Raw genomic sequence first — 72,089 nt, forward strand, 5'->3', positions numbered from 1 at the left:
GAGCTAACACGATTGAACACACGTTACAATAAGCAAAGACACGTTATATATTGCAACTGGAAACACGTGATATCAATCACTGATTACACAACTCGTTACACGTAAACTAAAAACTGATTAACATCTCAGCCATAACCTATACTTATAAACACGACAACTTCGCCTGGCATGTTCAGGCGAAGTTGTTTCTAACTTCGCTTACTCATCAAGTTCGCCTGTATTAGCGAACTTGTGAGCTAACTTCGCTACATACAAAACACAAATCCAAACGACTCGATTACAGACACTATATACTAAACTACTGACATCATGTACCAACAGAATGGATAGGACATAGTAGTATAGCCTTATGTATATAGTCTTTTGATATCCCAAGCAGCGTTTTGTTACAGCGTGTTGGGCTGACTTGGGAGTTGTTTGTGGTTTAGTACTATTTCAAGCACCGGCCCTTATCGGGTTAAGTCTATATGTCACTTAGTGACAAATTTTGATACACATATACAAGCGCTGGCCTATACCAGGTTAAGCCTATGGGCTAATTTTGGATGCATATGTACAGTAATGATTATAATTAATACAAATGTGTTTTCTTTGGCATAGTTGTGTGTTGTGAAATTGTAATATCGTAAAGTTGTGCTGGTTATAGTGACATGATATTAATTATTATATAATTGATTATTTTATAGAATGGCACCGAAGAAAGCAAACCCTTTGTCTGAGGCGGAAGTGGCCGCAATGATTGCTCGTCAACTACAAGCAGTGATACCAACAGTTGTAGCACAAGTTACTGCAGGCATACATGCTAACAATACTGTTAATCAACCTACGAGCACCACCACGGCCACTGCTAAGATACCTCCGTCGGACACTAATTTGGCCCCGGGTGTTACTACCCCGGTGAATACTGATAATGTTAAAAACACCAATAATACTCGCCCGACTGTTAATGTTGTTGGGAACCCTGAAACCGTTTTGAACCCAAATGATGTCACGAATCCAAACCCCGTACCGGTTATCAACCCAACTGTTAATAATAACACTCAACCAAATACTGGTAATGATCGTAATAATCCCGAACCCCCAAGTCAGGATTACGCTTATAAACAGTTCACATCGTGTAAACCAACTGAATTTAAAGGTATTGAGGGACCGAACGGATTTGTCAAATGGATTGAAAAGACCGAGTCCGTAATTAATATTAGTGAATGTCCACCAGACCGTATAGTCAAATTCTCTATGAGTATGTTTCTGGATCATGCTTTTATGTGGAGGAACACAGTGGTCCAAATAAGGGGACAGGATGCTATAAACCGTATGTCATGGACCGAACTTAAAACCCTTATGCTAGAGCATTTTTGCCTGAAAAGTGAGATTCAAAGACTGGAACATGAATTGTGAAATTTGGAAATGAAAGGTGCTGACCACGTGGGTTACACAAACCATTTTAACGAACTCTCTCGCTTAGTACCGTGGTTAGTTACCCCGAAGCTAAACGTATTGAACGCTACATCTGGGGATTGACTCCTGCCGTGAGGAGTATAGTTAATTCAGTAGCCCACCCGACATTGGAAAGTGCTGTATCTCAAGCGGGTGTTGTTACTTTTGATCTTATGAGAAGTGGTGTGATAAGAATGCCGGGGGAAACATCGAGTTTGAAATGATCTGATTATGGGACAAGGATGCAAGAGAACCCTCAAAATAAACGAGCCCGTCCGAATACTCGAAATTATGCCATGACCAGTTCGAACGTGAAACAAGAAGCTTATAAAGGGACACTACCGAAATGTGGAAAATGTAATCCTCACCATATGGGCGATTGTAAACCGGTAGTTTGTTACAAGTGTGGAAAAACTGGACATTATGCCCCTAGTTGTAGAACCCCCGCCAACAATGTAAACCGACCACAACGACCAACCCTGCTATCTCGACCTCAACCAACCCAACCACAACTCAATCAACAAACCCCACCCACCATGAACCTCCGTACTTGCTACGAATGTGGTAGTACGGATCATTTTCGGAGATACTGCCCTAAGCTGAACCAGGGTGCAGTGAGAAGGCAGAACCAAGCACAAGCATTAACCTCCAACGCAGCTAGGGGACACGCGTTTGTATTAGGATCGGGTGAAGCGCGTCATGATCCGAATGTGGTGACAGGTACATTCTTAGTTTACGGTCAGTATGCTTCAGTTTTGTTTGATACGGGCGCTGATAGAAGTTTCGTATCTGTTAACTTCTTACCTTTAGAAAATATGCCGGTTAGTGAACTAACAAAACCATATACTATAGAACTCGTTAACGGTAAGTCTATACTTGTTAACCAAATAGTCCGAAACTGTTCCGTTATCCTAAACGACCTCCCGTTCCTTATTGATTTACTTCCAGTGGAATTGGGAAGTTTTGATGTTATAGTCGGTATGGACTGGCTATCTAAGTATAAAGCTGAAATTGTCTGTAAGAATAAGACTTTTAGGATACCTCTTTCGAATGATGAGGCTATGACTGTTCAAGGTGAGAAATCTGGTACTATGTTGCCTCTCGTATCCCAACTTAAGGCTTTAAAGTATTTGCGCCAAGGTTGTACATTATACTTGGCGAGCTTAACAGTCAAAGACCCCGATGAAAAGCGAATAGAAGACATCCTAGTGGTACACGAGTATTCAGATGTATTTCCTGACGAGTTGCCTGGTTTACCACCGACCCGACAAGTTGAATTCCGTATTGACATGATACCAGGAGCAGCACCCATTGCTAAGGCACCTTATCGACTTGCACCTTCTGAAATGCAAGAACTGTCCAACCAGTTACAAGAATTACTGGATAGGGGTTTTATCCGACCTAGTTACTCGCCGTGGGGAGCACCAGTGTTATTCGTGAAAAAGAAGGACGGAAGTTTTCGGATGTGTATTGATTACCGGGAATTGAATAAAGTAACTATAAAGAATAGATACCCCTTACCCCGAATTGATGACTTGTTTGATCAGCTCCAGGGTGCGAAGTATTTTTCGAAAATTGATCTCAGATCGGGTTATCATCAAGTAAGAATTCAGGAAGAAGATATCCCAAAAACAGCATTTCGAACTCGTTATGGTCATTATGAATTTTTGGTTATGCCATTTGGGTTGACAAATGCACCTGTAGTGTTTATGGATCTAGTGAACCGAGTTTGCAAACCCTACCTTGACAAGTTCGTGATAGTGTTTATCGATGACATTTTGATATATTCGAGAAGTAAGGAGGAACACGAACAACATTTGCGGGAAATCTTAGAATTATTGAGGCAAGAAAAGTTATACGCCAAACTGTCCAAATGTGAATTCTGGCTACAAGAAATTCAATTTTTAGGACATATTGTGAATCAACAAGGAATCCAAGTCTACCCCGGTAAAATTGAGGCCATTAAGAATACGCAAGTACCTAAATCGCCGAAAGAAATTCGCCAATTTTTGGGATTAGCCGGGTACTACCGACGATTTATTGAAAACTTTTCAAGTATTGCTCAACCTTTAACCCTCCTAACTCAGAATGATCAAACGTATGAATGGGGAGAAGAACAAGAAATGGCCTTTCAAACATTAAAACAAAAGTTGTGTGAAGCTCCAATATTAAGTCTTCCAGATGGAACTGATGAATTGGTGTTCTATTGTGACGCATCTCGTAAAGGTTTAGGATGCGTACTGATGCAAAGAAAGAAAGTAATTGCATATGCTTCCCGATAATTAAAAGTACACGAAAAGAATTATACGACCAACGATTTGGAATTGGAAGAAGTTATTTTTGCATTGAAGATTTGGAGACATTACTTGTATGGCACCAAATGTACCATCTATACTGATCACAAAAGCCTACAACGCATATTTGATCAGAAGGAGCTGAATATGAGACAAAGAAGTTGGGTAGAACTGTTAAATGATTATGATTGTGAAATTAAATACCATCCGGGTAAGGCCAATATAGTAGCAGATGCTTTAAGCCGAAAATACAGAGTTAAACCGTTGAGGGTACGAGCACTTGGAATGATTGTCCAAAGTAGCCTAATCGAACATGTTCGTGTTGCACAAGACGAATCCTTAAAAGCAGATCAGTTAGAGAAGGAAGAACTACATGGGAACGAAAAGAATTTTGATAAGAAAATTGATGAAATGTTCTATTATAAAAACCGGGTGTGGATTCCTAAACTTCATAAACTCCGCGAGCTTATTCTTGATGAACCACACAAATCCAATTATTCTATTCATCCATGTACCGATAAGATGTATAAAGATGTTAAGGAATTTTACTGGAGGCCTGGTATGAAAAAGGATGTAGCCTTGTATGTAAGTAAGTGTGTAACATGTGCAAGGGTGAAAGCGGAATATCAAAAACCTTCGGGAATGTTACAACAACCCGAAATCCCACAGTGAAATGGGAACAAATAACCATGGATTTCGTAACACATCTACCCAAAATCTCCCGAGGACATAATGCAATTTGGGTAATTGTGGATCGATTAACCAAATCCGCACACTTTATTCCATTCCGTAACAATTACTCTACCGAAAAACTCGCCCAAATTTACATCGATGAAATTGTATCTCAACACGGAGTACTTCTTTCGATTATTTCCGATCGAGATAGTCACTTTACTTCACATTTCTGGCAAGTATTACAAGAAGCTTTGGGAACCCGAATCGACCTAAGTACGGCTTACCATCCCCAAACCGATGGTCAATCCAAACGAACCATCTAAACCTTAAAAGATTTACTTCGTGCTTGTGTACTGGACTTCAAAGGGAATTGGGATCAACACCTCCCGCTAATTGAATTCTCTTACAATAATAGTTACCATAGCAGTATACGAGCAACACCTTATGAAGCCTTATACGGGCGAAAATGTAGATCACCACTTTGTTGGACAAAGGTGGGTGATATTCAAATATCAAGATCCGATTTGATTCAAGAAACAACCGATAAAATTTATAAAATTAAACGAAAGTTGAAAGCCGCTCGGGACCGACAGAAGAGTTATGCCGATATTCGTAGAAAACCGTTATTTTTGAAATAGACGACAAGGTGTTTTTAAAAGTATCGCCGTGGAAAGGAGTTATACGGTTTGGAAAGACCGGTAAATTAGCCCCGAGATACATTGGTCCTTTTGAGATTATTGCAAAAATTGGTCCCGTAGCTTACCGATTAAAACTACCCTCAGAACTGAGCACTATTCACGATTTGTTTCACGTATCGAATCTAAAAAAGTGTTTGACTGAGGAAACGGCAATAGTACCACTTGAAGATGTTCAGATCAATGAAAAGCTCAACTTCATAGAGGAACCGGTAGAAATTGTGGACGGGAAAACCAAACAGTTACGACACAACAAAATATCTCTGGTAAAAGTTCAGTGGAATTCAAAACAAGGACCCGAATATACTTGGGAACGAAAGGACGAATTCCGAAAGAAATACCCACACCTGTTCCCTAAAAAGAAAACCAATGATACATTAAATTTCGAGGACGAAATTTCTTAACGGGGGGAGAATTTGACATTCGTGACAAAACGAGGTATACTATATTCACTACGTAACAAGTAAACAATAAATCAGTTAATTCGTAGTTCTTAAACGAGTAACCGACCGAAACTAATTATGACCCGTATATATACTGAGGGGTCATATACGAGTTGTAAATATATTGTAGAGGTTAACATATTGATATTTAAGCCCCAGTACGTTTAAAACTCTTTAAACGAAAAAGGTTTCGTTTATTGATACGCTATAAGTTTAATCACAATCATTAACATCAAAACGAGCATTGTAGCATCCGTTAAGCCGAAAAAGATTTTTAAAACATTTATATGACATGTTCTAGGCAATCCGTGAAAATATTTTGTATTTTTACAACGATTCAGTACGTTTTTCTTATTTTACAAAAAGAAGCTAAAAAACACTCGTTTTCGCGCTGGTTTTCGCACTCGAACTAGTTTTCTTGCGAAAAACCAAACCCGAACTAAATTTTGGACCGAGATTTGCGTATGGCACGAATACCGAGGCACCATTGGGCCAAAAAGGAGGCCCAATGGGCCTAAAAGGTTGCGTCCGCAAGAGGGGCAGCCAACCCCCCTTCTAGTATTTTCTATAAAATAAAATATTATAGATATTTTAGAGCAAATATTTCCAGAAAATAATCACCTTTTCTGTTCTTCTTCAAAGCTCCATCAAAACCCTAAGGTAAATATTGATTTTTCATTGATTTTTAACCATGATTAACATAGTTTAATCATGAAAAATTAATCCTTGATTAGTTTTAAACATGTTTAACCATCCAAAAATCATAAAAATCAAGTAAAATCATTTTTTGATGTTAAAAATGTTTACAAACTTGGAACATATACTTTTTTGGTCAAAAACGCGGATTACAACATGAATACAACGTTTTTCAGGTTTGAAAGTTCGGTTTGAACCCAAAACCGAAACCCTAATTATCAAGGCTGTTACATGGATGATTTATGTTTGGTTTGATGTTATATGATATGTAGATACACTGAGTTTGCAACCCGAGACCCGGAAATTCGTTTAAGCTAGCAAAACTCATCGAAAACCGACAAGGTAAACCCGTAACACTCGTTTAGGGGCTCTTTAGTATTAGGTTGTGACGTTCTTGTTCTTTTCTTGTGAAAATATTCAGGGACATTAGGGATCATTTAAATGAGTCCCTGTTAAAATTTGGTAATATTTCGATAAACGGAGAATATTTGGCGAATTTATTACCGTTTATTGGCGTTTATTCGAGAAAAATAAGTAAACTTCATGAAAAATTATGAACTTTGGATTAGAACCCCTAAATGATATATTAAGATCACTGGTAAAGTTTGAGAACATTTGGAGATGTCTATGTATTAATTATGCCATTGTGTTTTAACCGAGTTTTAATAGCAGAAAAACGAGCAAAAAGGCATTTTGGCCAAAGAGTTAGATTCTGTAGATTTTTTAGAGGCTATGTAATGATATTGAGATCATTTGGAAAAATTATCGGATTTTTCGGACATCGTTTGGTATAAACGGGCTATTTATTACTCAATCATAGCACATTAAATGAATTTTTATAAATAGACAATTAATCATATAATTTCTGAAAATATTTTTATAAAATTCCCCATATTTTAATTTATTTTTACAAAAATTTCCATAATTTATATATGAGTACATAATTAGTTATGATTAATCAAAGATTTAAACTATAATTGTTTTAACGAAACCGGCAGTTTTGTGTTTAACGGACTGACTGGTATGTCAAAATGTCAAAAGTGGTCAAATATCGTATTTTTGAATGAAATTGATAAAAACGATATTTTTACGAGAATTCCGGACAATTCGGGTGGATTGTACGCGTTTTGTATAATCAAACCCGTGTGAAAACGGAAACGAACCCTGCGATCAATCCAGATACCGAAACCTCAAGATGCTTTCATAAATCAAATCATTTTAGCAATCAACATGTTTACTTAAGTTTGTGTGATCTTACCTATTCCCTAAACGCGTACACGATCAACTTGGCAAGGCTCGGAAAACGGTGAAACTGAGCCAAATCCAGTTTTAAACATTTCATAGTATACAACGTCACAATCTAAGACTATGGTCATGTTCTGGGTCTAACAGCTATTGCCAGACTAGTTATACAGCCCAATTTGGTTTAAACACTGTACTAGTATTAACAGTACGATACCGATTATAGGATACGAGTTATAATCGAGGCATAACACTTGTTGACGTATATTACCTGCTCAAATGACGATAAGGTGAGTTTCACGACCCCACTTTCTAAACTGTTTTATGAACTTTTGGGGTGGAATGCATGTTTACATATACTTATATACTTGAAAACGTGTGGTGATGTGAATTATCTAAGTACTAACACTTGAAAGTCCCCACAAACACAAGTGATTAACTTCATGCCAGTGATGTGTGGATAGTACTATCGGTTTGACAAACCCAACTGAAGGCGCCGGTGGGGTATGCCGGATATACTTGTTTACGCAGATGCACATTGTCATTTATACTTATTACATTCTGCTATGTGGTGTTAGACATAGTACATACTTGGGGCAAAGTGGCTGTTAAATGCCAACGGGAGTACATGGGCAAGGGTGGCCATGCAGTGCGAGCTGTCTTGGGTTCACTTGTGGCTTAGTATAATACATCATACACATACTTATATACATACGTACTGTGAACTTTACGAACTCGTATACTGATTTTGTTCGTACTCGTGAAACTTGAAAGTCACCAATTAGACGTAGTTGACCCGTTTTAACATGCTTTTCAGGTAAGCCGAAGTTGGAATGATTTGCTTACGTGCTTGGTGTTAGAATGAAAGTTGAATAGTTGTGAATAGATGCAAATACGTACTAGTGAATAAGTAACCGAGAACTAGTTATGTGTTTTTCATCTAGTTTGTAAACATAGTACCTACCAATGTAATATGATGTAAATTAGTTGTTGAATTTCTTTATAAACAATGTGGTTGATACCAGTGTTATCTGTTACATTCCCGTATTACGCTTCCGCAACTACCTAGTCGGGGTGTGACATTTTTACTCAAGAACATTTCATAAAACTTTATTTCAAAACTACTAAAACTACAATAGATATATTTTTTTTTGGAATAATAAACAATATGCAAATAGTCAAAAGTTTTAAGTTGTTATTAATAATAAGTCACATGGACTTACCCAAAATTCTTAACCCGGATTTCACCATTCAAAAGATGGACCATCCACCCGGGTTAAGTAGGTGTTATTAATTGTTTATGTGCAAGAAAATAATACAGTTGCATCAAAGGCTTCATCCCTACAAAAAGAGGGTCCATTTGTCTTTGCTACCCCTGGGAATTGTCTTTAGGATCATAGATCCTTTATCCTAGTTACTATTGTTTATTACAGACCATTATCCAATATCCTTGAAAACACGAACTAGCAAATAAAAAAAACGGGCTCAAGCCTTGTCTTCTCTATCCTTCATTTCTCGCTTCAGCAACTTCCCTATCAACTGCTACTTCCTTTCCTTCGTCCATCTCGCCCGCATCCTTCACTCCACTTGTTCTAGCTCCACTTCCAACAGCTACCTCAGCATCCCCTTCATCATCTCCACCGCCAAGCGCCACCAAAGCTTGCCTCCACTTCTCCACATCTTTGGTTGACATGTCAAAGGCAGGGTCACCAGGTTCCATAACCATCTTGATCCTAGGCTGTAGCACTGACCTGTTCGACCATATTTTTGCCTCCTCGATAGCTTGCTTCACCTCCTCTTGATGCTGGGATTCTATTGTGGATAGCAAATCCTCCAAGCGTTTCTTCTCCTTAGTGAGCTTGGCTAGCGCTGTGTCCTTCACTACTACTGCGCTTCCCATTCTAGTAAGGCTCTCCCCCAGTTGGCCCACAATCTTTTCATGATAGTCTCTGGAAGAGTTCACAACCTGGCTCTGATACCAATCTGTCACACCCTCAAAATCCACTAACGGAGTTTTACCGTCAGAGGGTGTGAACTAACAGGATCGGAATCATTAATTATAATCAAACCATAAAAACGTTTAAATGAAATTAAGTGCGGAAGCGTAGAAACCAAGAGATAAAAGTTGCGTCACCAGGACGACTCAAAACCCCATAATAACAGTTTAAAATCAGGTTGCATAAACAAAAGCGTTTCAAACAATGCATGATTCTATACCGCGCGCCCGCCTCGGCTACCTAAGAATAACATACTAAAAGTGTCAACACGGGTTTGGTGAGTTCACAAGTTTATATAAAATAAAGCGTTTAGCGTTTGCGTTCAGTGTTTTGCGTTCAGCGTTTTGCGTGCAGCGTTTTGCGTTCAGCGTTTTGCGTTAAACGTTTTGCGTTACCAGATAGTGTTAAATCAATTATATATCTATAGGTAGCTAGCCTATAAAACAAGTATTACTAAGTGTTCGACACCGAAGCTGACTGTTTATCATTTGCCTTGCCACCAGGTCTATCGCGACCATGGTATGTGTTTAGCCAAGATTACACCCACTCGACCTCCAATCGAGTTTAGCGTTGGGTGGGGTTTGTCAAACCCAGTAGTACTACTCAACAATGACTCGCTATTATCCAATATTAAACGGTTCGATGTGAATGAAGGACTTTAGTTATTGCGTTTGCCACTTAGTCTTTACAAGTGATATATAATCTATATTAACAAAATCTTAAATGCGTTTTCGGAGTATGTTGTCTCCCCCAAGTGAAAAGCATTTGAAAATAGTTTAAAAGGGGTAAGTGAACTCACTGTTTGCGAAGTATTCCCAAAATAATTCACCAAGATGCGCGTCAAAGAAAAACTCTCTCTAGCGTTCTAAAACAATAAGGAGATTTTCTAAGTGTCGGAACTATTATCGAGTCTCTAGCAACTATTCCCCACAGGGGCAATTTGGTCAAAACACCACAATTATTTAGCAAGTATTACCCGCAGGGGCAATTTGGTCAAAACATAACAATTAACTAGCAATTATCATGTTTCATGCATTTTCACAAAATTCAGCAGCTAGTTTCACCGAGACAGAAATTCTACTTGAAAGATTATACTATACCACCGATCATAGAATCACAATTAATTCATCAAAAATCATCACAAAAGAATACATGTATTAGGTTTCCAGAACATATTTTATTTTATTTTTATTCCACATATGTTTCTCACAATGATCAAAACATTACAGCAAACTCATAGCAGTCAAATTCATGCCCAACAGAATTTTATTTGAAATTCCCGTTAAACGAAAAATCCAATAAATGCAAGACCACTTGGGTTAGGTTCCTAACTCAACAAGTCAATTTCCAGAAGTGGAACCAACCCAATTGGTCTCGTAGTTCATGAGATATAACATTTACAAAACAACCTAACACCAGGTCTAACAACTCAGCTTTGCACAACGTTTTTGTAAAATCATAAAGGTTAACTTTTACATGTCCAAAAATTGCAAATTTATATTCTTTAGAAACTAGACTCAACCTAGTTTACATTAGTATCAATAATCTCAACCAATTTTCACATTTACAACAGTTACAGTCAATTGAACATCAACAACACAATCTGTCCAGAAACTGTTTGCAACAAAACTCAACCTATTAACTATCTATGGACCATAATCCGTTCATATGACCTTATAGACACCATAATCACTGTCCATGCACATCAAATACACATTACATCCATGATTAGGGTTTTACTTGAACTCAAAATCAAGAAACAAACGATTAACATGCAATAACACCAATACTAGCTATCAATTCAACAATCAATACATCTTTCAATCAAAACAAGACATATGAACATCATGTATATAATTTCCAGATTCTAGGGTTTATAATTACGCCTTCCAAAGCACAAAAAATAAGCATGGGGAAGGTAGAAGATGACTAGAATCGGTTGTAGGATGCTTCAATTGTGAAACCCAAGATAAAAAACTAAGCAATATGTGTGTGTGTGTGAGCCGATCGTGAAGAGAGGGGGGGGGGGTAGTTGCCGTCGGGTTTGGGAGGGAGAGAAAGAGTGTTAGGGTTTTAGTTTATGTTATTATTTATAATAACATGTTACACTTAAGTCCCTCAACTTCCAAATGTTACTTTTCTAGCTTAAATAACTAGTTCTAGCACATTGAGTTAACGTTTATACCATGTTATCACATAACACATAAGTCTAACACATAATTATCACATAATTATTGTTTTGACGTTTTTCGTTTATTCACCAATCGTTTACGTCAACTCGTTTGCGTTTCGGTGCAATTCCCGAAAGACTACACATGTAGTAAGTGTTAAGCGTCATTTAAACCCTTGTTTAAATGTAATGAGGTGTGCGTTATAGATTCAGTGATCTTTAAGTTTGAATTGACGGAGTTGAGTTAACTGAGTTAACCTGAAATTGACGATTGTCACATCATTCCCATGTTAAAGAATTTTCGTCCCGAAAATTTGAGTCAAGTCGTGATGAGTGTCTGAAAAAGTAAGAAAAATTTTCAGTTTGTCATATTATCCCCTAGTAGAAAGAAATTTCGTCTCGAAATTTAATTCATACCTCCGGTGATTTCTGACGGTTTGTCGGGTTTCGCGGTTTTCTGTGTTTGGTCAGCCCTTCAAAAAGGTGATGATACTTTTTCATCATTTGATCCTCGCGTTCCCACGTGAACTCCGGTCCACATCTCGAGTTCCAACGAACCTTAACGATTGGAGTTTTGCTGTGCTTGAGTGTCTTGGGGTCCCAATCCAAAACATCAACTGGTTCTTCAATGAAGCGTAGCTGTTCATCAACTTGCAATTCGTCCAAAGGGACTACTTGGGTTTCATCAGATAGGCATTTCTTCAAATTGGATACGTGGAATACATTGTGTACGCCACTGAGTTCCGTTGGTAGGTCCAGTCGGTACGCCACCGGACCAACGCGTTCCGTTATCCGGTAAGGACCAACATATCGTGGGTTAAGTTTGTTTCGCTTTCCAAAGCGAACCACACCTTTCCAAGGTGAGACTTTGAGTAACACCCGATTGTTCACTTGAAATTCGAGAGGTTTTCGGCGCTTGTCAGCGTAACTCTTTTGGCGATCTCGTGCTGCTGCCATGCGATTTCGGATTTGAACAATCTTTTCCGAAGTTTCGAGTACCAGTTCTGGACCAGTGATTTGGCTGTCACCCACCTCTGCCCAGCAGAGAGGTGATCGACACTTCCGTCCGTACAGTGCTTCAAACGGCGCTGCTTTAATACTTGCGTGGTAGCTGTTATTATACGAAAACTCTACCAAAGGTAAGTGAGGTTCCCAACTATTTCCGAAATCCAACACACATGCACGCAACATGTCCTCTAAGGTCTGAATAGTTCGTTCACTTTGCCCATCCGTCTGAGGATGGTATGCTGTGCTCATATCAAGACGGGTGCCTAGCGCGCTTTGCAGTGACTTCCAAAAGTGCGAAGTGAAACGGGAATCTTGATCAGAAATGATTGAGACAGGCCCTCCGTCTCTAGACACTACTTCCTTCATGTAGACGCGAGTCAGTCTTTCCATTTTGTCCGATTCCTTAATCGCTAAGAAGTGTGCAGACTTAGTCAACCGGTCAACGATCACCCAGATGGTATCGCATCCCGTCGGTGTCTTAGGTAATCCCGTGATGAAGTCCATTGAAATGTGTTCCCATTTCCACATAGGAAGTTCCGGTTGTTGTAGTAGGCCAGATGGTTTCTGGTATTCTATTTTGACTCTGGCACAAGTGAAGCATTTGCTCACGTAGTTGGCAATGTCGGCTTTCATGTTTGGCCACCACTAAAGTGCCTTTATGTCATGATACATTTTATCTGAGCCGGGGTGGATAGAATATCGGGACTTGTGAGCTTCGTCCATCACTAGAGTTCTCAACTCTCCGTATCGTGGAACCCAAATCCGGTTCCCAAAATATCGGACCCAGTCCGATTTGTTTTCAAGTTGCTTGTTCATGCCCCGCATGAGTTCTGATGGAAGATTATCATCTTTCAAAGCTTCGAGTTGCGCCTCGCGAATCTGATCGGGTAAGCTGACATGAATCGTGAGTTGCAATGCTCGCTCTCACCTGGGTTTATCGGTTTCTTTTCTACTGAGGGCGTCGGCCACTACATTGGCCTTGCCAGGGTGGTACTTGATGGCACAATCATAATCTTTAAGCAGCTCGACCCAACGACGCTGTCGCATGTTCAGCTCCTTCTGATTGTAGATATGCTGGAGACTCTTGTGGTCGGTGTAAATGGTAAACTTGGTACCGTACAAGTAATGCCTCCATATCTTAAGGGCAAACACCACAGCTCCTAGTTCCAAATCATGGGTCGTGTAGTTCTTCTCGTGAACCCGTAGTTGTCGAGAGGCATAGGCTATAACCTTCTCGAGTTGCATCAACACGCAACCGAGACCTTGTATCGATGCGTCACAATGTACCTCGAAATTCTCTGTTCCCTCGGGTAGGGCTAGAATAGGGGCGCTACAGAGTTTGGTTTTCAACAGTTGAAAAGCGGATTCTTGCGCGTCACCCCAATTGTACTTAGTGCCTTTGTGAGTCAAAGCGGTGAGGGGTTGAGCAATCTTTGAAAATCCCTCGATGAAACGTCGGTAGTAGCCGGCCAGTCCTAGGAATTGCCGCACCTCAGTCGGAGTCTTAGGTGCTTCCAAGTTTTTGATGGCCTCTACCATACCGAGATTGACATGGATACCATTTTCGTTGATCACATGTCCTAAAAAGTGAACCTCCCGAAGCCAAAATTCGCATTTCGAGAGTTTAGCATACAGTTGTTCGTTCTTCAATAATTCCAGAATTACCCTTAAGTGTTCCTCATGGTCAGCCTTGTCCTTGGAGTAAACCAGGATATCGTCAATAAACACAATCACAAACTTGTCGAGGTACGCCTTGCATACTCGATTCATGAGATCCATAAATACGGCTGGTGCGTTGGTTAGTCCAAAAGGCATAACCGAAAACTCATAGTGACCATACCATGTTCTGAAAGCCGTCTTTGAAATATCTTCTTCGCGCACTCTTAGTTGATGGTAACCAGATCGCAGATCGATCTTCGTGTAATAACTCGATCCTTGGAGCTGGTCAAACAGATCATCAATTCGGGGTAAAGGAAAACGGTCTTGACCGTCACCTTGTTCAACTCCCGGTAGTCGATGCACATGCGGAAAGTCCCGTCATTCTTTCTGACAAATAAGACAGGGGCTCCCCATGGCGATGAGCTAGGTCGGATAAAACCCTTATCCAACAAATCTTGCAACTGGGTGGACAACTCCTGAAGCTCCGCCGGTGCGAGCCGATACGGGGCTCGTGCTATGGGTGCTGCACCGGGTGTCAATTCGATTTGGAATTCGACTTGTCGTATAGGAGGGAGTCCGGGCAAATCCTCCGGGAAAACTTTCGGAAAATCTCGCACAACTGGTATATCTTCAATTCGCTTCTCCTCCGCGGGTTTCTCAACAATATGCGCCAAAATTGCCGGGTGACCCTTTCGTAGATACTTCTGCGCCTTCATGAGGGTAATGACGCTGGTGGTCATGCCGCTTCTTTCGCCTCGGATCGAAATGATCTCGCCGGAAGGGGTAGTAATGTGGACTATCTTGTCATAACATATAATCTCCACTTGGTTCTCGGATAACCAGTCCATGCCGACAACGACATCGAAACTACTAAGCGTAAAAGGAATAAGGTCAATATAAAAAACATGACCTGACTGTTTTAACTTACATCCCGCAAGTACATGAGTCGTTAATATAGTCTTTCCGTCAGCTAATTCAACTGGAAACTTAGTATCTAACGGAGTTGGAGTTATGTCTAAGAGTTGACTAAAGGCTTTCGACACAAAACTCCTATCAGCTCCAGTGTCAAACAATACAGAAGCAAAACAATCGTTCACAGGGAACTTACCAGTCACCACGTACGGATCATTGCGGGCTTGACCCGACCCAATAACAAAAGCTCTTCCTTTACCATTGTTTCCACCACCACTGCCACTTCCATTACTTCCATTATTGTCGTTCTGTTTCAGCTTGGGGCAATCTTTCTTAAAATGTCCCTCTTGTCCACACTCAAAACATCCCTTGGTTGTCATGTGTGGTTTAGGAGCACCCCTTGCTGCAAGGTCTCCTCTACATTCCTTTGCTTGGTGACCCATCTTTCCGCATCTCTGACACTTGACACGGTCACACGCGCCAGCATGATGATTGTTGCACCTGTTGCACTTCGGATATTTCCCAGCATATCCGCTCGAACCCTGCCCGCCACCGTTGTTATTGTTTTTGTGACCCTGATTGTTGAAGCTCCGGGTGAATTCGGGCTTTCGGTAGTGTTGCTGCTGTGGGGGGTTAGAGGATGAGGATCTGGTGTTGTCAAACTTTCTCTTTCCATAGCTCTGGTTGTTGTTGCTGCTGTTGTCAGTACTCGGGTTGTCACGGGCTTTAGTGGTTGAACACCTAGGTGGTAGCGCACCTTGGGTCACTGCTTGATCCGTTAGTTTGTGAGCTAACCGAATCGCTTGTTGAATCGTGGCTGGTCTGGAAGACGTTACCATGCCCTGAATTTGCGGTGCTAACCCATAAATATACATTTCAATCCTCTTACTCGGCGGGTCTACCATCCGCGGACACATCACAGCTACTTCCGTCCGTACAGTGCTTCTGCCCAGCAGAGAGGTGATCGACACCTGAATTTGCGGTGCTAACCCTGATTTGGCTGTCACCCACCTCTGCCCAGCAGAGAGGTGATCGACACTTCCGTCCGTACAGTGCTTCAAACGGCGCTGCTTTAATACTTGCGTGGTAGCTGTTATTATACGAAAACTCTACCAAAGGTAAGTGAGGTTCCCAACTTTTTCCGAAATCCAACACACATGCACGCAACATGTCCTCTAAGGTCTGAATAGTTCGTTCACTTTGCCCATCCGTCTGAGGATGGTATGCTGTGCTCATATCAAGACGGGTGCCTAGCGCGCTTTGCAGTGACTTCCAAAAGTGCGAAGTGAAACGCGAATCTCGAGCAGAAATGATTGAGACAGGCACTCCGTGTCTAGACACTACTTCCTTCATGTAGACGCGAGTCAGTCTTTCCATTTTGTCCGATTCCTTGATCGCTAAGAAGTGTGCAGACTTAGTCAACCGGTCAACGATCACCCAGATGGTATCGCATCCCGTCGGTGTCTTAGTTAATCCCGTGATGAAGTCCATTGAAATGTGTTCCCATTTCCACATTGGAAGTTCCGGTTGCTGTAGCAGGCCAGATGGTTTCTGGTATTCTATTTTAACTCTGGCACAAGTCAAGCATTTGCTCACGTAGGTGGTAATGTCGGCTTTCATTTTTGGCCACCAGTAAAGTGCCATTATGTCATGATACACTTTATCTGAGCCAGGGTGGATAGAATATCGGGACTTGTGTGCTTCGTCCATCACCAGAGTTCTCAACTCTCCGTATCATGGAACCCAATCCGGTTCTCAAAATATCGGACCCCGTCCGTTTTGGTTTCAAGTTGCTAGTGATGTACATTATTAATACATGACACATAAATAATTGTTTACACATGTATCGTATCACAAATGTACTTGTTAAGTCACACACGATTCACAAATGAAACACGAAACGTGATATTTGCATAGGTATTATGTGCCGAGTCTAGAGACTCGATAATAGTTCCGACACTTAGAAAATCTCCTTGTTGTTTTAGAACGCTAGAGAGAGTTTTTCTGTGACGCGCATCTTGGTGGATTATTTTAGGAATACTTCGCAAACAGTGAGTTCACTTACCCCTTTTAAACTGTTTTCAAACGCTTTTCCCTTGGGGGAGATAACATACTCCGAAAACGCATTTAAGATTTTGTTAATATAGATTATATATCACGTGTAAAGACTAAGTGGCAAACGCAATAACTAAAGTCCTTCATTCACATCGAACCGTTTAAATTGGATAATAGCGAGTCATTGTTGAGTAGTACTACTGGGTTTGACAAACCCCACCCAACGCTAAACTCGACTGGAGGTCGAGGGGGTGTAATCTTGGCTAAACACATACCATGGTCGGGATAGACCTGGTGGCAAGGCAAATGATAAACAGTCAGCTTCGGTGTCGAACACCTAGTAATACTTGTTTTATAGGCTAGCTACCTATAGATATATAATTGATTTAACACTATCTGGTAACGCAAAACGCTTAACGCAAAACGCTGAACGCAAGAAGCTTAACGCAAAACGCTGAACGCAAAACGCTGAATGCAAAACGCTGAACGCAAACGCTAAACGCTTTATTTTATATAAACTTGTGAACTCACCAACACCGTGTTGACACTTATAGTGTGTTATTCTCAGGTAGCCGAGGCAAAGTTGTCTTGTAGTTATATACAAGCTTACGGCTTGGTTTAGAGTTAATCAGTAGGTTAAGAAGTTAGTCGTTTGAGTCGATCGAGTGGACGAGAGTCCGTATCGGTGATTCATATCACGTGAGTTCGGTTATTAATATATAACGTGTTTCTGTTTGTTCGTGTGTGTTTGTTTGATTTGCTTTCTACGCTCGTAACGATCTACGCAGGGATTCCGCACCTGAGTAGACCGGGATATCTCGTGTGATCCGTCCAGGGAACATACAATTGGTATCAGAGCTTTTGCTCGATTGTGTGGTTCGGGATATTCACGCGGGTGTAGAAATCGTCCCGTTTCGACTATTCGCGGGACGTGTTTTCTGTGTTTTTGATCATTCTTACCTCCTGCCATCGTGTTCAAGCCTTTACACCATCAAAAACCTCGTTAAAATCTGATTTACAGATCTGCATATCTTCCGTGTTCATCAGGCGAAGTTGCCGTCACTGTGCGTAGGGTTTCGGCGAAGATATAAGGTTAAGCTAAGTTATCCACAACTTCGCCTACCTTCTCAAGTTCGCCTAGTTCATGCGAAGTTCTCTACAACTTCGCCTACCTCTTAAGTTCGCTTACCTCAAGCGAAGTTAAGAATCCGCGAAGTTAATCAGCAGTGTTATCAGCGAAGTTCTTCAGCGAAGTTCTCTACAACTTCGCCTACTTCAAGCGAAGTTATCCGTAACTTCGCCTACAGTACTTTAAAAAAAAATAAAAATTTTCTTAATTTTACAGGTTTCTTATTTTTCGGGAAAAATGTCGTCGATCAACATCTCTGAGTTAGTGAAGATGGAAGTTAAAGCAGGGTCAGCTACCAAGGCACCAAGATTGCTGAAGGGAACCGATTTCGTTGCATGGAAGGATCGGTTCATACAATACGTCAAATACCAGGATGCGAAGATGTGGGTATGCATCCAGGATGGTTATATTCCACCAGTTATGGAGTATGAGGGTCGTGATCAAATTAAAAACTATAGTAAAATGGAAGAAGAAGAGAAAAAGATGTATGAGGCCGAGAGCAAGGCTCATGCTGCTATTACTATGGCTCTTCCTCAAAAGATCCTTCATACGTTCAGAAAGTATACATCAGCAAGAGAGCTTTGGGAAGCTCTTGAGAACAGATTTGAAGGGAATGTAGGAATCCGTGCTTCAAAGATAAAATTGCTCAAAACCCAGTTCTCAGTCTTCAAGTATTTGAAGAATGAATCCTTAGATGATATTATCACTCGATATTACCATCTGATGACTGAATTGAGCAACTATTCCATTTCCTACCGAGAAGAAGAAATAGTTGAGAAGCTTCTAGATGCTCTCCCACCAAAATGGGAGATGTACACTGTGCTGATGAGGGAAGACAAGGACTTTCCCACATATGATCTTGAAACGGCAGTCAACAAGCTCAGAACCTTTGAGCTTAACATGGTTAGAAAAGAGACACCTATGGATCAGGTTCAAGATCCAGGTATGTATGGAACTAAAGTTAACACTAGCTCAGGATCGAAGAATGAATCTGCTGCCTACTACACAAAGGGAGAGTCGGGCCCCAACTCATCACATGAGGGGCATGTGTCAGTTTACACAAATGGGGATGTTTGCTATGTAGCAGCTGGATCGAGTGGTTCTCAACCCCAGGTAAGCAAGAGTTGTTGCTAAGCAAGTTCTCCCAGCAACAACTACTCCAAGATGCCTATGAGTGTCAAGTCTGCTGAAGAGCAGTTTGGTCTCTATGCTTCTTTCATTGCTTCCTATGAGAACTACATTCAAGGGAAGATTGTTGATCCAGCTATGTTGGATGAAGATTACGATCAGATTGATGCTGACGATATGGAAGAAATGGATTTACAATGGCAAATGGCCATGATCGTGAGAAGAGTAAAAAGGTTTATGAGAAAGACGGGAAGGAAGTTTGTCAGTGGAAAGCCGGGGTTTGACAAGGCAAAGGTGAGATGTTACAATTGTCAACAAAATGGTCACTTTGCAAAAGAATGCAGGAATGAGGGTGTGGAACGAAGTCAGGGTAGGTCTCCACAGCAAAGTGAGGGTAGAAAAGATTATAGTGCCATGATGTCTAGAGCAGATGGTGAATACAACTGGAACCTGCTGTCTAAAGAAACTTTTGAGCAGGCAAATTTGGCAAAGGTAGAAACTGAAGAAAGTGAGAAGGTTACCGGAGAGGAAAAAGCTCTTATGGCAGACGTTAATGACCAGCTCTCCGAGGTATGTTCTAATCCAACTTGTTCAAAATGTGAGAACTTGTCTGAGCAACTAGCAACCATAACCGATCAGTATGTTAGGTTGGATGCTGAATTTAAAACCTTAAAAGAAGATCATCACTTTATTAAATCAAGAGAAAATAATTAAAAAATTAAAATAAAAGCTTGTGAAAAAGATGTTAAAAGTCTAAAAACAAAACTTGCTGAAAAAATTGAAGTGATTGATTTAAGTTATGAAGTTTTGGAAGAAAAGACCAAACTAATTGCTGAGAGAGAAAAACAGATTGCTGACCACTAGGTGAAAGTGGTGGAACTGAATCGAAAACTGGAGCAGTTCAGAAATTCTTCTGCTATTCTTGATCACCTTGTTAGTGATCAAGGTTCCTCTGCTAAGAGAGGAGGAATCGGTTATCATGAGGTTCCACCATCGTACAATCACAATTACACTTTTAACCCTAGTGTTCAGAAATCTGTTGATTTTGAGGTTGCTCAGACAGTGCCAATTAAAGTAACTGTTAAAGAACCAAATGTTAGTAGAGGCGAAACAAGTTCGCCTGTTTCAAGTGTTGAAATTTCTGATCAAAGTCCAGTCTCGTCAGATTCGGATAGGTCATCCGAGTCTGGTAAGGCAAAAGAGGAGGTTGTGTTACCCAAGAGTGGAGAAAAAGATAAAACAAATAAAAGGAGTACTCCACTAAACCCGTACGTCCCACCATATGTGAGACGAACGGGCGGTAATATAGCCTCGACATCTAAAACACCGGTTGATAAAAAAGTTGAGCATAGGTGTTGTTTTAGATGTAATCAATTAGGACATCTTGTTGCAAATTGCCCTCTGAAGCAGCGATTCAGAGGTGTAAGGTCTACTAAAGCTGAGAATAAGCCTAATAGTTATTATCATGCTGCTAAAAATGAAAACCACTTAAAATTCAAAAATGTGACTAATTCAGGTTTTCATAGAAACAAATCTCAGTTTTACACTTCTAATAACCAAACCACAAGCTATAATTCTTTCAATTCACAACGGTTTGGAAGGCCTCACAATCAATCTTCAATGAGATATCCTAATGGAACTTACAGGAATTACCGAGATACTAACTTTGGAAAGCCAAAGTTTGGGATGTATAGATCCAAGACCAATTGGTCTTGGGTCCCTAAATTCTAATCTTTTGCTTTATTGTGCAGGAACAGTTGAACAGGGCTGCCAACAATCTTTGGGTTGTAGATAGCGGCTGTTCCCGGCACATGACGGGTAACAAATACTTGTTACACGATTTGAAACCTGTTCAAGGAGGGAGAGTTAGCTTTGCCGGTGAAAGTGGTGGCAAGATTACTGGAATGGGAACGGTGTCAAACGGAAAGATGACTTTGGAGAAGGTTAACTTTGTAGAAGAATTGAAGCACAATCTGCTGAGTGTGTCGCAGATCTGTGATAAGGAGTACACCGTTCACTTTACAAAGAATGAGGCGATTGTGTTGAAACCTGGTTTTCAGATACCAGAGGAGTGGATTGTGATGAAGGCTCCACGTGAAAGAAATACATATATTATGGATATGAGATCAACTGAAATGGCCACGACAGAATCATGCCTTATGACAAAAGCAAGTGAATCAGAGTCCGAATTGTGGCATAGGAGAATGGGGCACATTCATCTTCGGAAGATGAACCACATTGTCAGGAATGGACTTGTGCTGGGCGTTCCCTTGAAGAATTTCAATTTTGAAGATAAATGTATAGCGTGCAAGAAGGGAAAGCATCAAAAGAAATCCCATGTCACCAAGAAAGTCAATTCAATTGCCAGTACTCTGGAGTTGCTTCACATGGATCTCTTCGGTCCCGTGAATGCAAAAAGTCTAGGAGGAACTTCTTATTGCTTGGTGATCACTGATGACTACTCACGATATTCGTGGGTGTATTTCCTGAAATCAAAAGACGAAACGGCTCAGATGGTGAAGAATTTGATTACCAAAGTTGAGAACGTTATGGATAAATAGTTAAGTTCATCAGGAGTGACAATGGAACGGAGTTCAAGAATTTTGAGATAAAGATCTTCTGCCTTCAGAGAGGGATTGAACACCAATACAGCGCTCCGTATACACCGCAACAGAATGGAGTGGCTGAAAGGAAGAATAGAACATTAATTGAAGGAGCCAGAACTATGCTGGCTGATTCGAAGCTTCCTGTGGTGTTTTGGGCTGAAGCTGTTGCTACAGCCTGTTATGTTCTGAATAGAGTCTTAACTGTTAAAAGACTTGGTAAAACGTGTTATGAGCTTATGCATGGGAGAAAGCCCAACTTGAGTGGTCTTGAACCATTCGGGTCCCCTTGTTCAATTTTGAAGACAAATTCTAAATTTGGTGATGTAGCCGATGAAGGAATCTTAGTCGGTTATGTTGTTGGGACTCCCAACAGACGTGTCTTCAATACATCGACCAGCAAGGTTGAGGTGATGTGTAACACCGATATCACAAGTTACCAACCGCCAAAACCAAGCAACGGACCTGCTGAGTTTTTCTACTATGTTAAACTTTTTAAGTCTTTTAACATACCGTATTTGGATATTGCTGAAGAAGAAGAGAGAGTTGCTACGAAGATGATCCTTGATGAGGAAGAAAACCTATTACAAAGACAGCTGATCGATAAATGTCAACCTTCCTCATCAAATGCTGTCGATACCCCTGCTGCCTCGACTGAAGAAGAATTTTTCAATCCATTTCACTCTCAGCATGAAACAACCATTGACGAGCTCTCTTCAAACTTGGAAGACAATTTGCATGTCGGTTCTGTTCCGACCACGATAATTCATAAAGATCACCCTTTGGAGAATGTGATTGGTGATGTGTCCTCTGGTGTACAAACAAGACGTAGCTTGAATGAGCACACCTGTGTTTACACAAGCATCAAGGATACAGGGATAATCAACGAATGCTTGTACACCTGCTTTATCAGCCAGATTGAACCGAAGAATTATCAAATGGCTCTCAAGGACAGCTCGTGGGTCGAAGCTATGCAAGAAGAGTTGGCTCAATTCAAGAAAATGGAAGTTTGGACTTTGGTTGAAAAACCGAAGCATGTGCATGCGATAGGCACAAAATGGGTGTTTAAGTGCAAGAGAGATGAGAACGGGATTATCATAAGAAACAAGGCGAGGCTAGTTGTGAAAGGATTTAATCAACAAGAGGGGATTGATTATAATGAAGTGTTCGCTCCCGTCGCAAGGTTGGAAGCCATTAGATTGTTTTTGGCGTTCGCTGATTATAAGAAGATGAAGGTATTTCAGTTGGATGTGAAGAGTGCGTTTCTGAATGGGAAAGTTGATGAGGTAGTGTATGTTGAGCAACCTCCGGGTTTTCCTGACCCAGACTTTCCTGATCACGTGTACAAGTTGAGCAAGGCATTGTATGGACTACATCAGGCACCTCGTGCCTGGTATTCAACTTTATAAGATTACTTGCTTGAAAATGGTTTTGAAAGAGGGAAGATTGATAGCACGTTGTTCGTTAAGAGAGAAGGAAGCGACTTCCTACTGGTGCAAGTCTACGTGGATGACATTATCTTTGCTGCATCTAAAGTCTCCATGTGTCAGGAGTTTGAGGACGTCATGAAGAAAAGGTTTGAAATGAGTGCTATGGGTGAACTAACTTTCTTTTTAGGAATGCAGGTTGATCAGAAGAAGGATGGGATGTTCATTCATCAGACCAAGTATGTCCATGATGTGCTCAAACGCTTCAACATGGAGGACAGCACTCCATTCGACACTCCTATCTGCGTCAATCACAAATTGGGTGCTGAGTCAGACGGTGATGCAGATGTGGACCCAACTCAGTATCGGGCTATTATAGGTTCTTGTGACAACCGGTAATTTCCCAAACCCATAAGCTAAGTAATCGACCTAATAATTAGGTGATTGTAAATATTAAGCGCGTGCATTTGTTATGTGCAACCTGCGCGAGCGCACCATGTTAAGAACCAGCGTGAGCATATGTTATATGCGCCATGCGTGAATGATTTGGCTTTATGTTTTCAACTTAAACGTTATGTTGTCTATGGGTTGACCATCCCGCATGAGGCTAAGGCGGGTGCATCCTACATCGTTTATGCGCGTGCGGAAGGGAACTAACCTACCCGCATGGCGGGAACGTTGAGAGCTAGTTTGTCTGAAGCTCCAAGATGGAATTGACTTCAACATGACTGATCACTATGTTGAAATACCAAGACCACCTGGAGAATCTACAAATGAAACTCAAATGTCCCTAACTGCGAGAAGGTTACGCACCTACCCGCAGCAAAGACATGTCCTATACGCAGAAAGCTATGCGCACCAAGTTATACGCGCAGAACACTTGGTCTATTCTCCAGTTAAGGAGATTACTCCCGCCCGAAAGGAAACAGTAGCGTGTTTCAGAGATTTTCCACTTTTTACTGTACACTGACAAAAGTACCTGAAAAAGCACACTGTAACATGAAAAGTCAACTGTCAGCCACCCTATTCTCACCAACCCCAGACCTGCATGTTCTGTCCAAATCAAATCAAAATCTTTTATCCACCACTCCACTCTTAAGTAAATAATAATAACTTCCATACTTTATCATCATTACATTTAGATATGAAAAGATTTCAATCCCCTAAAGCAAGGGATTGTGTTCCCTTGAGTTTGCCTATAAATTTGTAGCCTAAATTATCACCCAAAACACACTTCAAAGACTACAAACTTGCACTAATCCTTTCCCAAGCATCCGTTGTTTCCAGCTCTGATCCTGTTACTAGGTAAGCCGAGAATATAACCTTGATACCTACTATCCAACCCTTATATTCTCCTATTTCTTGATCTTAATATATATACTTGTTATTTAATCGTATTCTAGACCTTCGATTCCGAGGCCAACACCAAGAAAACCCGAATCTCGATTAACCCCTTAACAAGAACCACAGGTGAGTCTCACAGCCCCTATTTTCACTGTTTTCACTGTTTTTAAACTGCTTTCGGGGCGAGGGACACGTACATAAATAATGTTTTATCATGGTATACTTACAAGCTATGCAAGCGATTATGTGTTTAAGTTATGTTTCATGATAAGCAATGCAAACGGTTATCTAAGGTTTTCAATGTATGTGCGCTAGAACTCGAGTAAGTGATCACTTTACCATTGGAACTCTAAGGGTAGGGACTGCTGGTTTGATCCGCCCACTCGTAGGGGTCGCACCTCTTTGCATGGACGAGTGCCTGGCATGGGGCAGTACTATGGGGTTGAGCCCGCTCGTAGGGGTCGCGCCTCTTTGCATGGACGAGCGCCTTGTTTTCCGGCACAACGTCTGCGCGTAACCCGCGGGACGGTATCCTTAGCTCGTAGGGGCAATGCCTCTTTGCATGGACGAGCACAGTTTCTCAGAATTGTTCGCGCGTAACCCGCGGGACAGTATCCTTAGCTCGTAGGGGCAATGCCTCTTTGCATAGACGAGCATAGTTTTCCAGAAACGTCTGCGCGTAACTCGCGGGACGGTTTTACGTTATTTTAGCTCGTAGTGGCTGCGCCACTTACATAGACGAGCACCGTATCCAGAATTTGTTCACGCGTAACCCGCGGAACGATTTTTATCAGAATATTGTCAGAATCATGTGTTAATACGATTTTACCAAGCAGATGTTAATGATGTTGCCAGAAATGTTTCAGAATGATTTTATCAAGTTACTAAAACTTGTGAACTCACTCAGTTTATACTGATTCAAATGTTTTTACGTGTCTTTCAGGAGATAACTAGGTAGCGCATGGAGTCACACTTAGAGCACCACACGCTGAACATCTAAAACAAGCTTTTTGGAAGATTTTGGTTTTATCCCCTCGATGCGCACGGTTACCCGCCGCGCAAGGGGATATGGCGAGGAAATCTTCAGTTTTATACTTGGATGTTTCTTTTTGTAATCTTTGAACAATGTAATGTGTTTGTACTAAACTTCTCATGCGCAATAAAAATCTTTGAATGTTTTGCAATGGCCCGTGCTTAATTATCAATCCCCACTCGTGCGCGCCCGGCTGTTTCCGCCGCTCAGGGCCGGGTGTGACAGATTGGTATCAGAGCACTGGTTATAGCGAACTAGGAAAAGAAGTTTTTAACCTAGACTATAACCTTTGGGGAATCGCATGAAATATTTTTCAAAGAATATTTTCAAAAGAATATTTTCAAAAGAAAAATCACACACGCACTTAGGAACACGGGTCACAGTGTCTAGAGATAAGAACATTATGTGCTCTGAGTACATGCGCTAAGTTTGTTATATTTTCTTTTTATGAAAAGAATGCCTCCAACCAGAGCCAAGGGAATTACCATGACACCCGAGGAGCTCGCAGAAATAATCGCGCAGGCGATTGCAACGCATGAGGCCAGCAAGGCCGAGTCTAGTCAGGGTCGCCAAGAGAACGAGACCCCAGAACCCGAATCAGGAGCCTTGAACAAAGGATGCTCCTATAAAACATTCATGGCCTGTAGGCCTTGGCCGTTCAAAGGCACCGAAGGAGCCATTGGGCTCTACAATTGGATTGACAAGATGGAGACCGTTCTCTCCATCAGCGGATGTAGTGAAAACCAGAAGGTCCTTTACGCGACCTGCATGTTCCAAGAAGCAGCTTCGTCTTGGTGGAAGCTCCAAGTAAAGACTTTGGGGCGAGAAGTTGCTCTTCACAAGACCTGGGAAGAATTGAAAGAAATGATGATGAGAAAGTTCTGCTCTCGCGCAGAAATTCAGAGCTTGCAACAAGAATTCTGGAACCACACCATGATAGGAACGGATATCGATGCCTACACCAATCGTTTCAACGAGCTTTGCCAGCTGGTGCCAGACATGGCAAACACAGAGGAAAAGAAAATCGAGAGGTACATCTTTGGGTTACCTCCTGTCGTTAGAGTCCCGCTCAACGCCGCCGCACCTCCGACCTTTGACGAGGCGGTTGCGCGAGCCATCACCCTTACAAGGGATACGGTTCGTGCGGGTATGTTGACCGCTCGCTTGAACGAGCAGCGAACCTCTGACTCCAAGAGGAAATGGAACTCCCACCGAGGGTCAGACTTCAAGCAGCCACCGCCCAAGAAGCAGGAAAGCACAAGGGTTTACGCGATTCAAGCCGCGGAACCATCAAGGAAAGGATACAGCGGGCCTCGCCCATGGTGCAGCAAATGCAAGTATCACCACGAGGGTGAATGCGCAAAAATCGAATGCGCCAAATGTGGCAGACCAGGACACAAGGCGATGAATTGTCGCATCAGAGAAGCTGGATCGAGCGACAGCTGCTACGCATGCGGGAAGCCTGGACACTTCAGTCGGGATTGCCCACAGAAAGGAAACCAAGCTCGCGGGAGAGCTTTTGTGATCGGCGCGGGTGAAGCAAAGGAAGAGCCGAATGTGGTAACCGGTACGTTTTTGCTTAACGGTCATTATGCATCTGTCTTATTTGATACTGGCGCTGACCTAAGTTTCATATCCCATGAGTTTAAAAACTCCCTGGGCTTAGCGACCAGTAGGCTAGACAAACCTTATACTATAGAACTAGCCAATGGTAGGCAGTTATGCGCGAATGAAAGGACTGAGCAATGTGTATTAGTCATGGGAGGTCATGAGTTCAATATAAACTTGTTGCCAATAGATTTGGGAAGTTTCGATATTGTGGTAGGTATGGATTGGTTGGTCGAGAATCTCGCGGAGATTGTTTGTCATGAGAAGCAGGTTCGGATTCCACTGTTGAACGGAGAAACTTTGATGATTCAAGGGGAAAGAAAGGGAGTTGCGACGAAACTGATTTCGTGCCTAAAGGCGCGCAAGTGCCTAAGGAAAGGGTACTACGCCTTCCTGGCGCATGTAATAGAGAAGGGAGATGAGCGAAGAATTGAAGACTTACCTGTAGTGCGCGAATTTCCAGAAGTTTTTCCTAAAGATCTGCCCGGATTGCCGCCACCGCGACAAATCGAGTTTCGAATTGATTTGGTCCCAGGAGCTGCGCCAGTAGCCCGAGCGCCTTATCGATTAGCTCCATCTGAGATGCAAGAGCTATCCAATCAGTTACAGGAACTTTTGGATAAGGGTTTCATACGCCCAAGCTTTTCACCTTGGGGAGCTCCAGTACTGTTTGTTAAGAAGAAGGATGGTTCGTTCCGGATGTGTATTGACTACAGGGAGCTGAATAAGCTGACAGTCAAAAATCGGTACCCCTTACCGAGGATTGACGACTTATTTGACCAGTTGCAGGGATCCAGTTATTATTCGAAGATAGATCTACGGTCAGGATACCACCAACTTAGGGTCCGTGAGGAAGACGCGCCAAAGACAGCCTTCCGAACCAGATATGGCCATTATGAGTTCTTAGTGATGCCTTTCGGGCTAACTAATGCGCCGGCTATATTCATGGATCTGATGAACCGTGTGTGCAAACCATACTTGGACAAGTTTGTGATTGTGTTTATAGATGATATTCTAATTTACTCTCGAACCAAGGCCGAGCATGAGCAACACTTAAGGTTGATTTTGGAATTGTTAAGGAAAGAAGGGTTGTATGCAAAGTTTTCTAAATGTGAGTTTTGGCTTAGAGAGGTTCACTTTCTCGGTCACGTTGTAAACGAGAAAGGAATACACGTCGATCCTTCTAAGGTTAAAGCCATCGAAAACTGGGAAGCGCCAAAAACCCCAACTGAGGTGAGGCAATTCCTTGGACTAGCTGGCTACTATCGACGCTTCATTGAGAACTTCTCCAAGTTAGCTCTACCTCTGACCGCGCTAACTCAGAAAGACAAGGCGTTTATTTGGGGCGAGAATCAGGAAGCGGCATTTCAAATGTTGAAACAGAAGTTATGTAGTGCGCCAATTTTATCTTTACCAGAGGGGACGGATGACATCGTCGTTTACTGCGACGCTTCACACCAGGGACTCGGATGTGTCCTTATGCAGCGAGACAAAGTTATAGCGTATGCCTCGCGCCAACTCAAGACCAATGAAAAGAACTACACAACGCATGATTTAGAACTTGGAGCGGTTGTCTTCGCGCTAAAGATTTGGCGCCATTACCTCTACGGTACGAAATGTGTAATCTTTACGGATCATAAGAGCCTCCAACATATATTCAATCAGAAGGATTTAAACATGAGGCAACGAAGATGGGTTGAATTGTTGAACGATTATGATTGCGAGATCAAGTATCATCCGGGGAAAGCGAATGTGGTAGCAGACGCGCTAAGCAGAAAGGAGCGAATAAAAACACTACGGGTCAAGGCCCTAAAGCTAACAATTCACGCAGAGCTCTCTACGCGCATCCGAGACGCTCAGCAAGAAGCCTTGAAACCAGAGTTTGTTAAAACTGAATCCCTTGGGGGTATGATTAAGAATTTGGAACTTAAAGGGAACACTCGATATTTTTGCCAACCGCATATGGGTCCCTCTCAAGGGAGGACTGCGCGAGCAGGTATTAAACGAAGCTCACAAGACGCGGTATTCCGTACATCCTGGCGCAGACAAGATGTACCAAGATGTTAAAATGTTGTATTGGTGGCCCAATCTTAAAGGCGCCATCGCGACACATGTCAGTAAGTGCCTGACGTGTTCAAAGGTAAAGGCTGAATACCAGAAGCCGTCGGGGTTACTTCAACAGCCAGAAATTCCCATGTGGAAGTGGGAACAAATCTCCATGGATTTCATCACCAAACTACCAAGGACACCTGGGGGTTACGACACGATATGGGTTATTGTAGATCGGCTAACTAAGTCAGCGCACTTCCTGCCGATTAAAGAAACTGATAAAATGGAAAAGTTAGCCCGACTATATATTCGAGAAGTAGTTTCAAAACATGGAGTCCCAGTGTCCATCATTTCTGATAGAGATAGTCGGTTCACCTCAAGGTTTTGGAGATCATTACAAGAGGGGTTAGGTACTCGACTGGACATGAGTACGGCTTATCACCCCCAAACGGATGGACAAAGCGAACGAACGATCCAGACATTGGAAGATATGCTGCGCGCGTGCGCGATCGATTTTGGAGGTAGTTGGGATACCCACCTTCCGTTGGTTGAATTTTCTTACAATAACAGTTATCACACAAGCCTCAAGGCAGCGCCGTTTGAAGCGTTATATGGGCGCAAGTGTAGATCCCCACTGTGTTGGGCTGAAGTGGGCGACAAGCAAATGACTGGTCCAGAAGTGATCCAAGAAACAACAGACAAGATTTTTCAGATAAGGGATCGCCTTAAGGCAGCACGCGACAGACAGAAAAGTTATGCTGATATAAGAAGGAAACCGTTGGAGTTTCAAGTAGGGGATAAAGTACTTTTGAAAGTCTCTCCATGGAAGGGAGTCCCCCGTTTCGGTAAGCGAGGAAAGCTAAATCCGCGCTACATTGGACCATTTGAGATCCTGGAGAGGATCGGTCCAGTTGCTTATAAACTCCGTCTACCCGCCGAACTCAGTGGAGTTCATGATACGTTTCATGTATCCAACCTCAAGAAGTGTTTATCTGACGAAACGTTGATTTTACCATTGGGAGAAATTCATGTTGACAAACAGCTGCACTTCGTAGAAGAACCCATAGCAGTAACCGATTGGAAAGAACAAAAGTTACGCAGAAGCAAAATCAAGTTAGTAAAGGTTCAATGGAACTCGAGGCGTGGGCCTGAATTCACTTGGGAAAGACAAGACCAGATGCGCACAAAATACCCACACCTCTTTCAGAACATGGCTTCTGCCAGCAACGTCTCCTAAATTTCGGGACGAAATTCGTTTTAACGAGGGGAGAATGTGACAACCGGTAATTTCCCAAACCCATAAGCTAAGTAATCGACCTAATAATTAGGTGATTGTAAATATTAAGCGCGTGCATTTGTTATGTGCAACCTGCGCGAGCGCACCATGTTAAGAACCAGCGTGAGCATATGTTATATGCGCCATGCGTGAATGATTTGGCTTTATGTTTTCAACTTAAACGTTATGTTGTCTATGGGTTGACCATCCCGCATGAGGCTAAGGCGGGTGCATCCTACATCGTTTATGCGCGTGCGGAAGGGAACTAACCTACCCGCATGGCGGGGAACGTTGAGAGCTAGTTTGTCTGAAGCTCCAAGATGGAATTGACTTCAACATGACTGATCACTATGTTGAAATACCAAGACCACCTGGAGAATCTACAAATGAAACTCAAATGTCCCTAACTGCGAGAAGGTTACGCACCTACCCGCAGCAAAGACATGTCCTATACGCAGAAAGCTATGCGCACCAAGTTATACGCGCAGAACACTTGGTCTATTCTCCAGTTAAGGAGATTACTCCCGCCCGAAAGGAAACAGTAGCGTGTTTCAGAGATTTTCCACTTTTTACTGTACACTGACAAAAGTACCTGAAAAAGCACACTGTAACATGAAAAGTCAACTGTCAGCCACCCTATTCTCACCAACCCCAGACCTGCATGTTCTGTCCAAATCAAATCAAAATCTTTTATCCACCACTCCACTCTTAAGTAAATAATAATAACTTCCATACTTTATCATCATTACATTTAGATATGAAAAGATTTCAATCCCCTAAAGCAAGGGATTGTGTTCCCTTGAGTTTGCCTATAAATTTGTAGCCTAAATTATCACCCAAAACACACTTCAAAGAACTACAAACTTGCACTAATCCTTTCCCAAGCATCCGTTGTTTCCAGCTCCGATCCTGTTACTAGGTAAGCCGAGAATATAACCTTGATACCTACTATCCAACCCTTATATTCTCCTATTTCTTGATCTTAATATATATACTTGTTATTTAATCGTATTCTAGACCTTCGATTCCGAGGCCAACACCAAGAAAACCCGAATCTCGATTAACCCCTTAACAAGAACCACAGGTGAGTCTCACAGCCCCTATTTTCACTGTTTTCACTGTTTTTAAACTGCTTTCGGGGCGAGGGACACGTACATAAATAATGTTTTATCATGGTATACTTACAAGCTATGCAAGCGATTATGTGTTTAAGTTATGTTTCATGATAAGCAATGCAAACGGTTATCTAAGGTTTTCAATGTATGTGCGCTAGAACTCGAGTAAGTGATCACTTTACCATTGGAACTCTAAGGGTAGGGACTGCTGGTTTGATCCGCCCACTCGTAGGGGTCGCACCTCTTTGCATGGACGAGTGCCTGGCATGGGGCAGTACTATGGGGTTGAGCCCGCTCGTAGGGGTCGCGCCTCTTTGCATGGACGAGCGCCTTGTTTTCCGGCACAACGTCTGCGCGTAACCCGCGGGACGGTATCCTTAGCTCGTAGGGGCAATGCCTCTTTGCATGGACGAGCACAGTTTCTCAGAATTGTTCGCGCGTAACCCGCGGGACAGTATCCTTAGCTCGTAGGGGCAATGCCTCTTTGCATAGACGAGCATAGTTTTCCAGAAACGTCTGCGCGTAACTCGCGGGACGGTTTTACGTTATTTTAGCTCGTAGTGGCTGCGCCACTTACATAGACGAGCACCGTATCCAGAATTTGTTCACGCGTAACCCGCGGAACGATTTTTATCAGAATATTGTCAGAATCATGTGTTAATACGATTTTACCAAGCAGATGTTAATGATGTTGCCAGAAATGTTTCAGAATGATTTTATCAAGTTACTAAAACTTGTGAACTCACTCAGTTTATACTGATTCAAATGTTTTTACGTGTCTTTCAGGAGATAACTAGGTAGCGCATGGAGTCACACTTAGAGCACCACACGCTGAACATCTAAAACAAGCTTTTTGGAAGATTTTGGTTTTATCCCCTCGATGCGCACGGTTACCCGCCGCGCAAGGGGATATGGCGAGGAAATCTTCAGTTTTATACTTGGATGTTTCTTTTTGTAATCTTTGAACAATGTAATGTGTTTGTACTAAACTTCTCATGCGCAATAAAAATCTTTGAATGTTTTGCAATGGCCCGTGCTTAATTATCAATCCCCACTCGTGCGCGCCCGGCTGTTTCCGCCGCTCAGGGCCGGGTGTGACAGTTAATGTACTTAACTGCTTCTAGGCCTGATATAATGTTTGCTGTTTGTCTTTGTGCTCGTTTTCAGGCAAACCCAAAGGAATCTCACATGAAGGGTGTGAAGAGGATCTTGCGGTATCTCAAGGGCAAACCGAAGCTGGGGTTGTGGTACCCGAGAGGAGGAGACTTGGAGCTAGTCGTTTAAACAGATTCTGATTATGGAGGGTGCAATCAGAGTCGGAAGTCAACAACTGGAGGATGTCAGTTTCTTGGTGGCAGAATGGTGTCGTGGCAATGCAAGAAACAGACTTCGGTCACAATTTCAAACTGTGAAGCAGAATACATGGCAGCATCCAACTGCTGCTCCCAGGTTCTTTGGATTCAACAACAATTGCGCGACTATGGTCTGAATTTCTTACTTACACCTATTTGCATTGATAACACAGCTGCTATCTCAGTAACTAACAATCCCGTGAAGCATAGTAAAACTAAACATATTGACATACGTCATCATTTTATACGGGATTGTGCTGAGAAGAAACTGATTGTGCTTGAAAAGGTGGATACGCTTGATAATTTCGTTGATTTATATACTAAAGCGTTTGACAAAACGAGATTTCAAAACCTTATTGAGTTGAATGGGATGATCAATCCCGAGTAACCATGCTTTTCAAGTTATTATTAAAAAAAAAAAAAAAAAAAAATCACTATCGCTTAAAAGTATGTTGGTTACCACAGTTTGAAGGACATGTCTTAGGATATGTTTTGGTCCTCATTTTCTACTTGTAGATTTTGAGGATAGCCATTAACCAGATGACTGAAAGTGACCGGGGCGGTTTATGATGAGTTTTCATTCTTTCGCTTAAAATTTGTCGATCATATTAATTAGTTAGAAGGACACATACTAGTATGTGGTCGGTCCAGCTGATCCACTGGATCTTCGGGATAGCCGTTTACCTGAAGACATTGTTTTGGTCGGGGCGATTAATGTTAAAATTTTTTAGGGAAATGAAATTATTTTTCAAGTCTACTACTTCGTAAGAAGTTCGTTAGCTATGTTTAACAGAAAATTGATCCAACCATGGAAAATAATATATATACTGATTCTGTGTGCTTAACAAGTGAAGTTATTAGGCTTAAAAGGCTTTAGGACAGTCATTGTATGTCATGGTAACTTTTTATGGTGCGTAAAACTAGATGTGATACAAACTAAATCTACTTGATTTTACGTGGAAACTCCTAACGAGTTTTGCATGTCTTCATATATATCTTTCCGAATGATAGGCAGAAAAGCGATTACCCAGTCATACACGAGCCCGTAAGTGTTCTGATTCCCGTGAAGATAGCGTTTCAAGAAACTGCAGTGATCCAGATTCGGGACTTGCAGTTGGTTACTACTCTGAAGTCTATGTAAATGTTTATCATAAATAAAAAAAAAAAAAAAAAAAAACTTATGAGTTATTGAAACATTCTAGAGTTCAACAATGTCAAGACTTCTTAATCATGGAGTAAGAAAGAGAACGGGAAGGAGATGAAGAGTAATTACAAACTTAATCAGACAGTAAGGGTCGAAGTCAATTCGGGGTGACTTGGGGAAAGCCAAATACGCTTTGAGAATAGATAGGAGGCATCAAAATCTCTGAGTTGTTGCCCACTTAATTTTTGAGCTTAATTGAACCTAACTCGTATCACAGAAACGATGAAAACCATCTTAAGTTATTTACCTGCTTACAACCTGTTTCCTTATGTCATAATACAGCTAAACACGGATCTATGTGACAGTCACGTAGTTAGTATGATTCCTGTTCGGATCTTTTCTAAAACCGTAGTGATCCCTATCGAGACTGAAATTTGATCCCTCATACTTTAATTTTAAAAGTTTCTTGTACTTAGTTAGTTTTATGATTTTATAACTGGTTACTTGGACTTGATCGTGTTATTTGATTCTTAAAGGGAAGTTTTAAAAGTTAATTGCAAAATGTTCAAATTAAAAGGGTTGATTTTGTAAATATAGGCGATGTTGTTAAACAGGCGAACTTGTGAATAACTTCGCCTAGGCGAAGTTAACCGTAACTTCACCTGTATAACTCTGCCCCTATATAAGGATTTTCAAAGGTCATCAGTTCATTATTTGAAATATCAGCGAACTTATCCTCGAAAATCACAGCGAACTTATCCTCGATTATCACAGCGAACTTATCTCCGTTTTTCATCCGATTATCTTTTTTCCGATTTCAATCAGTATTCAAGGTGTGTTTGGGTTCTATATATTATACTCGAGGTTCGATGTTGTTAATCCTAGGTTGTTTCGACACCCGGTTAACGACCTCGGACGTTCGAAACCTATACCCGATTTCAAAACTTGTTTTACGTGTTCATGAGCAAACTGATCGTCCGGACTGCCTTAATACCATGTGTTTTAGTCTCCTAAATCGTCAAAATTGGCCGAAACACCAGATTTTCGATGTTTGAATAGATCTCACTGTCGCCGATTCAGATTCAGGCGAACTTAAGGTTAGGGCGAAGTTATCTGTAACTTCGCCTGAGGCGATGTTGTGATGAGGCGAAGTTGTCATTAACTTCGCCTGGACCTTTTAAATTTTTAAATTATTAGACGAACTTAAAGATGAAGCGAAGTTGTTCCCAACTTCGCCTCAACTTTAACTTCGCCTATACAGAAGTTATCACAACTTCGCTCATGGTGATAAGCGAACTTGTGCTAAACCTTAACGTGTATCTAACTTGGTTCGTTTGTTGCAGATATGGCTGTAGTAGCAGGTGCTGGAGGTGCTGGAGGCGATGACGGAGATAATCAGAGACAATTCTTCCCGGGTCACAACATGTTCATCACCTTAGACCCGGAAGCGAGTGGTGTGGAGGATTACCGCGAGATAATCACATTCCTCCTTCGCTCGAGGATATTCCACGCAATCACTACGACTCTGCCGATATCCTTACCCAATATCGAGGATTTCTGGCAGACGGTGGAATACGATTGCCGCGTTGAGCCCCCGGTTATGCGAGCAACCGTCAACAATCAGGAGGTTCAGTTCTCATCTGAACGAATACGGTTGGCGTTACGTTTCGTTGAGGAGACTAGGAATGACCCTACAGAGTTTGTTGCTCCGTTTCGCGATGGAGCATTTTCTAAGAATGGGCTATTCTGGTCCATTGGGCGATACCCAGAGACGGAAGGGGTTCCTGCTCGATCAGTGGCGCTTCCTCATGCACGTCATGATTGTGTGTATGTCTGGGAAGAAGGCGGGTACTGACGGAATGGGTGCGACCATGCAGTCCGCAATGACTGCTCTGACCTATAACAAACGTTATAGCTTCAGTCAGATGGTCTTTTATGAGATCGACAGACAGAGGAGGGCGATGGCTCGTGAGCGGTTCATAATGTATCCAAGATTCATCCAGATGATCTTGAACCATGTGGCTCCAAATTTGCCACAACGACGCCCAATAAGATACGTGGAGAATGTGAGCAAACGTATCTTTGCTCAATGCCGTACTTCGAGTGCGAGGAGCAAGCCTGAACGTCGTCCAAGGCATACTCCACTCTTTGGGTTCTTAATAAACCCGGGGTATGTGCCAGCTCGGGGGGATGAGTTCAGAGACCCTCAACCACAACAGGCAGGAGCAACTCGAGATGTACCTACTGTGCCTGTGGTGTCGGCTGAGGAGGATGTAGACCTTGATGCTGCATTTGGCGGCCAAGGATTCTTCGACATGGATCGTTTTGATTCACAAGAAGAGGTGCAGGTCTCTGCTGCACAGGTTAAGGAAGTGCGTGTTACTAGAGCAGCTACGACATTGGCTGACTCAGATCTTGATGACGTTATGGATGAGGCGAGGAGGATGTTGGTGACTAGAGAGAGGACGTTAGGGAAGAGAAAGAGAACGATGGATGATAGTGAATCAGAAGAAGAGGAAGAAGATATCCACAAGTTGATTAGACGTTCAAGACGGGTGAAGGTATGGGAGCTGGAGAGACTTCAAGAGTTGTACGGTTCGCTCCATCCGCACTGTCAGGTATGTCGATTGTTCCTACTTCTGTACAGGTTACAAGCGCCGCGGATGTTCCTGTGGTGGCTACATCAGCTGTCGGCATCCCATCCATCACACTACAGACGACGACTCCGGAGATTGTGTCGTTACCACCTCCAACGCTTACTCCTTCAGAGGTGGTGGCACAATTTGTAGAGTCTACCGTCGTTGCAACTGCAGGGTTGTCGGTCACGATACCACCTGCGGTTACGTCCACAATTGCTTCTGATGTCCCGGTTACATTCGAGATCCCTGCTGAGTATACTCAAGATACATCTAATATGAGGTTTGATTTTGATGAAACCCTCTCAGACTCGGAGAGAATAGCTGCACTTGAACGGGTCGTGGCAGAGCAATCAAGGATAAACTTTATCCAGACCCAGGCTATTCAGCGCCTTGTGGCAGAGAATCAATTACAGTCGTCCCTCCTGGTTGAACATGGGCGAATTATAGATGCTATGAAGGAGTTCTTGGCATCTCAGGGGGAGACAGGCTGTAGAGGCGACGTGTTAAGGACGAAGAAGCTTTTTGATAGAGACGATGATCCCAATGCACCGAAAGGTGCAGGTGGTGAGTTGCCAAGAACTACTCAAGCTCTTGGGACTTCCACAGCTCATGGGGAGTCTGCGGGTGCAGTTGGTGGTGATGAGGTGGTGATGGTTGATGATGAAGATGATGTGATCGATGCGTTGAAAGAACTGGATGATGATATGCTAGTGGGTGATGTGATGTTTGATGATGATGTGCTGCCTATTGAGGAGATTGAGAAGATTGGAGCACAGATTGTGATTGAAGATGAGATTGAAGAAGGTGAAATAATTGAAGAAAATGTTGAACACGAGATCCCAGATGTTGAGAAAGCCGATATGGGTACTGAGATGGAAAATGATGAGACTGAGTGGGAGGAGCAGCCTAGGTGGAAGGAAGGCTGTGCTCATTGGTTTATTAAAACTAAGAGCCTGCTATTCCGACCATGTTCAAGAAGAGTTATAATATCAAAGGCTATGCTGAGTCGAAGAAAGGAATTATTTGTTGGATATATGATGAACATATAAAGTTGTTTGTGGTGAAACGTTTTGATGGGATTCAGTATTTTAAAAGAAAGTTGAGATCTCTCAATACATTGCCGGAATGTGAGGTGAAGGATTTGGCTAGATTGGGGCTGATCAATAGAAGCGACGACAACATGGCAAGGGTTATTGGGAAGATCGTGTGGAAAGAAAACATAAAAGAGAAGAAGTTTGAGTTATTAAAGCCACAGAAGGGAAAGCTAGTGGAAGATAAAGAAAGGGGGATGAGAGCAGATGGCAAGCCATGGATGGTAATGAAGTATAAACCGATTCGATGCATTAAGGAGGTTCCAATGAAGATTATGCCTCAAGATGTGTTGAAGAATCTTAAATGGTGGTATATTGATTGCCAGACTGCTGAAGCCGTGATGGAAGACGAAGACGAACAAGAAGTGCTGAGGGTGTATGATCCGATGCATCTTGTTAACTTATCGAAAGCTGATCTGCAAGTGTTAAATGAAAAGAAGATATTCTATATTCCTGCTTGGAAAGACGAAGCGAGGAAGTATCAGCGAGTAGTCACGGTATGTGTTAGAGAAGGAGTGCATGCGTGAAGATTACAAGACAAGTGCTTAAAGATCAAGATATGAAGCTACTGCCAAGGGGGAGTATGTTGGTGTATAGATGTCAGTAGTTCATAGTCTAGTGTCTGTAATCGAGTCTGTAATGTTATTTATGTTTTTGTTTAAGCGAAGTTGTTAACAAGTTCGCCTAGGCGAACTTGTTGAACAAGCGAAGTTATGGACAACTTCGCCTGAACATATCAGGCGAAGTTGTCGTGTATTTAAATACAAGCTTACGGCTTGGTTTAGAGTTAATCAGTAGGTTAAGAAGTTAGTCGTTTGAGTCGATCGAGTGGACGAGAGTCTGTATCAGTGATTCATATCACGTGAGTTCGGTTATTAATATATAACGTGTTTCGGTTTGTTCGTGTGTGTTTGTTTGATTTGCTTTCTACGCTCGTAACGATCTACGCAGGGATTCCGCACCTGAGTAGACCGGGATATCTCGTGTGATCCGTCCAGGGAACATACAAAAACCCTCTATGAATCTGGCCTGGAAGGTGCAAACTTTGGGATCCGGGGCAAGAAACTTCTTTTCGTTTTCTTTTATTACAGGTAGGTTGGCCAACGAAGCAAAATTATCCACTACAAGAGGAAAAGACAGTGAAAATGAATAAAAAAAAGCCGATTATCCTAAACAGCTTCTTTAAGGATCCGGGATCCTATCCTTTTTAACCCATTTCAACGGTAAATCAACCCCACCACCACCAGGATTGGAGATTCGATTAACAAAAAAGAATTGATTACTCCAAAGGAACCATTTTGGGTAACTTTAGAGATTGGAGTGGGCTGTCGGGGTTTGGAGTTTAAAACAAATTGGTTTGAGCAGTGAGTGGTTAAGCTGTAAAGGTGTGATAGCTCCTGGACACCAAAATATATCTTCTCTTACACTATAAGCCTTTCAATGGTACGCAAGACCCTCCAGATCATCGGCATGGCTTGAATGTAACACATTCCCGTTGCATCGAAGAAGCTTTGGGTAAAAGACGGGAATGATATGTGTAACCGATGAGGAAAGGACAAGCTGGAAAGCAGACCCAGGTCTTCGAGTAGATGTCGCATTGGATTAAAGAGTCAAAAGGTCGGAAAATGATTTCCTGCGGGAACAGTGGTCGGAGGTCGTCAATTTCGGGGTCCGTGAATTTACAGATCTCAAATGATGGGTTAGTGAGAAGGTTTTGGGATTGCATTTCTGATAACCCCGAATGATCGGAACAAGAAGAGGAACATGTAGACATATTTTGAGAGTAAAAATTATTCAAAGAAACTGAAAAGAAAAGAAAAGAGGATACATGTTTTGCTGCGGATATGCGTGGTTATAAAGACCGCAACAATCACATATATAGGTGGTCGTTAATAATAAGGGTTAGAGATAATAATTGCATCTGTCACAAGTCTAATTGATTTATCTTTTGCATGGGATTCAAAATTCAAAATGACAGGTGTTACCCATATAAACCCGCCATTTTGGGGGCAATTGTTAGGGAACAGATAATATATGCTGAGGATAGGTTATCCTTGAGACACCTCTGGATCAATTATTCTTAATGAAGAGTTCCGGAATTGAGCCAACATTGAGGATCCTTAGTATTTGTTGTTACTAATGATTGTTTCTTATGCGTAGGTTAATATTTGATAGGTATAACGGCTGGACGACTTGGTCACCCTATTTAATCGGTACGGGACTCATAATGCACATGGTCAAAAGAGATGTGAACGGCTAGTGGGAAGAGTGGCACAATAATAGGACCATTAGTTATTAGTTATTTTCTTTATAACGAGATATTGGATCAGCTAGGTCACACACTTGCTTACTTCGCACAAATCAGTAGTATTCAGAGATTTCTCTAGCAACACACACACTTAGATATTCCTGTATTACTGATCAATATCTCCACCATTGTTACCCGATTTTTTCATTAATAAAGTGGTGATAGACAATTGTCATCGCCAGGGGTTTTTGTGCCGGCGATCCGACCAATATCAAGTGCTTTTCCTCATAAAAAATCCATGGGTTTGTGTTTTCAACTGCGTCATAATCGTTATTATCAATCTAGCACTAAACCTCACATTACAAATTTGGTTTTATTATCCTTAATTGATTTTTGACCAATACAATCTTGCTCTAATCTTTCCAGATATATAAGATCTGAGGATTTCATCCACAGATCTGATTATTTTTATTTAATTACTTGTTAAGTTTTTCTTTTTTGTTCAAAAGTATCTTATAAAATACCAAAAAGATGTCTGGATGTGATGAGCAAGAGGTGTCTACTAACAAAATTCCCATATTGTACGAACAGAAGAACTTTTTCAAATGGAAGTTGCTATTCGAAGCAGCCGTCTGCTACATAGATGTAGAGATGTGGAATTCTATGAAGACTAGAACCTATGTGGCAGATGGAACAAACAACAATCCGGTTGTTGAAGAAAGAATGAAAAAAGGTTAATGATAGAGGCTTAGCCATGCTGAAGTTGGGCTTATCTTGGCAAATTCTAACAAAAGTTGCTCACCATGCAACAGCTAAAGCAATGTATGATGTTTTGTTGGAGATGTTTGAAGGCAATACAGAACTGAATAATATCAACAAAGAAAGGCTAAAGCAACAACTTGACAGATACAAGTATAAAGATGGTGAAAGATTGAAGTCTCTCTTGGAAAGGTTCTTGATTGTTGAAAATGAAATCAGGACAATTGATTATGCAGTCACATACTAGGATTTGAATACAAAATTGTTTTCATCTTTATCAAAAGAATGGTATACTGCCAGCAAGTTCATTATGCATAAACCAAACTTTTCTGAACTCAAGCTTGATGATGTGATTTGCATCCTGCAAGAAACAGAGGTTGAAATGATTGAAAATTAAATGATCAAGGAAGACAGTCCCTGTTTTCAAGTGACCAATGCTCTCAAGGACCAATTGGTAATTTGTCCACAAAGAACCAACAAGAGATTCCCATTACTGAAGAACCCAGTGAACATGGTGGTAACACACCAAGGATTTTAATTGCTGGCAATGTGAACAATCAAGGTGGACAATCCAGATTCAATGTCCAATTGATTGATGATCAAGATACATCTTCAATGGCCAGAGGACATACTCCATATGGTGGTGGAAATGCCAACCAAGGAAGTGAATATCAGACATTGTTCTCTTTGTTTTACAAAATCTTACAATGCTTTTGTTGCTAAGAAATTGATCCACATCATTATTTTCCAAGAGGACCTTGGGAAAATATATGTTGAAGACCTGGAGGACATGGACTTGAAATGGCAAGCTGATATGCTAGCATTAAAAAGTAAAAGACTCTACAACAGAAATGGGAGATCATTGGTGTCAGGACCCAAAGATACAATTGGATTCGATAAATCCAAGGCTATCTGGTACAATTGTCAATTACCTGGTCACTTTGCTAGGGAATGCAATCAACCTAGGCAATTTCACAACAACCAACCAAGAAACCAGTATTAATATCAGCAAGACCAACAAAGAAACTTCAACAACAATTTCAACAACAATAATTACTGTTGAGTTTTAACAAGATTATCAAAGTGATAAAATCCCTATTTTACCAAAAACACAGCGGATATAAAAGTTTTAAATCTTGTTAATATGATATGTATAAAACCAATTTTTAACATGCAAAACCCAAACCCGGATCCAAATACGAATTACACACTATCAAATACATGCATGTCACTATAAGTCCATGCATGTTACTACTACCTTTCAATATGACAAAACCGGGTGAAAGAGATGATGATTGAAAGGTAAGAACTTGAATATGGAAGCTCCTCAAGCTAGCATACCCCAAGCTTGGATTTGCACTTGAAAATTTTCTTCTTCTTTTCTTATGTTGGATGAAAATACCCAAGAGAGGAAGAGAAAAAAGTTTACTTGGAAATTATGTGTGTTATGAAAGAATGAAAGAGAAAGACTTGGTTTTATTTAAAGGCATCTTTCTCTCCACCAATAATAACCATTGCATGTCTCCACTCACCTTGCATGCCTCCACTCAAACATATAATAATATTACATTTGAAAGAGTTATTATCTTTTTCTTTTATAAAACTTTAAACATATATATATATATATATATGTCCATACATATATACTTTTATAAGTTTATAACTTATAACTTATAAAACCTAATATATGTTAAGAGACATGCTTGGTTATTATTGTTCACATATTGTTATTTAACCAACTTAAATAACACTATGTAATGTTCTTTCATAAAACATAAACTATCCATATGATTTGTTTATTACACAAGTACATTTTATTTAGAAACCCCTTTCCAAATAACTCAAATGTTAATATTCATTTGTTATGATCACATCATATATGAACGAATATTATCGGTGTTTGTCTAGCTTGTTATTTGGTATGACCCGACTTGGATCATAACGTACTAGCCACATCAATTTAATATGTCTCTTGGGCAGACCGAGTCCAACAATCTCCCACTTGCACAAGATACATAGAAGATTGATGCAAGTAGCAAATACCACCTAACTACGGTTTACTACCCCTAATACGTATGACGAAGTGCCATTCAATAACATCATCCCTTTCAAGTCCCATACTTGAAAATGATTTAGGTGAAACTATCATTTTTCCTTTTGCCACAAATGTCATGTTAAATCCAGAGACACAGAGTGATCATTCTCTGTTGATTTAACTTGTCAGGCCTTAGACATTTAACTCTCAACGAATAAGAGGGACAAATCCCATATTGACTACATACGTCTCTCACTATCACCTTGTACTATACTTGAGCTTAGCCTTATGTACTGACATATTTCAGAGCAGCGAAGAACTAAGTCAAAGCATAATAGTCGATGAATATCAAGACCCAATATGCATCTCAGGTCGGAGGATACTATGAAGTTCGCCTTTACTCAAATTTACTTATGATCACAAATCCCAAGGATTCCATGCAGTAAAATTGAGAGCGGGTCAGTCCAATATCTATGAACCTTGGCAGCAACCCTTTGCTATATTCATACCTCATGAATATCTACCAATCCAAGTTCATAATAGTCTTACTTTCACATTTGTTCCCACAAATATGAACGACTACGGACGTTTAGAATAATTCAAATTATTCACGGATTTAAGCATATACTAAAATGGAACGTAACTCAAGAACATGACCATAACCAAAACCATATGATTGGGTTAAAATAAAATTGTTCCAATATCCAAATACAAATTTTGATCAAATCCAATCACTAGAATATCGAAGTCCTAAGGCGCAAGTATGACTCTCATGCTTCGGCCTTTCAAGGAGTTTCGTGAGTGGGTCCGCAATGTTTTGATCAGTGTGAACTTTGCGAATACATATCTTTCCCTTTTCAACTTCATCCCTTATGTAGTTGAATCTCCGCTCAATGTGCCTAGTCTTTTGATTTGCGCGGCGTTCCTTGATTTCAGCAATCGCACCCTCGTTGTCACAAAAGATCTCTAGAGGGTCCTGAATGGTACGAACCACTCCTAGATCGGCAATGAACTTTCTAATCCATGCAACTTCTTGAGCTACCAGGGAGGCGGAGATGTATTCAGATTCAGTGGTGGATAAAGCTACCACGTCTTGTTTTGCACTCTTCCATGAGACAGCACCACCATTTAGAACGAAAACGTATCCCGATTGTGATCAAAAATCATCTCGATCAGTTTGGAAACTCGCATCAGTGTAACAATTTACAATGAGTTCCTCCACACCAGAGCCATATATTAGAAACATATCCTTAGTCCTTCTAAGGTATTTCAATATGCTCTTAACAGCCATCCAATGGCTAGTTCCTGGATTTTGTTGGTATCGACTTGTCATGATCAAGGCGCATGACACATCCGGTCTAGTGCAAATCATGGCATACATGATGGATCCTATAGCAGATGCATATGGGATACCACTCATTTTTGTCTTGCTCATCCTTTGAGCTTGGACATTGAGAAGCACTCAACATCGTTTCTCTTTAAATAGGTACCAAACATTTCTTAGAGTTTTCCATCTTGAACCTTTTCAAGATCTTGTCAATGTATGCACTTTGATTCAAACCTATCAACCGCCTTAATCTATCCCTATAGATTCTTATTCCCAGAATATAGGCGGCTTCACCAAGAACCTTTATGGAAAAACAGATTCCAAGCAAGGCTTTCACACCTTCCAAGGTTGGAATGTCATTTCCAAACAGTAATATGTCATCAACATATAATACTAGAAAGGTTATGATGCTCCCACTAGCTTTCTTATACACACAAGCTTCATCAGCGTTTTTGATGAATCCAAATTTCTTAACTTCATCATCAAAACGGTGATTCCAACTTCTGGATGCTTGTTTCAATTCATAGATTGATTTCTTCAACTTGCATACTTTGATAGGATGTTGTGGATCGACAAAACCTTCATGCTGAACCATATAAACATCTTCATTAAGATGCCCATTTAAAAAAGCAGTTTTGACATCCATTTGCCATATCTCATAGTCATAATATGCGGCTATGGCAAACAATATCCTTATAGACTTTAGCATCGTCACGGGCGAGAAAGTTTCATCATAATCAACCCCTTGAGTTTGAGTGAAACCCTTTGCTACAAGTCTAGCTTTATAAGTATCCATGTTTCCATGCATATCAGTTTTCTTCTTGAAAACCCACTTACTTCCAACCAGCTTGGAATTTAGAGGTGGAGCAACCAAGTCCCATACTTGATTGTCATGCATGGATTGCATCTCAATATTCATGGCTTGTAGCCATTTGTCACAATCAGATTGCGACATTGCATCTCGGTATGTGGTGGGTTCATCCGAATAAACCACGTAGCATCCATCCATTAAAAATCCATATCTCTCAGGTGGGGTGCTAACTCTACCAGATTTGCGAATGTTTTGTATGTTTTGATCAACCATTTGATCATCCTCAACAACCTCTTGTTGATTGCTAGTGTCAACCAAACGTGTATCGGCTTGTAGTTCTCGATCCTCTTCGAGTTCTACAATTCTATCAGTTCCTTCCATAAGGAACCTTCTTTCCAAGGACTTGTGTAATAAACAAATCATATGGATGATTTATGTTTTATGAAAGAACATTACATAGTGTTATTTAAGTTGGTTAAATAACAATATGTGAATAATAATAACCAAGCATGTCTCTTAACATATAATAGGTTTTATAAGTTATAATTTATAAACTTATAAAAGTATATATGTATGGATATATATATATATATATATATATATGTTTAAAGTTTTATAAAAGAAAAAGATAATAACTCTTTCAAATGTAATATTATTATATGTTTGAGTGGAGACATTCAAGGTGAGTGGAGACATGCAATGGTTATTATTGGTGGTGAGAAAGATGCCTTTAAATAAAACCAAGTCTTTCTCTTTCATTCTTTCATAACACACATAATTTCCAAGTAAACTTTTCTCTCTTCCTCTCTTGGGTATTTTCATCCAACATAAGAAAAGAAGAAGAAAATTTTCAAATGCAAATCCAAGCTTGGGGTATGCTAGCTTGAGGAGCTTCCATATTCAAGTTCTTACCTTTCAATCATCATCTCTTTCACCCGGTTTTGTCATATTGAAAGGTAGTAGTAACATGCATGGACTTATAGTGACATGCATGTATTTGATAGTGTGTAATTCGTATTTGGATCCGGGTTTGGGTTTTGCATGTTAAAAATTGGTTTTATACATATCATATTAACAAGATTTAAAACTTTTATATCCGCTGCGTTTTTGGTAAATTAGGGATTTTATCACTTTGATAATCTTGTTAAAACTCAACAGTAATTATTGTTGTTGTTGAAATTGTTGTTGAAGTTTCTTTGTTGGTCTTGCTGATATTAATACTGGTTTCTTGGTTGGTTGTTGTGAAATTGCCTAGGTTGATTGCATTCCCTAGCAAAGTGACCTGGTAATTGACAATTGTACCAGATAGCCTTGGATTTATCGAATCCAATTGTATCTTTGGGTCCTGACACCAATGATCTCCCATTTCTGTTGTAGAGTCTTTTACTTTTTAATGCTACCATATCAGCTTGCCATTTCAAGTCCATGTCCTCCAGGTCTTCAACATATATTTTCCCAAGGTCCTCATGGAAAATAATGATGTGGATCAATTTCTTAGCAACAAAAGCATTGTAAGATTTTGTAAAACAAAGAAAACAATGTCTGATATTCACTTCCTTGGTTGGCATTTCCACCACCATATGGAGTATGTCCTCTGGCCATTGAAGATGTATCTTGATCATCAATCAATTGGACATTGAATCTGGATTGTCCACCTTGATTGTTCACATTGCCAGCAATTAAAATCCTTGGTGTGTTAACACCATGTTCACTAGGTTCTTCAGTAATGGGAATCTCTTGTTGGTTCTTTGTGGACAAATTACCAATTGGTGCTTGAGAGCATTGGTCACTTGAAAACAGGGTCTGTCTTCCTTGATCATCTAATTTTCAATCATTTCAACCTCTGTTTCTTGCAGGATGCATATCACATCATCAAGCTTGAGTTCAGAAAAGTTTGGTTTATGCATAATGAACTTGCTGGCAGTATACCATTCTTTTGATAAAGATGAAAACAATTTTGTATTCAAATCCTAGTATGTGACTGCATAATCAATTGTCCTGATTTCATTTTCAACAATCAAGAACCTTTCCAAGAGAGACTTCAATCTTTCACCGTCTTTATACTTGTATCTGTCAAGTTGTTGCTTTAGCCTTTCTTTGTTGATATTATTCAGTTCTGTATAGCCTTCAAACATCTCCAACAAAACATCATACATTGCTTTAGCTGTTGCATGGTGAGCAACTTTTGTTAGAATTTCCCAAGATAAGCCCAACTTCAGCATGGCTAAGCCTCTATCATCAACCTTTTTTCATTCTTTCTTCAACAACCGGATTGTTGTTTGTTCCATCTGCCACATAGGGTCTAGTCTTCATACAATTCCACATCTCTACATCTTTGTAGCAGACGGCTGCTTCGAATAGCAACTTCCATTTGAAAAAGTTCTTCTGTTCGTACAGTATGGGAATTTTGTTAGTAGACACCTCTTGCTCATCACATCCAAAGGCACTTGAAAATTTTCTTCTTCTTTTCTTATGTTGGATGAAAATACCCAAGAGAGGAAGAGAGAAAAGTTTACTTGGAAATTATGTGTGTTATGAAAGAATGAAAGAGAAAGACTTCGTTTTATTTAAAGGCATCTTTCTCTCCACCAATAATAACCATTGCATGTCTCCACTCAAACATATAATAATATTACATTTGAAAGAGTTATTATCTTTTTCTTTTATAAAACTTTAAACATATATATATATATATATATATATATATATCCATACATATATACTTTTATAAGTTTATAACTTATAACTTATAAAACCTATTATATGTTAAGAGACATGCTTGGTTATTATTATTCACATATTGTTATTTAACCAACTTAAATAACACTATGTAATGTTCTTTCACAAAACATAAATCATCCATATGATTTGTTTATTACACAAGTACATTTTATTTAGAAACCCCTTTCCAAATAACTCAAGTGTTAATATTCATTTGTTATGATCACATCATATGTGAACGAATATTATCGGTGTTTGTCTAGCTTGTTATTGGGTATGACCCGACTTGGATCATAACGTACTAGCCACATCAATTTAATATGTCTCTTGGGCAGACCGAGTCCAACAATTACAACTACCAACAACTACAGAATCACCAGCAAGTTGTTCCCCAAAACCAGAATTATCAAAAAAATAACAATCAGAACCCTCCACAAGCTCCTACAAAAACAACAACATAAATAATATCAACAATCAATCTAGGAATCAAGGCAATGTGGTAGTGACTTCTCAACAACAAGAAGGAAACTATGATTGGAGTGATCATGCCAATTAAACAGAAAAGGCAAATATGGAATTCATGGCCGAAATTGAGAATGAAGTTGAATCCTCTAGTTCTCATGTACATTCAAACTCAACACTTGAATTACTTGAAACAGTTGAATCATTAATAACGACAGTAGGGAAGCTTCAAAGTGAATGCTTCAAGAAGCAAAGTATGATTAATGTGTATGAATCAAGTGATTTGACCTATGAGTATAGGATCAAAAGTAGTGAGAAAGACTGCATGAATAGTTATAGAAAGCAGTCTAGATATGTGACTGAGATTGATGGGTTGATGAAAATGGTTATTGATGAGAAAGTGAAGAATACCACACTTTAGGTTGAGAATGACTTCCTGAAAAATCTAGTCTCAACAGGAAATATATGTCGGATTCTGAACAAAATTAAGGAGAAAGATGCAGGACTCGGTCTACCCAAGACACATACAGTATTGATGTGGCTAGTTCGTTATGATCCAATTCGGGTCATACCCAATAACAAGCTAGACGAACACCATAGATATTTGTTTAAATGATGTGATCATAGTAAATAAATATCAACACTTGATTTTGGGAATTGGTTTCCTAAGCAATTGCACTTGAAAGGATACTAAATGAAATGGATAATTTATTTTAGAGAGATTAATTATAATGTTATTTATTTGGTTAATAACATTAAAAAGACTTATACATGTACATGTTGCATCAACTTTATAACATGTATATTATGTTGCATGTAACAAGTACAAGATGCATGGGATATTTTTTATAAGAGTTGTATCAAAAATTTGAAATTCAAAATGTGGTGTGGGACCCACTTTGGCCGGCCCCTTTATGCCCACCCAACCACATAACATGCATTTTGTTACTTTTGAGAATCCCCATTCAAGAACTCTCTCACACTACTCTCTTATTCTCTCTCTAGTTTTTGCAAGACAACTCATTCCTTTTCCCTCCATATTTTTGGCCAAAGAACAAGGAAAGGAGGTGTTCAAATCAAGTCTAAATCCTAGCTACAAGGTGTTGGTTAGTGGCTTGAAGGGTATACAAACTTGAGGCTTTCTCTTTGGAGGCTTCCATTCACAAGAACATCATCTACCTTCATCTTCTTCTACACTTGAAAGGTAGTCTTTAATAATAAGGTATCTATGGAAGTAATGTTCATTTGCATGTTCTTGTCTTTGAGTTTTGATTACATGCATGTCCATTTTTGGATCCGGGTTTGGGTTTTATCTTAAAATCATTTTTATTATGAATAACCTAACAAGATTTAAAACTTTTATCAGCTGCGTTTTTACATATAATGGGTTATATGGACTTTGATAATCTTGTTAAAACCCAACAGAAGATAGATTAAAGGTAGTTCCTCCACCTTTCAATGACAATTATTCACTGAAAGTTGATAAGGAGAAAACAGAGGCATACCTTAATCAATTCAGAGATGTGTTCAAAGATAAGTAAGAAATCCTTGAAAATTATAAGTTGGTGGAAGTTGATGAACAAGGAGAATTTGTGGTGAAGGAAGATGTGGAAGAAGAAAATTCTATTGGTATTCAAGTTTCTGAGGATGATTTTGATGAAGATTTTTTAAATATGGATGACTTGAGTGACTCAAGTGATATATGTTGAAGTGATGATTGTTCTAATGAAGAAAGAAAGAGAAATTCAAGTCCACCAAGCAAGATCCCTACTGTACCAAAAATCACACCCAAGATGAGAAAACATCATGAACAGATGAGAATGGAACATGTGTCATTTGACATAAAGAAGTTCTAAAGAAGAAAAAAGGTAATGAAAAGAAGAAGACTGAAGAAATTATTACAAAGCCAAGAATTGTTTAATGTTGGTGAAGTTAAAACAATGGAAGAGTATGAGAGAAGACAAGAAAGGTTAAGAGGAAGTATTGATGATGAGCCAATCAATCTGGAAAGAATAACTTCTGTGAAGAGCAAACTTGAAAGACAAGACATCTAAATTGAAGAATTTGTGCCTTTCTCAATTATCTTTGATGGTCTTACTTCACAAAAGACAATTGGCGTTGATCCCCCAAGACCAAGTGAAATATTCAAGAAAGGGATGTCTAGTGAAAGCTTTAAAGAGAAAGTATGGTTCAAGAAATGTGATGTATATGGACATCACTCTGATTCATGTCATGAAAGAGTCACTTTCAAGCCATTCCATGTACCAGACACTACAATGTTTGGACAAGATTTCAATTTCTACAAGAAGAAGTATGATGTGTATTTGGGAAAAGGGAAGAAGTGTGCAAATGAAATAATCAAAGTGTTGAGCCAAAGAATGTAGAGAGACCTGAAGAAACTATCAAGAATGAGACTGTTGATAAGAAAGTAAAGAAATGTAGAGAGACCTGAAGAAACAGTCAAGAATGAGACTGTTGATAAGAAAGTAAAGAAGAGTGTGGTTCACCAAGTTACAAAGAAAATTCCAAAGAACACTCGACCTATCAGAACTATTCCTCAGAAAAATTCAAAATCAGTAATTTCTGTTGAGAATGATAGGTCACCAAGAAGTGAAAAGAAGGTGAAGAGAGATGTGTTCACAAAGAAGAAGCCAAGAGAGCTTAATGGTGATGAGAAATTCTAATTGAAACATGCGTTTGAACCACAAGGTTTCCTTTGGAAACCTAGAAATGAAACTCAAGTGGAAATCGAACTAAAGAAGTCACGTGATACTGTTGTAATTAATGTGAAGAGAAGTTATGTGATTGAGGAATGCAAGAGTATCATTCATTATGTGGGTAACAAAAATGATCAAGGATATGAATCAAATGATTATGATTCTTGTCAATTTGTTTATGAGGACCCTAAAACTATTCACAATACTAATGCAACACTTGTTCATATCACGGATGATTTGCAAGTTGATCTAGCTTGCACTTCATTACTTTGGTGATCACTTTTCTTTGATAAGTGCTGGGACAGTCCACACCAATAAATGAAGTATGGTATATAGACTATGGATGTTCCAGGCACATGACATGTGACAAGAGGTCACTAGTGAATTATGAAGAAAAGTTTGAAGGCCCTGTTGCATTTGGGAGTAATGAGGATGGAGTGAAAATTGTAGGGAAAGGAATACTCACAAATGGAAAAGTTACTTTTGAGAATATGTTCTTTGTAAAAGGTTTACAATATAACCTATTGAGCATATCCCAGATGTGTGATAAAGGTAATAACGTTGGGTTTGATGATTCTCATTGCTTTTTTCTCAAACCTGACTTTGTGATTCCACCAGACATGATTATGATAATGGCTCTAAGATATGGGAACTTATATGAATTGAAGATGAAAGATGCCATTCAAGGGGTGGTACTTGTTTTGTCTCAAAGGCCACATAAAATGAAACCAAATTGTGGCACAGAAAGCTTTGTCATGTTAACTTAAAGAACATGAACAAACATGTTAAGGAGGAGCATGTAATTGGTTTACCTACAAGGGATTTCAAACTTTATGACAAATGCATTTCATGTCAAAAGAGTAAGCATCATAAATCATCACACAAAACAAAGCTCATAAACTCAATTGATCAAGTGCTTGAAATGATTCATATGGATCTCTTAGGTCATGTGAGTGTTCCAAGCATTGGCAAAAAGATATATTGTTTGGTGATCATTGATGATTTCTCAAGATACACATGGGTTTATTTCCTGAGTTCCAAAGATGAAGCTGTTGAGATGATTAAGAATTGTGTTACTAAGATTGAGAATCAATTGGATGTAAGGGTGAAGGTTATGTAAAGTGACAATTGGACTGAATTCAATAATGGATGTGTTTTGCAATACAAAATGAATTTTTCAACAATTCAGTGCCCCTAGAACTCCTGAATAAAACAATGTTGCAGAAAGAAAAAAAAGAAGTCTCATTGAGGTTGCAAGGAGCATGCTAGCAGATGTTTTTCTACCTGTTACTTTTTGGGCAGAAGCAATCAATACTGCTTGCTATATTCAGAACAAGGTTCTTCTTAACAAAAGTAAAAAAAAACTCCTTATGAGATTTTGTTCAAAAGGAAGCCCTACATCAAGTTTCTCAAGCCATTTGGTTGCAAATGTTCGCTGTTGAACACCAAGGACTATCTTAACAAGTTTCAATCAAAATCCTTGGATTGTGTAACACCCCGTAACCGCAGCGGAAACGTACACGGGATGCAACAGACACATCTGATATCAACAGCATTGCTTATAAAGAAAATACCACTACATTAACTTTTAACATATTACATTGTTGCGAGTTTCGTTACTGTCTAGGTGTTACACACATATTTTACCGATAAGACATTAATTTATATTCATTACAAAATATAGAGCAGCAAGCCTCCAACAAGTAGCACAGATCATTAAGCACATATCAATCATTCCAACTTTGGCATACCTAGAAAACATGTAAAGAAAACGGGTCAACTACGAATAGTTGGTGAGTTTCACTAATTTAAATAAACACTGACAGATCATTTTAATAACCATTTATTAGTAATGAAATTATGCTGGGAACTATGTTACCCCAGAACAATAATAACCTCTGGGAACTACGTTACCCCAGAACAATAATAACCCCTGGGAACTGTGTTACCCCAGAACAATAATAACCTCTGGGAACTGTGTTACCCCAGAACAATAATAACCTCTGGGAACTATGTTACCCCAGAACAATAATAACCCCTGGGAACTATGTTACCCCAGATCAATAATAACCTCTGGGAACTACGTTACCCCAGAACAATAATAACCCCTGGGAACTATGTTACCCCAGAACAATTCCACACGATAAACAATTTATATATTCTATGCATCAAACCATATATATATAAATATACAAGTGTTTCCATACGATCGGTATGTACTTAAATATTTTAACAAAGACATGTTTTCCGCCCCGGGAAAATATTTAAAACAGTTCAGTAAAAGGGGCTCGTGAAAAACTCACCTTTTTGTGAGTCGGTGGGTAATACAATGAACAGCTACGTGCCTGGATCTGTAATATAATATCTAGTCGTTACTATATAATTCCCATAAATTAAATCCGTGTTAATCGGCACATCTGGGGACATTGTTAACCCAGTACTGTACTCGATCCGGAGACAATGTTAACCCCGTGACACTCCTAAGGACTCAGATTGTGCCATTACTTAGAGTCGGACGGTCAAAATTATCATTTTTATGTTTTCCTTGATTTGCGTGCCTAGCACGGTCATCCGTTTTTAGTTTCAAAAATGAGTTTATTCACACTTAACCCAAAAATGGTGTTTGACTGTTAATTTAGTTAAAGTAATGAAATTAGAGCTCGGTTTGGACACCCCGTTTGGCCGCGGGGCCCGTTTCCGTCATTTAGGTGCCGGAAACAGTAAAATCGTGTAAAATTACCCAAATCATCCGAATTATTTTCGGATGATTTATTTTTACTTAATTTACTTAGTTTTATGAAAATGGTCAATTTTCAGGTTTTTATATACCAGTCAGCTCGCTTATGCGAGTTTTGCCGGTTTACACGTTTTAAGCTTTAGAAATTTGTTTTTATGTTCTTTTTAGCACAAATAATTACCCGTTTAGTCTCGGGTCTTGAAATTTTGCACAACACTTATTTTGACAGTAAGAAACTTTATAAAAATTTTCCAGATTTATTTTCTTATATTTACATTTATTTATCTATTTTTAAACCTTATTAAAACACTAAATATGTCAAAAATACCAAAAGACTTTAGAAAAATCCCAAATTTTTCTGGGTTGGTCCCTGCCATCCTCATAACTCCCTGGAATTTTTCCAGAACCCAAAACTCATTTTTCAAGCCATTTTCACAAAAACCGAGCTAGAAAGCTCTAGAACTCGTTTTACCGAAAAGCCCTCTTAGACTTCTCCAACTGAGCTCAAATTTTGTGTGTGACTTTTATATGTTATAAAAAGCTTATCCTAAATTTTCAGAATTTTTTATCAAGTTTAGCTATTTTTCACCATTTTTGGCCAAAACCGAGCATTAAATTCACCAAATGTTCATCTTTTATCCAAAAATTACCAAAAATTCACAGATCTCATATTTTCATGTGTAGATCATCTCTGTGAAATTTCGTGACCCGACTCTAAGCACCCTACAATCTGTCCATAATCACTAAATCACACGAAAACCGAACTATCTTGTGTTTTCTAGCGTTAGATCGCAAAGATCTTGGTTTCTAGCCTTTGCTAGCCACTAGATACAACACTTACATGCACAATAACACTATACTAAGCAAGTTACACCAACAATCAAACCATTTCTTTCATAGTGTCGGTTTTGATATAAAAACAAAGGTTTTAACCGTAAAAATCCGTTCTCGACTCTTTTTTACTCATTTCTTGGACCAAGATCCCTTGTATAACATGTATACATCTCTTGATCATGCAAGAGTCGGTTTCATCTCGGGTTTTCACCCGTCTTTCACATGGAAACTCATTTTTACAAGATTTCAACCGTAAAATTTCATTCTAAACTCTTTTAACTAATTACTTGGATCAAGATCCTTTGTATAGCTTGTATACATCCCTTGATCACACGAGAATCGGTTTCATCTCGGGTTTTCACCCATTTTTCACATGAAACCTCCTTTTCTCAAGATTATAGAATTAGAAACAAGAATCAAGCATTAAAAACATGTTTATACCTTCAAATCTTGGTTAGAAATGATGGATTTTGTATGGATACTTGAAGGGTTTGGAGAGTTTGAGAGAATTTGATGTGTAAAAAAAAAGAAAGTGAATTGATAATGGGGATAAAGGGGCCGGCCTAAGTGGTGGTGTGGGGGGGGGCCCACATCTCAAACCATGGCCACACATTTGGATTACACAATCCGGATAATGTTGTGGATAGTCTGGTTCAGTTCGTTTCTCGTTTAAACTCGTAATTCGGCTTAAAACGAGCCTAAAATGGTCGTTTTTCGGGTTAAAATAAAATTTACATAAAACTGATTTAAAAACTTTAAAAACTCAAACCATAACATTAAAACATCATATTGTCGGTATTTGTGCATCTTTTTCGGTTTGATCGATCGTCTCTTGCTTGGTTTGATGTTAAAGGTTTCGTTTATCGTACCGACGTACTAATAAATCGAAATCCTTTTTCTGTGCTATAATTTACTTATCCGGAAGCATTAATACTTCGTAAATATCACTAAACATTATATACTTCGTCTATAATGTAATTCCCGATTCGTTCGGGTTTCAATAATCGTTCATTGGTTAATTGTAATTCCAATACGATTCACTATATAATCGAGTATGATTCGTACTATGAATCATATATACTCGTATATACGTACTATAACTCATATAATCAATATTAAATGACACGTAAATAGTATATACCGGCTAGGGTATACCTGGATTTGCCGGAATCGTTACATTCTCCCCCCGTTATAAAAATTTCGTCCTCGAAATTTTACATGTCAACTACTTCCTTTTGAGGAAATAGGTGGGGGTATTTCTTCCGAAATTCATCCTTTCGTTCCCAAGTAAATTCTGGGCCTCGTTGCAAATTCCATCTAACTTTGACCAACGAGATCTTATTGTGTCTAAGTTGCTTGATCTTACCGTCCACTATTTCAATGGGCTCCTCTACGAAGTTGAGCTTATCATTTATTTGAACACCCTCTAAGGGTAACACCGATGTCTCATCCGCCAGACATCTTTTCAGATTTGACACATGAAACACGTTGTGAACTGCACTCAGTTCATCAGGCAGTTCTAATCGGTATGCTACAGGACCGATTTTCGCAGTAATAATGAATGGTCCAATATATCTAGGGGCCAACTTCCCCGCCTTTCCAAATCTGACCACTCCTTTCCATGGTGATACTTTCAAATATACGTTTTCCCCCTTCTCAAATGACAACGGTTTTCGACGGTTATCGGCATAACTCTTCTGCCGATCCCGCGCGGCTTTCAGGTTGTTCTTAATTTCAAGAATCTTGCTGGTCGTCTCCTGGACCAGATCCGATCTAATGACCTGCGAGTCACCCACTTCAGACCAGCAAAGTGGTGATCGGCACTTCCGCCCATACAATGCTTCATAAGGTGCTGCCTTTATACTGCTGTGATAACTGTTATTATAGGAAAATTCAACGAGTGGGAGATGTTGATCCCAATTTCCCTTAATGTCCAGTACGCAAGCACGAAGCAAATCCTCCAAAGTTTGAATGGTCCTCTCAGACTGACCATCGGTCTGAGGGTGGTAAGCCGTGCTTAGGTCAATACGTGTTCCCAATGCTTCTTGAACAGCTTGCCAAAGTTTGGAGGTGAAATGGCTATCCCTATCGGAGATGATCGAGATGGGGATGCCATGACGAGACACTATTTCATTTATATAAATCTGCGCGAGTCTCTCAGTGTTAAAAGTATTCCTAATCGGAATAAAATGTGCCGATTTGGTTAATCGATCCACGATTACCCAAATCGCATCATGACCTCGGGGTGTCTTGGGGAGATGTGTCACAAAATCCATTGTGATCTGCTCCCACTTCCATTCGGGAATTTCCGGCTGTTGTAGCATTCCCGAGGGTTTCTGGTGCTCCGCCTTAACTCTCGTACACTTGCCGACGTATGTGGCTATATTCTTTTTCATACCTGGCCACCAGAAAAATTCTTTCACATCCTTGTACATTTTATCTGATCCCGGATGTATGGAATATTTCGATTTATGCGCTTCATCCATGATCAAATCACGAAGGTCAAGGAGGGTCGGGATCCAAATCCGATTTTTGAAATAGAGAATTTCGTCCACACGCTGTTCGAAATTCTTCTCATTCCCGTAAAGTCCTTCTTTATCCAATTGGTCCTCTTTCAACGCCTCGCGTTGAGCGACTCGAATCAAATCCGAAAGGCTCGATTGGACTATCATTCCCAACGCTCGCACGCGTAGTGGCTTAACTCGATCTTTCCTACTCAAGGCATCGGCTACAACGTTAGCCTTGCCGGGGTGATATCGGATGTCACAATCATAGTCACTTAGTAACTCGACCCACCTTCGTTGTCTCATATTCAGTTCTTTCTGATCGAATATGTGTTGCAAACTTTTATGATCAGTGAAGATGGTGCACTTTGTACCGTAGAGATAGTGTCTCCAGATTTTAAGTGCAAAGATGACTGCTCCCAGTTCCAAGTCATGAGTAGTGTAGTTTTCCTCATGAACTTTTAACTGTCGAGACGCATAGGCTATGACCTTTTTATTTTGCATCAACACGCATCCTAACCCTTTACGGGATGCGTCACAATATACAACAAATCCATCGTCTCCGTCGGGGAGACTTAAGATTGGCGCTTGGCACAATCTTTGCTTTAGCGTTTGAAACGCCGCTTCCTGCTCTTCACCCCAATCATACCTTCGATCCTTTTGGGTCAGCAGGGTTAAAGGTTGGGCAATGCTGGAAAAATTCTCAATAAATCGACGATAGTACCCAGCTAAGCCTAAGAATTGGCGGATTTCCTTTGGAGATTTAGGTGCTTGCCAATTCTTAATTGCTTCAATCTTACTTGGATCGACGTGTATTCCTTGATGATTTATAATGTGACCAAGGAATTGCACTTCTTGTAACCAGAAGTTACATTTGGAGAATTTTGCATACAACTTCTCCTGATCCAAAAGTTCCAAAATTAACCTCAAATGTCGCTCGTGTTCTTCTTTACTCTTCGAGTATATCAAAATATCGTCAATAAACACGATGACGAATTTGTCAAGATAGGGTTTACATACTCGGTTCATGAGATCCATGAACACCGCTGGCGCATTTGTTAGTCCAAAAGGCATAACTAAAAATTCATAGTGGCCGTAGCGAGTCCGAAACGCGGTTTTTGAGATATCCTCCTCCTGAATTTTAACTTTGTGGTATCCCGATCTAAGATCAATCTTTGAGAAATAGCTCGCACCTTGTAGTTGGTCGAACAAATCATCGATTCGGGGAAGAGGATACCTATTTTTGATGGTTAACTTGTTCAATTCCCTGTAGTCAATGCACATTCGAAGGCTTCCGTCCTTCTTTTTCACAAATAGTACAGGTGCACCCCACGGGGAATAGCTGGGACGAATAAATCCCTTATCCAACAATTCCTGCAACTGGTTGGATAATTCTTGCATCTCGGACGGTGCAAGTCTGTAAGGGGCCTTAGCAACAGGGCCAGCTTGTGGTAACAGATCGATTCTGAATTCAACCTGTCGGGTTGGCGGTAATCCAGGAAGTTCCTCTGGAAAAACTTGTGGAAATTCGCGTACCACGGGAATATCGTCCACCCGTTTTTCCTCAGAATCAGCGGCCGTCAGGCTCGCTAAATACGCCACACATCCCTGACGTATATATTTCAACACCTTGAGGTGGGATATAAATGGTATCATGGTGCCGGATTTTTCTCCCTGCACTAATACCTCCTCGTCATCCGACACCCGGATCTTGACGGTTTTCTTTTCACAGTTTATTTCTACCCTGTTACGTGCCAACCAATCCATTCCCACTATCACGTTAAAACTACCCAATTCTACCGGTAACAAGTCAATCAGGAAGGATTGTTCGCTCAGAATAAAAGGGCAATTTCGAACTATCCGATTAACTATCATGGTTTTACCGTTAGCGACTTCTACGGTGTAAGGTTCTATGGTTTCACCAATAGGAAGGTTTGCTATCGAAAGGAATCTAACGGAGACAAAACTTCTATCGGCGCCTGTATCAAATAATACAGAAGTGTAATGATCAGAGACGATGAAGGTACCTGTCACTACGCTGGGGTCCTGGCGCGCCTCGTTCGCTCCCATCACAAATGCTCGGCCTCGCGCCGGATTGGACGACGATGGCTGACCCGCGAGTTGTCTCCCGTTTCCTCCCTGGTTCAGTTTCGGGCAGTTCCTTTTGAAGTGATCCGTGCTGCCGCATTCGTAGCAAGCACGGCTAGTGGTCACCATCTGGTTTCCTTGCGGGTTCTGCTGTCGGGCTGGTTGAGTTCTAAATGGTTGCGCACGAATAGGTTGCGGTTGACGGTTCAGGTTGTTCAGATTTGTCTTACAATTTGGTGCGTAGTGTCCAATCCTGCCACACCGGTGGCACACCACCTCTTTGCACACGCCACTATGGTGGTAACCACATTTCCCGCACTTAGGAAATGTTCCCTTCTGCGGTTCTTGCCTTCCGCCCGAACTAGTCATGGCATAGCTCTGGGCAGCGGGCCTAGCTCTTTTGCTTTGCTGCTTTTCCTGGATTCTATGATCATGTGTACCCCGTTTTCCCCCAACGGATTCTCCTGTCACCTTTAGTGATCCGCTCCGCAAGAAATCATACGTGACTATGCCAGCCTGTGTCACTGCACTTTCATACGTCCGGTGTCCCCCCGCGTTGACTATACTCCTCACTACTGGAGTAAGTCCCCAAATATAACGTTCCACCCTCTTCGTCTCCGGGGTGACCAACCACGGTACTAATCGTGACAGTTCATTAAACCGATTGGTATAACCCAAGTGGTCCGCCCCCTTCATCTCCAGATTCCACAACTCATTTTCCAATTTCTGCAATTCATTCTTTGGGCAGAAATGTTCCAACACAAGAGCCTTAAGCTCCGTCCAGGTCATGTGGTTTGTCGCCGACTGACCTCTGTTGGTTTTATACAAGCTTATCAAAGTTCAAGTTAACCATTTTAACAAGAAAACGCAACGGAAGCTTAGATTTTAAAACTTGTTATGAACATACCATTATGTTAAAATTAAAACCCAATGAACAAGGATCAATATTACAAGAACAATATGCTCACAAAATGTAAATGTACCTCCTTATACCTTATAGGATGATGTAGGTTGTTGAAGGGGATGATGGATGAAAGGCAAGCCTCCAAAGAAGAAAACCTCAAGAGAGTGATACCCCAAGCCTTTTGCAACAACACCAAGTTATTTGCTAGGATTCTTGAACACCAAAACAAGCTCAAAAAAACCCTTTTTTTTTCTGCTGCTGCTGCCGTGATTAATTAGGGAGAAAGAGAGAGTTTTTAAGCTTGATTATACTTGAAAGGATTCAAAAACAAGACCCAAATGCATGTGTGTTGAATGGAGGAACATAAAAGGAGAACCAAAGAGTATCTTGGTCTTTGATTGGGCAAAACCACCACCCCCACATGGGTGGCCGGTTTTGTTATGTTTCCTTTTTTTTTTTTTTTTTTTTTTTTGTTTTGTGTTTTAACATTTAAAACATCTCCATTCATTTTATAAAACTCATTTTCATAAAATGTGCATACATCTATTTAATTATTTAACCAATTAAATAATTAGTTTATATAAACAAATTATCCAAATAATTTATTTGAATCCTCAAGTGTGTTTGTTTAGAAAACCAATTTTCTAAACACGTAGTGTTCGGTATTCATTTAAATGATCAAATCGTTAAAAGAATACATTTGGTGTCGTCTAGCTTGTTATTGGGTATGACCCGACTTGGACCAAACACAGTTAGCCACATTAGTATAAGTATGTGTCTCGGGCATACGTAATTCCAACAATCTCCCACTTGCACGAGATACATAGAAAATTAATGCAAGTGGTGAATACCGCCTAACAACAGTTCACCACCCCTAATGTGTTTGACGAAGTGCCATTCAATAACATCATCCCTTCAAGTTCCTTACTTGATATGATTTAGGTGAATCTATCATTATATCCCTTTGTTGCTAGATGTCATGTTGGATCTAAGAGACATAGGTGATCATTCTCTTTTCAATTCAACTTTATCAGGCCTTAGACATCTAAACTCTCAACACATAAGAGGAACAAATTCCGTCTTGACTGTATACGCCTCTCACTATCACTTTATACTCCACCCGAGCTCATCCTTATGTACCATCTTTTACGAATAGCGAAGGGGAGAGTCAAAGTGTAATACTCGGTGAAAATCAAGACCCAATATACATCTCAGGTCTAAGGATAATATGAAATTCTCCTTTACTCAAGATTACTAATGATCAAGTCAATCGACTCCATGTAGTAATATTGAGAGCGGGTCAGTCCAATATTTGTATCCCATAAATATCTATGAACTTTGGCAGCAAACCTATGCTCCATATTCATTCCTTATGAATATCCACCAATCCTAGTTCATAATAGTCTTGCTTCATATTTGTTCCCACAAATGTGATCGACTACGGACTTTTAGAATAAGATAACTTATTCATGGATTAAACATGCAAAATTAGAATTTAACTCAAGATTCCATAATCATATAAAAGAGTTAAATTACAAAAGTCTTTTAAACTTTAATACAAAATAGATCAAATCCAATTACTAGAATATCGAAGTCCTAAGCCACTCGCATGACGCTCATGTTTCGGTCTTTCTAGGAGCTTCGTGAATGGGTCCGCAAGATTTTGATCAGTTCCAACTTTGCGAATACATATCTTTCCCTTTTCAACTTCATCCCTTATGTAGTTGAATCTCCGCTCTATGTGCCTTGTCTTTTGGTGCGAACGAGGTTCCTTGATTTGTGCAATCGCACCCTCGTTGTCACAAAAGATTTCTAGGGGGTCTTGAATGGAAGAGACCACCCCTAGATCGGTAATGAATTTCTTCAACCATGCAGCTTCTTGAGCTGCCAATGAAGCGGCGATGTATTCTGATTCTGTAGTGGACAATGCTACCACTTCCTGTTTTGAGCTCTTCCAAGAGACAGCTCCTCCATTAAGAGTGAACACATACCCAGATTGTGATCGAGAATCATCTCGATCAGTTTGGAAGCTCGCATCCGTGTAACCTTTTATAGCGAGTTCCTCCTCACCAGATCCATATATCAGAAACATATCCTTAGTTCTCCTAAGGTATTTCAATATGCTCTTAACAGCCATCCAATGACTGTCTCCTGGATTCTGTTGGTATCTGCTTGTCATGCTCAAAGCGCATGACACATCCGGTCTAGTACATATCATCGCATACATGATGGATCCTATAGCAGAAGCATATGGGATTTGTTTCATCATGTCTTGCTCACCCTTTGAGCTTGGACATTGAGCTGAACTCAATATGGTCCCTCTTTGAATAGGTACAAAACCTTTCTTGGAGTTTTCCATCTTGAACCTTTTCAAGATTTTATCAATGTATGTACTTTGGTTCAAACCTATCAAGCGCCTTGACCTATCCCTATAGATCTTTATTCCCAAAATATAGGCAGCTTCACCAAGATCCTTGATGGAAAATCTACTTCCAAGCCAAGCCTTAACGCTTTCCATGGTTGGAATGTCATTTCCAAATAGTAGAATGTCATCGACATACAATACTAAGAAGGTAATTATACTCCCACTAGCCTTTTTATACACACAAGCCTCATCAGCGTTCTTGATGAACCCAAAATTTTTGATTTCTTCATCAAAACGATGATTCCAAGTTCTAGATGCTTGTTTCAATCCATAGATTGATTTCTTTAACTTGCATACCTTTTTAGGATGTTTCGGATCGACAAAACCCTCAGGCTGAACCATATAGACATCTTCCTCAAGATATCCATTTAGGAAAGCGGTCTTGACATCCATTTGCCAAATTTCATAATCATAATGTGCGGCTATGGCAAATAATATCCTAATAGACTTTAGCATTGCCACAGGCGAAAAAGTTTCATCATAATCAACCCCTTGAGTTTGAGTGAAACCTTTAGCTACAAGTCTTGCTTTATAAGTATCCAAGTTTCCATGCATATCCGTTTTTCTTTTGAAAACCCACTTACTTCCAACGGCTTTGGAGTTGAGTGGTGGTTCAACCAATTCCCAAACTTGGTTGTCATACATGGATTGCATCTCAACGTTCATGGCTTCAAGCCATTTGTCACAATCATTCTTGGACATTGCATCACGGTATGTGGTTGGTTCATCCGAATCTACCACGTAGCAACCTTCTACAAAAAATCCATATCTTTCGGGTGGATTGCTAACTCTACCAGATCTGCGAACGTTTTGTGTGTTTTGATCAACCACTTGATCACTTTCAACAACCTCTTGTTGAGTGCTAGTATCAACCAATTGTGTATCATCTTGTGATTCTTGATCCTCATCAAATTTCACTGTTCTACTATTAGTTCCTTCCTTAAGGAACTTAGTTTCCAAGAACTTACCCTTTCGAGCAATAATAACATTTTGCTCACTAGGATCGTAAAAGTAATATCCTATATCATCTTTAGGGTAACCAATAAAGATACACTTAGTGGATCGGACTTCTAACTTGTTTGGGGTGTATTGCTTTACATAAGTTTCACAACCCCAAACTTTTAAGAATGATAGCGATGGAGCCTTTCCATGCCATATTTCAAAAGGTGTCTTCTCCACTTTCTTGGTTGGAGCCATATTCAATATGCGAACAGCGGAAAGTAAAGCATAGCCCCAAAATGATAGAGGTAAAGTGCTTCTAGCCATCATCGATCGAACCATATCTAATAGGGTACGATTTCTCCTTTCAGACACACCATTATGTTGTGGTGTTCCAGGTGGAGTAAGTTGTGAAATAATTCCACAACTCTTAAGATGATCTTGAAAAATACCACTTAGGTATTCACCTCCTCTATCACTACGAAGTACTTTGATTGTGGTTTTGAGTTGTCTTTCTACTTCAGCTTTGAAGTCTTTGAACATTTCAAAAGCTTCATCTTTGTGTTTCATTAAGTACACATAACCATATCGACTATAATCGTCAATAAAGGTAATGAAGTATCTTTCACCATTCCTAGTCATTGGTCTAAAAGGACCACATACATCCGAATGTATGATACCCAATAATTCTTTTGACCTTTCAAAAGTTTTATTAAAGGGTTGCTTTGTCATTTTGCCTTGTAAACAAGATTCACATACATCAAATGAATCAAACTCATTGGTTTCTAGAATACCACTCTTGCGAAGAGTTTGCATGCGATTCTTGCTTATATGTCCAAGGCGACAATGCCAAAGATAGGGATCACCCAAGTCCTTCTTGAGTTTCTTGGTGTTGACATTATACATTGAACTACTATGTGACATACCACTTTGATCTATTTCATATATACCATTCATGGGTATAGCTTTAAAATAAAATATGCCATTCATCAAAACATGAATATCATAATCCATAAATTTAAAATCAAAGCCACATTGTTTCAAAAGGGACACGGAAATAATGTTTCTCCTTAACTTAGGAGCATACAAAACATTCTTCAAAATTACTTCCAAACCACTTGGAAGCTTTAACAAGTAGTCTCCTTGAGCTTGGACTTCAACTCTTGCTCCATTGCCCATAAAGAGACTAATGTCCCCTTTGTTGAGTTGTTTATTTCTTTTGAACCCCTGCAACAAATTGCAAATGTGAGTTCCACATCCGGTATCAAGTACCCATGTATTTGAAGAAATAACATTTAGTTCAACATATATAGTAAAGATAATACCTGAGGTATGCCCTGCATCCCTCTTATCTTTTAATGCATTGAGATAGGTCGGACAATTTCTTTTCCAATGACCTATCTCTCCACACTCAAAGCATGGATCTTGCGTCGCAACCTTTTGCTTCTTTTCCTTCGGTTTGTAGGGCGTAATGGCTTTTCTCTTTCCCTTTCCTTGGACGTGGCCCTTGCCCTTAGCAACACTTGCTTTGGGTTTGGAGTTATGTCCCTTTTTGCCTTCATTGATTGTTAGAACGGGTAAAACCTTTTTACCCATTCCCGCTTCGGCCGTTCTTAGCATTGCGTGAAGCTCACCAATGCTTTTGTCCCATCCATTCATGTTATAATTTATGACAAAAGTTTCAAACCTTTTGGTCAATGAGTTGAGGATCAAATCCGTAGCCAACTCATTAGACACGGGACAATTCAACCTATTTAGCTTTTCAATGTAGCTTTTCATCTTTAGGACATAAGATGAGACGCTTTGGGTTTCCTCCATACGACATGCATGAAACGCTCGAACCGTTTCGAAACGTTCCGCTCTAGCTTGTTGAAGGAACATTTCCTTCAATTGAGTTATCATGTCGTATGCCCCATGATGCTCGAAATCCTTTTGGATTTCGGGAATCATAGTTGCTAACATGAGGCAAGAGGCTTGTACCGAATCTTTGGTGTACTTGACCCAATCGTAATAAGCCTCCTCATCTTCCACGTTAGGCTCGTCGGGAATGGGATCGTCTAAGACATATGATATCTCTTCTTGCTTGAGAACTATTCTCAAGTTGCGATACCAATCCATAAAGTTATTATGGTTTAGACGATCCTTTTCAAGGATGGTTCTTAAGGATAGGTTACGGGTGTTATGGGTAGAGGTGTTTGCATTGTTAGCGGCCATCTACAAAATTTAACAAAGTTTTATTTAGTATTATAAACAATTTTAATTATTAATACCCTTTTATTCCAAATTTTAAAATAATAATTAAATTCTAGAATCCAACGATAAATCAAATTTCGGTTAGGTGACCTTTATCCCGTTATTTGATTTTAACAAGGTAGTCAACCTTGACGATTGCAACCCTTTGCAACTTCTAGAGGTATGGGACCATTCGAAATCCTTATTTCGTGTTGGCATGTTTATCCCATCAACACCATTGGACCCCATGCTTAGGTGACCTTTATCACATGGTTTCCAATTCAAGTCGTCCTACTTGTATAAACATGTAAGATTAACATACAAGTGGTTAGGTGACCTTTATCCCACAAATATGTTAATATTACCCTAAGTATATTAGTTTGCTCAAAATGGTTAGGTGACCTTTATCCCATTTAAAGTTCCCTAATACGTTAAGTGTCATACAAAAGGATGGTGTTAGACTTGTTTCCTTGGTAATTATGAAAAAGGGATTTTTAAAGTTTTCCAATATTCTAGTTTGAAAAACATTATGCCATATCCTAACATGCATTTAGTAATATGGCGATTTTGAAAACCAATTTTCAAGGTTCTAGTTATAATAAAACCAATTTTATTATATGTGAGTAATCGCTTAGTTTTAATAAACCCATTTTATTAACTAATTGACGCGATATTACCAAATATATATTAGAACCCGTTTTATGCTAGTTGTCGTTCCTATGTGACGGTTTGGATATCCTAATATCTATCAACCACACATTACATAAAGTAAAACAAACAACCAAGCATACATGCAAAATATAGTCATAACCGAGAACCGCTAAGTTTGACCATACTTGTTAGCCGAAACAAGTATAGGTCATAAGTCTCACCTAAGGGACAAAACATGACACAAGGATGGAATGTTGACTCCCACTTGATCTTGCATCCAAATGCTTCAAGTATCCTTTCCAAGTTGTTGTGTTCTTGTTGGGCTTGTAAATGGGCTCCAAACTTCCAAAAGTCTTCTTGGGCCCAAGAGTGAAATTTATGGGCTTAATGGGCTTGAATCCCATGATGGGCCGGTGAGGCCCAACAAGCCCAAAATTTGGTCCAAGGCCCAAATCCACCAATTCTTGCATCTTCAATTTTTTACAAAATGTATCCTAATACATATTTTTCTAAAACAAAGAAAATGCAACTAATCTATTTATTACATACCAACTTATGAATAAATAAATTACACAAGCCTAAAATATGAATTATTACAACCATATTGAATAATAAATATAACCAACATACACATAACAACAATCAACACATCCAAGGTCTCGGTTTCGGTTATGACACATCCAAACATACCAAATGTTCTAAGCATGCAACCTAAGCAACCATTGCCCAAAAACATCAAAAGGAATCGCCCCCCCCCCCCAAAGAGGCTACGGCCCAAACCCCCCCCCCCCCCCAAAAATGCAATTTTGATATTTTCAACATCCAAATGTTAAATGGTTTCCTAAGATCTTTGCATGCATGTCAAGATCTTACAAAACCATGAGGGGTTAAATCCACCAAAATTTCGGACCCCCTTTTCACCCATGAAAAAATCCGAAATTTATGAACATGCAAGGAGCATAAGTCCTTGTAACCGGCTCTTGATGCCATTGTTGGTTTTATACAAGCTTATCAAAGTTCAAGTTAACCATTTTAACAAGAAAACGCAACGGAAGCTTAGATTTTAAAACTTGTTATGAACATACCATTATGTTAAAATTAAAACCCAATGAACAAGGATCAATATTACAAGAACAATATGCTCACAAAATGTAAATGTACCTCCTTATACCTTATAGGATGATGTAGGTTGTTGAAGGGGATGATGGATGAAAGGCAAGCCTCCAAAGAAGAAAACCTCAAGAGAGTGATACCCCAAGCCTTTTGCAACAACACCAAGTTATTTGCTAGGATTCTTGAACACCAAAACAAGCTCAAAAAAACCCTTTTTTTTTCTGCTGCTGCTGCCGTGATTAATTAGGGAGAAAGAGAGAGTTTTTAAGCTTGATTATACTTGAAAGGATTCAAAAACAAGACCCAAATGCATGTGTGTTGAATGGAGGAACATAAAAGGAGAACCAAAGAGTATCTTGGTCTTTGATTGGGCAAAACCACCACCCCCACATGGGTGGCCGGTTTTGTTATGTTTCCTTTTTTTTGTTTTTTTTTTTTTTTGTTTTGTGTTTTAACATTTAAAACATCTCCATTCATTTTATAAAACTCATTTTCATAAAATGTGCATACATCTATTTAATTATTTAACCAATTAAATAATTAGTTTATATAAACAAATTATCCAAATAATTTATTTGAATCCTCAAGTGTGTTTGTTTAGAAAACCAATTTTCTAAACACGTAGTGTTCGGTATTCATTTAAATGATCAAATCGTTAAAAGAATACATTTGGTGTCGTCTAGCTTGTTATTGGGTATGACCCGACTTGGACCAAACACAGTTAGCCACATTAGTATAAGTATGTGTCTCGGGCATACGTAATTCCAACAACCTCGAGTCTGTACTATGGTGTTCCACCATGTCAAGACATGGTCGGTGAATGTACAGGTGGCGTACTTAACGACACAATCCTCGGGACAGTTGCTAATATTCACCACTGATTCTATTTTCTCTATCCATTTAACTAACCCATTCGGTCCTTCAGACCCGCTAAACTCTAATGGCTTGCACAACATAAAATCCTTGATCGAACATCCCCTGGATGCACGAATTGGTTCAGTACGGTTTGTCTCTACCGTAGGTATAGGGCCATTGCTGTCAGTAACGACCACCCTAGGCGGTGCGTCATTACTCGGAATAGTGTTATCATTCCTTGGAGGATTAGCATTTTGTTCCCCGTCATTATTTATGAGCATTTGATTGCTCGGAGGGGTTGGATTGGTCGAGTTATTAATACTGGCGGCGATGCGCGATACTATATCCGGTATCGCAGCCTCCAACTGTTGAGCAATCAAACGGCTCACATCTACTTCCGATATTTTCGTTGATCGTTTCGGTGCCATTCTACACAACATCAAGAAATACATATAATCAATACCATTTCAAATTATAAAACACAATACATATTTCATTCATTAGTAAACATTGATACATATTACACAAACATCAGTTTACATACATTCCAGTCAACATTACACAACTAAGTTTTAATACAAGGGCCCTATGTCGGTATCATCTCGACATAACCCGTTAAAGGGTCAGTGCTTGAATGATACCCAAAAGTATCTATAAAGATATGCCCCAAAAGAGACCCACCCTAGGGGCCAGTGGTTGTATCATAGCTAACCAAGATTCACTCCGTGTTAGTATCACCACTAAATACTTACACAGAGTATCAAAAAGAAAATGGTCCCTGACTAACCCCATCCAAACATAACTACTAAACACGGTGGTATGCCCACCACATCATCACTGCCACCAACGCCACCACTACTGCCACCACCCCCCGGAGCCACGCCTCTAACCGCTGAACCATCAATAGGGAGTACGAGCACTCCCTTGTCAACCGGTCGATTGCATACTGGCAATCCAGTATGCGGTCGCCAATGTACACCCGTCTCTGTACCCCCACGGTCAGGGCGGCTGAGTGCTCATTTACTTGCTCTGTGAGCACTCGTAGCCAGGCTGCCGCATCCCGCTCCAGTCTCGGAAGGCCCCGGACAGGTAGAGCCATCGGCTCGGGCTGAGATGAGGACTCTCCCCGACGAGTAGCAGGTCGGGGTGGGGGAGAGGTCGGTGGGACACGCGGAATGCTGATCCGCGCCGTAAGGCGGGGACCAAATCCCGGAGGGACAGAGGTGGCCTGCGGTGCGAGTGGAGTAGGGGATCTGACGATCCGGGCCGGGGAGGACTGGCTCGAGCTCCTGTGACTCGCCTCGCTAGGCTCGGAGTCGGATGACACGTGTAAGCTCCCGGAGTTTCCGGGGCTGACCTCCTCCGGATCCTTCTCTACTGATAAGCTATGCGGGCTTGACATTTTTACCTGCACACAAGTTAACAAGCATATAGTTCTTTCCATAGTGTAATTCATAATCAAATTAATACATACTTATTTATACAACTTTACCACATAATAATATTATCATATATTTACACATATGTTGCCAATTTTACCTATTTAAAGTTCCTCGTGACTTCCCCTGAATTCTCCCGTGCAGACAAGTCTGTTATTATGTTCCGGACCATAATAACTCACTTGTTTATCCAAGTTCATCCAGATCCCGTCACAATAAATTATTAGTTGATATTCAGATCCTATAATACTTGAGCTACTGGTTATATTTTAGGTATCTCTTTCAGACATCCTAATTCTTTATAACCAATGGCTCTGATACCAAGTTCTGTAACACCCCGTAACCGCAGCGGAAACGTACACGGGATGCAACAAACACATCTGATATCAACAGCATTGCTTATAAAGAAAATACCACTACATTAACTTTTAACATATTACATTGTTGCGAGTTTCGTTACTGTCTAGGTGTTACACACATATTTTACCGATAAGACATTAATTTATATTCATTACAAAATATAGAGCAGCAAGCCTCCAACAAGTAGCACAGATCATTAAGCACATATCAATCATTCCAACTTTGGCATACCTAGAAAACATGTAAAGAAAACGGGTCAACTATGAATAGTTGGTGAGTTTCACTAATTTAAATAAACACTGACAGATCATTTTAATAACCATTTATTAGTAATGAAATTATGCTGGGAACTATGTTACCCCAGAACAATAATAACCTCTGGGAACTACGTTACCCCAGAACAATAATAACCCCTGGGAACTGTGTTACCCCAGAACAATAATAACCTCTGGGAACTATGTTACCCCAGAACAATAATAACCTCTGGGAACTATGTTACCCCAGAACAATAATAACCTCTGGGAACTATGTTACCCCAGAACAATAATAACCCCTGGGAACTATGTTACCCCAGATCAATAATAACCTCTGGGAACTACGTTACCCCAGAACAATAATAACCCCTGGGAACTATGTTACCCCAGAACAATTCCACACGATAAACAATTTATATATTCTATGCATCAAACCATATATATATAAATATACAAGTGTTTCCATACGATCGGTATGTACTTAAATATTTTAACAAAGACACGTTTTCCGCCCCGGGAAAATATTTAAAACAGTTCAGTAAAAGGGGCTCGTGAAAAACTCACCTTTTTGTGAGTCGGTGGGTAATACAATGAACAGCTACGTGCCTGGATCTGTAATATAATATCTAGTCGTTACTATATAATTCCCATAAATTAAATCCGTGTTAATCGGCACATCTGGGGACATTGTTAACCCAGTACTGTACTCGATCCGGGGACAATGTTAACCCCGTGACACTCCTAAGGACTCAGATTGTGCCATTACTTAGAGTCGGACGTTCAAAATTATCATTTTATGTTTTCCTTGATTTGCGTGCCTAGCACGGTCATCCGTTTTTAGTTTCAAAAATGAGTTTATTCACACTTAACCCAAAAATGGTGTTTGACTGTTAATTTAGTTAAAGTGATGAAATTAGAGCTCGGTTTGGACTCCCCGTTTGGCCGCGGGGCCAGTTTCCGTCATTTAGGTGCCGGAAACAGTAAAATCGGGTAAAATTACCCAAATCATCCGAATTATTTTCGGATGATTTATTTTTACTTAATTTACTTAGTTTTATGAAAATGGTCAATTTTTAGGTTTTTATATACCAGTCAGCTCGCTTATGCGAGTTTTGCCGGTTTACACGTTTTAAGCTTTAGAAATTTGTTTTTATGTTCTTTTTAGCACAAATAATTACCCGTTTAGTCTAGGGTCTTGAAATTTTGCACAACACTTATTTTGACAGTAAGACACTTTATAAAAATTTTCCAGATTTATTTTCTTATATTTACATTTATTTATCTATTTTTAAACCTTATTAAAACACTAAATATGTCAAAAATACCAAAAGACTTTAGAAAAATCCCAAATTTTTCTGGGATGTTCCCTGCCATCTTCATAACTCCCTGGAATTTTTCCAGAACCCAAAACTCATTTTTCAAGCCATTTTCACAAAAACCGAGCTAGAAAGCT

Source organism: Bidens hawaiensis, unplaced genomic scaffold (assembly GCF_021521415.1).
Source record: "Bidens hawaiensis isolate Kalapana, Puna unplaced genomic scaffold, B.hawaiensis_p1.1 tig00004007_1, whole genome shotgun sequence".
Classification (NCBI taxonomy): domain Eukaryota; kingdom Viridiplantae; phylum Streptophyta; class Magnoliopsida; order Asterales; family Asteraceae; genus Bidens; species Bidens hawaiensis.